General features: G+C 37.8%; 2 protein-coding genes and 1 pseudogene across 2 annotated transcripts; 2 read left to right on the plus strand and 1 right to left on the minus strand.

The window, feature by feature from the left end:
* The first annotated feature begins 14,924 nt into the window (after positions 1 to 14,924).
* LOC122222572 (olfactory receptor 4K14) lies at positions 14,925 to 15,884 on the plus strand. The gene has a single exon (XM_042943138.1). The coding sequence runs from the start codon at positions 14,952 to 14,954 to the stop codon at positions 15,882 to 15,884; it is 933 nt and encodes a 310-aa protein (XP_042799072.1). The 5' UTR covers positions 14,925 to 14,951.
* An 8,857-nt stretch (positions 15,885 to 24,741) lies between these two features.
* LOC122222573 lies at positions 24,742 to 25,552 on the plus strand (annotated as a pseudogene).
* An 18,213-nt stretch (positions 25,553 to 43,765) lies between these two features.
* LOC122221240 (olfactory receptor 4K14-like) lies at positions 43,766 to 44,707 on the minus strand. The gene has a single exon (XM_042940555.1). It carries the CDS (start codon positions 44,702 to 44,704, stop codon positions 43,766 to 43,768), a length of 939 nt encoding a protein of 312 aa, XP_042796489.1. The 5' UTR covers positions 44,705 to 44,707.
* Positions 44,708 to 72,089: the final 27,382 nt, after the last annotated feature.

Consider the following 72,089-nt stretch of genomic DNA (forward strand, 5'->3'; position numbering starts at 1 on the left):
TCTTTTTTATGGCTGAATAATATTTCATTGTATATATCTAACACTTCTTTATCCATTCACCAGTTGATGGACATTTGGGCTATTTCCATAGTTTGGCTATCATAAATAATGCTGCTGTAAACATTGGGGTGTATCTTTCCCTTTGAAATAGTGTTTTTGTATCCTTTGGGTAAATACCTAGTAGTATGATTGATTGCTGGATCCTAAGGTAGTTCTGTTTTTAACTTCTTGAGGAACTTCCATGTTGTTTTCCAGAGTGGCTGCACCAGTTTACATTCCCACCAACAGTGCAAGAGGAATGGTTCCCCTTTCTCTACATCCTCACTGGCACCTAATATTTCCTGTACTATTGATTTTAGTAATTCTGAGAGGTGTGAGGTGGTATCACATTGCAGTTTTGATTTGCATTTCCGTGTTGATGAGTGATGTTGAACATCTTTTCATGTGTCTGTTAGCCATATGCAGGGCTTCTTTGGAAAAATGTCTATTCATGTCTTCTGCCCATTTTGTAATTGGATCATTAGTTTTTCTGATGTTGAGTTGTAGAAAATGATGTTGAGTTGTAGAAATTCTTTATATATTTTGGTTACTAACTTTATCCAATATGTCATTTGCAAATATCTTCTCCCATTCCATAGGTTGCCCTTTAGTTTGTGCACAGTAAGTAGCCTTTTAAGCATGACTTCTTTCATTCAACATAATGCCTTTGAGATTCCTTCCAGAGCAAGTTGTTTTAATTATTATAAATCTATGGTACATTTTAATATCTATTAAATAAGTATCCTCATTGCTATTCTTCCTCAAATTGTCTTGAAACCAGTTCAGTTATTTATTAGTATGAACTAGAATGATTTTATCAAATGACATGAATACTTAGTAATTATAATTGCGTTAATCTTATACATTGATTTAGGGAAAAATATGATATTGACAATATTGGTCTTTTTAATCCTACACATGGTTTATTTCTGTACTTTTAAGGCCTTCTTTTGTATCTCCCAGTAAAGTTTTATAACTTTCTTCATTAAATACTGAAAATATTAATGTTATGAATTATTTTATTTTAATGTTTATGAGGTCATTTTAAAAAATGTTTATTTAATGTTTATGCATTTTTTGATAGAGACAGAGCATGAGTGGGGGAGGGGCAGAGAGAGAGGGAGACACAGAATCTGAAGCAGGCTCCAGGCTCCGAACTGACAGCACAGAGTCCAATGTGGGGCTCGAACTCATGGACTGTGAGATCATGACCTGAGCTGAAGTCAGACACTCAACTGACTGAGCCACCCAGGCACCCCCCCCAAAATGTTTATTTTAAGAGAGAAAGAGAGAGAAGGGGGTAAGGGCAGAGACGGATGGATAGAGAAAATCCCAAGCAGGCTCCACGCTGTCAGTGCAGAGCCGGATGTAGGGCTTGATCCCACCAACCGTGAGATCATGGACTGAGCCAAAATCAAGAGTCAAATGCTCAACCGACTGAGCCACCCAGGTGCCCCAAGGTCATTTTTAACTGTCACTTTTTGATAATTCTGTAATGAAGAAAATGTGTAGTTTTATATAGTTATGTGTATATATATATAGTTTTATATATATATTTACTTGAAATTAGCCACCTACCTGAACACTAAATAATTGACATTTTTAGTCGATTTTCTTGGGCTTAGAATATAATGTTTCAACTATGATAATCTTATGTTTTCCTATTATTTTCTAATATCTTATTTCATATTTTAGCTCATGACATTCTAAGACAATACTTTTTCTGAAATTTTTCTTGAATTCCAATGAACACTATATATATATATATATATATATATATATATATATATATATATATATATATGTCATAGATGTTCTGAGATATGTATGGAGAACTACTGATTAATATGTTTATACAATATGATGAAAATGTTATACATTTTTATGAAATAACATATTTGGGATGATAAAAACTAACATTTGCACTTCGCCTATTTGACATGGAAAAATTTACTAATTTCAGTCTATTGTCAATATTTCCAGTGGGTATAAATAAATGTTTTTTAATTGTAGAAGAAATGAATCTAAAGTTCGGTGTGCACAGCTCAATAAAAACTGGAAGAAGCTTACAAGAAGCTTCACTGCCACCTAGTGGCTGAAATCACCTGTTTCTCTTCCTACCTTTAACGAAATCCAAGAATTAGGAAGGAGGATTTATAAGAATGGTCTGGAGTCTTTCCAATCCTCCAGTAAGCAATCTATATGCAGCTTATACCTTTCAAAGAGGCAGTCAAGTTGATTACCATCTCACCATTACCCAAAATGGCCATTTTCTCAGACAGATTTTAATGTTACTTGAAGGGTTTTCAGTCTGCTAGTACCCGTCAGGTAAGTCCAGAATTCTAGGGGACATCATAACATATTAAGTCACCATGAGGAATTAGAATATTCTGAAAAAGGTAAGGCAGACTAGGACCAAAAAATTATCTATATGTCAAAAAACAATGTTCATGATTTTTAAATCTATTGCCTACCATAGATTTACAAAGCTAAGTCTTTAACCTCCCTAAAGTGTGGATGATCCTTCCAAACTGCAAGAGGAGCTAAAAATATATACTACTTGTCATCATTTTAGTCTGCAAGGCTAGAACACTTTGCTCAGAGTTGTTCTGCCATATGATTTTACTTTGAGCATAATTGGTCAGATAGGTTGATGTGTCTAAAGGAAAGTAAGACTTATTTGAGGCTACTAAAGAGAGAGTGGCCTAAAGCAATTCTTCAGTCTGTACCTAAAAGACAGTATTTGAAAAAATAATTAAGTAAATAATTAGGCTGTCTGGTGAAGTCTTTGGCTATTTCAGTCTTATGAGCTAGGTGCTGTTTTCATTCCCATTTTATGTATGAGAGGACTGAGGCAGAAGACTTTTATAACTTACCTAACTGTCCATAGCTAGAAGAAAACAGAACAGATTTCAACTCAGTCTGTTTTTAGAAGCCATGCACCTCTTTATAATTTTCTATGTTGCCTCTACTAGCGTTAGCCAAATTCTGGAAATACATTAATAAATTACCTCTTCCCCAAATTCAGAAATTGTTTAAAATATAATAGAGGGCTGGGAAGCTGACTCCATGGACAAATAAGGCAAAGGTTAATTTATTGCTCTTATAGGCTAAAGTCAAAGAAAAGTGATATAGAAACTTTCAACTGTAAGATTTACTTTCAAATGGCAATATTTCATTCTTTTTGGTGGCTGAGTAACTTTCCATTTCCACATATATACCATATTTTTTTATCCATTCACCAGTTGATGGACATTTGGGCTCTGTCCATAGTTTGGCTATTGTTGATAATGCTGCTATAAACATTGAGGTTGCATGTACCCCTTCAGAGCTGTATTTTTGTATCCTATCGGTAAATACCTAATAGTGCAATTGCTGGATAGTAGGGTAGTTTTAGTTTTTTTGAGGAACCTCCATACTGTTTTCCATAATGACTGCACCAGTTTGCATTCGTAGATAGAGCTATAATGTATTATGCTAAACAAAAAAAGCCAGTCAGAGAAAGATACCTAATGATTTCACTCATGGAATTTAAGAAGCAAAACAGATGAACACATGGGAAGGGACGGGGAGAGATGAGAGGGAAACAAATCATAAGAGACTCTTAATGATAGAGAACAAACTGAGGGTTGACAGAGGAAGGTGAGTGGGGGATGGGCTAGATGGGTGATAGGTATTAAGGAGGGCACTTGTGATGAGCACTGGGTGTTGTATGTAAGTGGTGAATGACTGAATTCTGCTCCTGAGACCAATATTGCACTGTATGTTAATTAACTAAAATTAAGTGAAAAAAAAAAAGAGAGACTCACTTGTTCACAGGTATTGGGTTTTGAAAATGACTACATATAATAAAGAGGATAAAATTTACAAATAGTGTTGATTGAAAAAAGTGAAATGATTTACATTTCTGTCCTTGGAAAGTCAAACTTGTCCATGCACCCAATGTCCAGGAAGCCAAATTCTGAGACACTCGTTTTGAAACAAAGAAACATGTATTATGAGAAGGCAGCCCATCTCGGAAGCTAAGCAGAGTCGGGCCTGGTTAGTACTTGGATGGGAGAAGGCAGCCCAAGGAGAAGTCAGGGGATTATTCCCAAAGCTGCCTTGACTTGTTGACCCTAGGGACAGCTTATATACATGAGAGGAGGGTCATGAGTTTCTTAAAAACTTGTTGGGAGGGGGGTCCTTGAAACAAACTGGGGGTAAGCATTCTTCTGGTCAGTGAGGAGCTTTTTGGGACCTGGTATGATCAGATACATCAACACCAATGTTACTCTCCAGCCCTATTAGGTTTCTAGAATCAGTGGATAAACAGGGAATAAAGGTAAAAAAGACAAAGGCAAAGTTAATGATTGATTGGAATGAGGTTAAGAGATTCATAAACGATGGTTATGTAGAGAGCAAACAGAATGCGGACCTAAGTTAATAATGCAACTAATAGAACTATAGTTCCCCTTAGGCCTTCAAAACAGGTCCAGGAACCAAGCACCTGCCTCAAATCCCTACTCTTATTTTATAGTTCTTCCATCTTGGAGAATAGGGACAATGACCGCTCTGGCTGCTTCCTGCTGCTGAGGGGCAAAGAACAATAGCCAAGGGAGTGGAAATGGGAAACCTGTCTTCGAAGACGTTCTCCAGTGTCTGGGCACAGGGCTTGGACCTCGGTTTTCACCGTGACTGTTTCTCAGGAGACTTTCCTCAGGTGGCCACAGCTAGCAAAGTAGCATGCTGTCTCATTACTCTAGTTTGTTTGCTTCTCTGTTTTCTGGACTTGATCCCAGTTACTAGAAACGTTAAAGGCAATCCCTACCGATGCCCAAATAGCCCTCTCTAAAACTACCACTACTTTTTGTAATTTCCTTTGACTATCTGGGACACTTTGGCTAATAAAAGTCATATGTATCACTTTTAAATTGTCAGGTGCTTCAGGGTAGATGTCAGCATACTGACAATATGCTTGATGGATTCATTCAGGAAAAGATGAAGCGTCTTCAAGAGGTAGCTGATTAACTTATTGAACCTTATTTAAAATTTTTTTAAAGGTTATTTATTTATTTTGAGATAGGGAGATGGGGGAGGGGCAGAGAGAGAAGAAGAGAGAGAGAATCCCAAGCATGCCTTGTGCTGTCAGTGCAGAGCCTGACACGGGGCTTGAACTCATGAATGGTGAGATCATGACCTGAGCCAAAGTCAAGTCAGATGGTCAACCGACTGAGCAACCCAAGCACCCCTTAAAAAATTTTTTTTAAGTTTATTTATTTTGACAGAGAGAGAGAAAGAGAGAGAGAGAGAGGAAGCGCACAAGTGGGGGAGGAGCAGAGAGAGAGAGAGAGAGAGGGAGAGAATCACAGGCATGTTCCCTGCGCTCAGCACAGAGAGCCTGACATGAGTCTTGATCCCATGAACCTTGAGATCATGACGTCAGTCAAAATCAAGTCGGGTGGTCAACTGACTGAAGCACTAGGCAACCCAAACCTTATTTAGATTCTTTTGTTGAGGTACCTCTGTTTTTTAATCCTATCAGGATACATTCTAGGTAATTTTGAAGTCTCAGGAGTACTCTTGAGTTTACATATTGATTTGGTTGCAGTGTCTCTGGTGCCTCTAATGCCTCTGGTAGTATTGTTTGAATCTGGTCGATGAAACTCATGGGCTTGTTTCAAGTTAAAAGAATGGGAGGAAATGGGAAACCTTAGTTGGGAGAGTCATAGATGTTCAAAGAAAACAGAGGAATATAGGATCCAGCCCAGCTGTATGGGCAAACTGCACACATGCAAAGACAATTAATCAGAATTAGAATTTAACATCCACAAAGGTGTGTTATTGAAATATAATTTTTCTCTCTAAATTTACCCTCCTTTTTATTGAAGGTAGCCACATGAAGTCTAATTTGCTGCAAAATAAATCCAATTTTAACAAACCTGGCCTAATTATTCACATAAGCACAGCAAGAATAGTGATTGGCTATATAGGGTCTTTTAAATCTGCTTTGCTAGATTGTTTCATAAGGAATTTCAGATTAACTTTTAATAGTCTTTTGAGGCCAGAAGCCAAGCCAAGTACTTATCATTATTTTTCTCTGCAATACGTGTAGATGTGGGTTGTTTCCTTTCTTCTTGAGGTCCCTAAAATATGCTGAGGTTCCTGTACCTGCCAGCAAGTGACATTCTTTACTGTCCTGGTATGGGTCCTGGGAGTCTGCAAGCAAGGGACCAGGCTAACATTTCCAAGGGCTTCATTGGCACCTGAAGTCAACCTTGTTTCTTAAAGCTGGTCATATCTGAGTTTATGTGTGCCTCTCTCAACTATGACATTCCAGTCAAAGTCTTAGTAAAATAACCAGTGTTTTCAATGATGTTCTGTTACATGAAAGATTCTTACTGAACTTATGGAAATAACTATAATTGCCATGAAAGAAAGAATACTTACTGAGAGTTTCTGAATTCTGGAGGGTTCAGGTAGGGAGAAAAGATCAATGTGTTCACAAAAGAATACTTTATCAAAGTTTCTGTAAGTCATAGATCTCTTAAGAGAAAATTGTTTCTTAAGTCTGGAAACGCAAACATTCAGATAAGAGTAATCAAAACTGTAACTCCAAAAGACATGCTTATTTTAATTAAACCAGCAAACTCAAGCTTTCATTTATCAGAGGTTATGCCAGATCATATGAACCTGAGAAGAATTTGAATTAGTTTCCATCTTTGCTTGTAAGGATGTCCCATTCTTAAAAGTGCTTGTTTCTAACTAAATAGAGCTCTTTTATCATTAATTTTAGTAATATCATCCAGAGGTAGACAACACCATATAAGACAGGCAAAAATAAGAAATTTTAAATAAAGATTTGTATTTTTTCTTGGCAAATAACCTTATGGAAATTGTGGGATTGATTTTGAGCAAGGGTGTTTTTTGAGTCATTTGTACTTTTAAAAGTCCTTTTTCTTTCCTTTTTTTACTTTCAGTCTCAGGGATGCAAAATGATTTAGATAAGTAGTTCCCAGAGAGGTTAAAGGACTTTGCATTGTTTCAGGGGCAGTATTCCTGGTTTTGCAAAAGAACAGTTCCAATTGTATTGTGGCCAAGATACATTACAAAAGAATATGATTGTTTTCTTTTGATTCATAGAAGCATAGCTAAAAGAAGACCAGTTTGCATAGTGCAACCCAAATCACTACATTCTGGATTGAACTGGTGTTCCCCATAATACAGATAAGGCAGACAGACAGGACTAACAGTATTTTAGCACTGTGGGAGAAAAACAAAAGCAAATGATCCATCAACAAAAGCAATTAAGGATGGCTGTACAACTATTCCATCTTGCAAAATGTGAGGGTCCCTCTTTAAAGGTCTTCTTTGGAAAGATTTCTAAAAAGAACCGAAAGCAAATGAGAGGAAATGCAGTTGCTGATTGCACACACACAAACACACTCTTCAACAACAGAAGCTCTCCCAGAGCCCATGGAATATGTCTTTGCTTCAATTGAGGCTTGGCCTTGAGAAGAGGCCATTGTAGGTCTCTGGGGCAGCCAGGGGAATTTCCTTGGATTCAATGGCAATCCAAGCAGCTGTGGGAAATTCCCATGAGGTCACCCCTCTGGCCAGGGCTGGCCTGCTTGGGACACAAGGCTCCTGGCTGGCTCACCAAATTTCTTAAGGAACTCAAACTTGTCAGTGTGCCTGATGCATAGTTAGTCAATGTCTGAGACATTGGTTTTGATCAAAGAGAGCTTTATTATCAGAAGGGCAGCACAAGGAGAAAGCAGGGGATCATTCCCAAAACTGCCCTGCCCTGTTGAGCCTAGGGATGGCTTATATACATGAGAGGAGAGCAATGTGTTTTTAAAAACTTGACGGGGAAAAGAGCATTTGAAACAATCTGGAGGTAAGCTGGCCATCCTCTCAGCCACCCTGTGCTCTCAAATCTGCCAGAAAGTCCCCCAAGTAGTTACAACACTAATCATAGTCTTGGTGGGGAACTTGCTAGTGTCCCCAGTGCCTAGACTAACATCTGGCACACTGAAAATGAAACACAGAGAGGTTGAGCAATTTCCAAAGATCACACAGCAAGTCAGGAGTAGAGCTAGTCTACAAATCTCATGTTTAATCACAAAGCTGTTTCAAAACCCTGTTCTTGGTGTCTTTAAGTGGAAGTGGATAGGAAGGCTGTGCTGTTGGTCAAGACAACATCTGGGGTGCATTCTAGCTCTGAGGTACTAGAGATAGCAATTCTCCACTGAAATGAGATCTCAGCACCCACTAAGGCAGACCATTTGTCATTTCCTTGTGCTTTGGGGTTCGTTTTAATTATTAAAAAGAATTTGTTTTACTCTCCTGAATATGTGCCTTCAGGGAAAACTTGGCACAGATATACAATGTGGTAGAGCAAAAATGTCCTATAGAAATATCCCAAAATCTTGAAAGTGTTTGAGATTACCCAAAAGTAAAACACCACTCAATCATAATGCCTAGAAAAATTTGTCGTACAGTAAGAATTAAATGTTTGTCAAAAAAATGCCTTAATAACATTTCTCATTATGTGACAAATGAATGCAAATGTTACATTTGTTCTCAGCAGAACCTATAAAAGGATATGGGAACCATCTAATGTCTTAATTAATTAATTAATATATAGCATATGTCTTACAGGGAGCTACAGGATTTGGGCACCACCCACAATTGTTTACCGTCCCAACGACTCTGTACTTCATTCCACTGTAGTCACGGGAATTGTTTGAACATTGTCGGCAGCAGCCACCTAAGTGCCTCTTCACTGGCTGTTTTCTCTGTTTCACTTTCCGCATCTAGATGTACTCCTGGAGGATCCCATCGCCTCCTTTAAGTCTTTGGTCAAAAGTCACGTTTGCAATGAAGCCTATTCTCAACATCCTATTTAAAATTAAAACTCTGGCATTTCTTTTTTTTTTTTTTTTTTTAATTTTTTAAAACATTTATTTATTTTTGAGAGACAGAGAGAGACAGAGCATGAGCAGGGGAGGGGCAGAAAGAGAGGGAGACACAGAATCCGAAGTAGGCTCCAGGCTCCAAGCTATCAGCACAGAGCCTGATGTGGGGCTGGAACTCACAAACCAGGAGATCAAGACCTGAGCCAAAGTCGGACGCTTAACTGAGCCACCCATGTGCCCCAAAACTCTGGCATTTCCATTATCTCTTAACCTGCTTGATTTTTTCCCTTACATTTATTGTAAATTACTATTTTGTTTGTGTTTATGTGTCTTTGTTTTCTGTGAGAATGTAAGTACCGTAAGGGAAGCAATTTTTATCAGTTTCATTCAGCAATGCATTCTACAAATGAACACTACATGTGTAGTGTAGCATCCTTTTTTGTTTTTAAACAAAACACCATCATCCTTTCTTAACATATTGAAATATGTATTGAAAATGTTATTTTTCTTGTCATTACCTTCTATACACTGATCTACTTTAATTGATATTACGTATTGTGGCAAAATTAAATTGTTATAATTTTTAACATATTAATCCACAACTCTGTAATAGACATCTTTTACTATAGAAATGCCTAGGTCAAGGTCTATTGGCATTTTTCAAGGAACTTGATTTATATTTCCAAAGTGGCTATCTGACAGTTGTACTTACATTCTTTTTGTTTACTTGTTTGTTTGAAGTTTTTATTTAAATTCTAGTTAGCTAACATATAAGTTAATATTCATTACTGACATACAATCTTATTAGGAGTGGGGAGGCAGCATTCCACAGTTTAAGAATATGGATTCTGTGCCTGGGTTAGAGCAACGACTCTGCAGCTGACAGTGTGTGCATCCAAACATGTTAGCTTCAGTGTCCTCATTTGTAAACTGGGAATGATAGTGTTTCTCTCATTAGAATTTTGTGAAGATTAATTGAAAAAATCAACATAGTGCTGGCATAGAGTAAGCCCTCAGTAGATGTCAGGCATTTAAATTTGTATTGTTACTTTCATTACTAAATTATCCATTTTCATCAGACCTGACCATGAGTTTGATATATTTATTACAAATTGATATGTGAATACAAGTATCTCTTGTTATTTTTGGTTATTGAGGTCAACTTTTTAATGTTTATTGGACTATTAGTTCTCTTCCTTTTAAAAAATAATTTTTTGAATTCTTTCCTCATTTTCCTCTTCAGGTTTCCCTCACTTATTGATTTATAAATTATATTGATTTATAAATAAAACTTTTTCTGTGTCAAGGGTATTAGGACTTTGTCATCAGGGCTAATGTAGCCACACTGGAGCTTTGTGTGGGTTAGGAAAAAAGTACTTCCAAAGTACTTCCAAAGGCCTGGTCAGGATATATTGTTTGTTGGATGGGTGGGGCACAGGCTAGATATTAGTCCCCACAGACCTTGGCCCCCCAGTAGATCTTGAGCAGTTAAAGTCTACACAACACTATGTAGTGACTTTGGGGGTCACAAGATTGGAAATAGAGTTAACTAGTTTGTAGTTGGATATAAGTGACACTTCCTCAAATACAAAGGATTTTTTTTAATTTTACATATTTTTGTATATTGTTATTTTGCTTTCTGAATTCTTCTATTAATGAATTTATAGTTAGCATATCAGTTAAGGTTTTCAAGAAAGAGAGAAAGAGAGAGAGAGAGACAGAGAGAGAGAGAGAGAGAGAGAGACAGAGATGGGGGTGGGGAGATATTTATTACAAGGAATGGTTCATGTGTTTTTCAGAGGCTGGCAAGTCCAGAATCTATACTGTAGACTAGAAGGCTAGAGTCCCAGGAGAACTGGTGATGCAGATGAAATCCAAAGACAGTCTACTGGAGAATTCTTTCTTGCTTGGGAAGGCCAGTCTTTTTGTTCTAGTCAGGTCTCCAAATGATTGGATAAGTCCCACCCACCTTGTGAAGGGGAATCTATTTTACTCAGAGTTCAGGAATTTCAATGTTAATTTCATCCAAAAACACTTCCCCAAATTGACACACAAAATTAATCATCATGTTTAGGAAATCTTACTCTACCTTCAAATCAAACATTCACTTGTTATTTGTCATAAGCTTCTCCATAATTCTTGGCTTTACATAGCATATTTGTACCTGCATAATGACTGAATATCAAAAACAAATGACATTGATGCATAGAAGTTAGTTCTACAATTTTTCTTCAGCAATTATTGTGTGTTTTAAATAGAGAAAGAGAAACTTAGAAAGGTTTTGTGATTCCTTTACAGCGAAACACAATAATCTAAAGCCAGTTTAGAACATGAAACATCTTATTATACCCAGATACTGATTTGGCACTGACATCCCTTCTCAACTGGGTTATGCTCAAACACCTAATATGGAATTGAAGGTAATGTGAATAGTTGCAAACATGATGATCATTCACCAGAACATTCTAGGATATTTGCAATTGACATATGGCCATTAGCAAAAGAATTTTGAATTAACTTCAAAATGATTCAGGGAGGTAAGTGGGATAACAATCATAAATAATGTACAAAGTAACCCAGACACTAGGAAATTTCATTATACATGACCATACGAATCTGGAGAAATATTTGGCACATACAAATCTGATGCTCCAAAGAACTTTGCATGATCAAAGTTACATTAAAAAAAATGTACAAGGTTGGCAGATTTTCAATATATTTTTTTAAATGTATGCTGTTGGGGCATCTGGGTGGCTCAGTTGGTTAAGCAGCTGACTTCAGCTCAGGTCATGATCTCACAGTTTGTGAGTTCGAGCCCGTGTTGGGCTCTGTGTTGACAGCTTAGAGCCTGCAGCTTGCTTCAGATTCTGTCTCCCTTTCTCTCTGCCCCTACTCCACTTGCACTGTGTCTCTCAAAAGATGAAAAAATGTTAAAAAATTAAAATAAAACATATGTTGTTAATTTTGCCATCTAAAGGAAAAGCACATTTTCAGTCTATTAACTGGATAAGTATACATTAAATAATTGCAAATGTGTTTATAGAATTTGACATCTTTAAAATCTTTCTTTTTTGTCACTTGGGGAAATGAACATGATTTATTAGCACAAATTTCTACTTGAAGATAGTTTATTCCCCAAGCTCCATTACGGTAATTGGCCATCAATGTCCCATCTTTAAGGGATTCTTAGCTTGAGGGAAAGAAGAGATAGATATTTATATCTAAAGTTAAAAGAAGATTCACATATGAAGTTCTCTAGCTTCTTAAAGTGATGCTTTTCCTGAATTATTTTCCAGGAATAGGAGAAAGAGATTATTAAATCCTCTACAGAAAAAACAAACAAACAAAAACCGCATGTTTTCAAAAGTTCCATTCAAACATAGTAGATTTGAAATACAAATTGAGGGATCTGCAGCATCAGCAGTGAGCATCTTAACTCCAGGTTAGTAAACAGCCTTTGATAGATATTTAGTGAATATGTGTCTGAATATACAAGTTAGCCAGAGACTAATTTATTGTGTTGTATTTTTACATAAAAATCATTGGAGGAAATAAATTAACTTGTCAGTTAAAATCAAATTTTGTTATTGTTTTATTTTATTTTTTTTCATTTGAGAGAGAGAGAGACAGAGCAAGCGAGCACAAGTCGGGGGAGAAAGGCAGAGGAAGAGAGAATCTTAAGCAAGTTCCGTGCACAGTGTAGAGTTCAACATGGGACTCAATCCTATGATCCTGGGATCATGACCTGAACTGAAATCAAGAGTCAGAATCTCAACTGACTGAGCCACCCAGGTGCTGTATTTGTTTTTTAAGTAGCATTTATAAGTATGCAAAATCAACCGTAATTGTTTCTGATTACAAATTTAACATTCATTGAATAATGTTTAAAATGCCGTTGTAAATCACAAAGAGTTCTCTGAAATCAGAGCCCTACTTAAGTTCATTTATTCTGCTTCTTTTAACTTACATTTTTAAAAGAGCTTTATTGGTATATAATTTACATACCATAAAGTTTACTTATTTTAAGTGTACAAGTCAATGGTTTTTAGTATATATACAGAGTGCAATTATCACCAATATCTAATTTTAGAGCATCTTTAATTCAATAGAAAGTTAAACATTTTTAAAAATTTTTTGTTTCCTGAGTTTTCCTTTTGATTATTTCAACTTTCCATTCACTTAATCTCTAGAAAACACTAAATTAAACCCAGTAATATGTATGCTAGGATAGTGTCAGGGTCATCTAACTAAACTTGTGAACAGATCCTGAATTGTGATTATAGCCATTGTGTCCACAGTGGTCTTTAACTTCAGATTTATAATTTCCTCCTCCTCCTCCTCCTCTGCCCCCTCTTCCTGCTTCTTCTTCTTCTTCTTCTTCTTTTTTTCTTCTTCTTCTACTTCTCCTTCTTCCTTCTTGTCTTCCTCCTCTTCTCCTTCTCTTTTTTTTTTTTTTTTTTTTTTTTTTTTTTTGAGGGAGAGTACAGCCCAAGTGAGGGAGAAGGGCAGAGAAAGAGAGAGAGAGAGAGAGAGAGAGAGAGAGAGAAAGAATTTTAAGCAGGCTCCATGGTCAGGATGGAGCCTGACTTAGGTCTCGATCCCATGACCCTGAGACCATGATACCAACCAAAATCAAGAGTCAGACACTCAATAGACTGAGCCACTCAGGTACCCCTATAATCCCCTTCTAAAGAGGGGTAGTACCTATTCACAGAAAGTTTGCCATTAAATCTTTTAAAATAGTTGATTTGGAAAATGTCAAGTTGGAACTAAAGAATTTGAATTCCTATTATCCTGACAAAAGCCTGGGCAAGATGGGTGCTATTTGAGTAGACTAAAAGAGATATAACAACCACGAATTCCTCTAGATTTTTAAATTCTATCACTATATCATGTTTACATCATTGGAATATTTCAGATATGGAATATGTTACTTTAGTTCCCTGTAGAAGTATTACCAACTATTATTTCATGTTATATCCTTCAATTTTAAAAAGGGCCAACATAAAAAAAACTCAAACGAGGACAATTCTACATCTTTTGTGAAATTACCCATGAAGAATTCTGTTCAATGTCTTTATAAAACATTTTATACAATATCTTCCTCCTAGTGAGAAGACTGGGGTGCCAGTTCATTTCTCATGATAAATGGATTAGACTTATTCATCCCATCTCAGTTCTTATGGAAACTCAGAACTACATTTTTAATCAAATGTTGAATTTATCAGCCACTCATGTATATTGTAAAAGCTACGCACCAAGATATTATTGCATAAGTTTTATGCTCTGGTCCTTATTGAGAGGTCTTGGAAAACATCTTTTGCATTGAAGCCATCCCCAAATCCTATCATAAGTAGTCAATTTATACAAAATAAATCTACAAATGAATTGGATCATTGGCTTTTTAATCCCAAACCCAATGGATTAAAAGAGATTAAAAGAGATTAGGGAACTATATAAATCCTAGGTTAATTGATTTATTTCTCTTTATGCTAATTGCTTTAACAACTGAATTAAGTGAGAATGAGAAACTGTCAATGTTACATAGATATGGTCTGAATGAGTGAGCTTGTGAATGAGCAAACAAATACAGTAGAAGAAGATAGTCCAATGACTACCAGGAGAAATCTGGAAGGAGTCTACATTGTCAAGATTTCAAAACAAGCATTATGGGAATGGTTGCATAACTTTGTAAATTTGTTTAAAAATCGTTGAGTTTTACACTTAAAATGGGTGCATTTTGGTAGGTAGGTACATTTTGTTTTAATAAAGTGGGGTTTTTTTTTTAAAAGGAAGATTCCAAGCAGCCTGAACATGGGAGAAAAGCAAACTCCGCTGTTGGATTTTGTTTTAATCTTCTCTGTATTCTATTTTATGTTATGTCTTACAAATTAAAATTATATTCTGATAAAATTTAGTTGATCACTTTCATGTGCCTGATAGTTGACAGGTCCTTTCATATCCATCTCTTTTCTTTATATAGATTCAGAACAAAATCTGAAACTTAAGATAATGGAACTGCAGAATTATTCCTTGGTGTCAGAATTTGTGTTGTATGGACTCTGCACTTCACAGCATCTCCAACATTTTTTCTTTATATTTTTCTCTGGGATCTATGTGGTCACTGTGTTGGGTAACCTCATTATTGTGGTCACTGTAATTTCTGACCCCCACTTGCACTCTTCCCCTATGTACTTCCTGCTGGGAAATCTAGCCTTCTTGGACATATGGCTAGCCTCATTTGCCACCCCCAAGATGATCAGGGACTTTCTTAGTGATCGAAAGCTCATCTCCTTTGGAGGATGTATGGCTCAGATCTTCTTCTTGCACTTCATTGGTAGGGCTGAGATGGTGCTTCTGGTTTCCATGGCCTATGACAGATATGTGGCTATATGCAAACCTTTGCATTATATGACCATGATGAGTCGGAAAACCTGTATGGGACTGGTGTTGGTTTCATGGGTCATTGGATTTGTGCACTCCATCAGCCAAGTAGCCTTTACTGTGAATTTACCTTACTGTGGCCCCAATGAAGTGGACAGCTTCTTCTGTGACCTTCCCCTTGTGATCAAGCTTGCCTGCATGGACACCTATGTCTTGGGTATACTCATGATCTCAGACAGTGGGTTGCTCTCTATGAGCTGTTTTGTGCTCCTCTTGGTCTCCTACACTGTTATTCTCATCACTGTCCGACAGCATGCTGCTGGTGGGGTATCCAAAGCACTCTCTACTTGCTCTGCACATATCATGGTAGTTCTGCTCTTCTTTGGGCCCTGCATTTTCATTTATGTGTGGCCTTTCAGTCGGTTCTCTGTGGACAAGCTCTTATCTGTATTTTATACCATTTTTACTCCTCTCTTGAACCCCCTTATTTACACATTGAGAAATAAAGAGATGAAAACAGCTATGAAGAAGCTGTGTAACCAACATGTGACTTCTCACTGAATTCCAGCTTTCCATAGAGCTACATGTTCTTACTCATTCAGTGTATATAATTTCTTTAATATGATTCTGTTCAAATATTTCAATCTGATGGTTTATTGATAGAATTTGTATTGTGTTATATTTCAGAGAAATAGTTGATTTCAACAAAAATCATATATATATAGTTTTATTCTATATAATATAATTTTATATTATTAATATAATTTTATAATATAACTTTATAATATCACTTATTTATTAGTTTTTGTATATCACAATATTATATAATTTTATATTATAAGCATAGTTTATAACTATAACTCCATTGTACTATGACATTAGTATGATCATATAATAACTATATAATATAAATCTATATGCACACACATACACGTACATACACGTTTAACCCAACAATTTCACTTTGTACTTGGCGATTTTCTTTCTCTGTTTTTTTAGAACTTTTTTTTACATGTTTATTGATTTCTGAGAAAGAGACAGAGCACAAGTTGGGGAGGGGCAGAGAGAGAGAGGGAGACACAGAATCTGAAGCAGGCTCCAGGCGCTGAGCTGTCAGCACAGAGCCCAACGCGGGGCTTGAATCCACAAACCATGAGATCATGACCTGAGCCGAAGTTGGTCGCTTAACTGACTGAGCCAGGTGCCCCTCTTCAACTCTGTTACAATGAGATTTCTCTTACTATTTTATTTTGTCTAAAATATTTATATAAAATGGATTTTATTTTCCTAATCATAGTCCAACACAGCAAGAGCTGTCAGTTCATAGGCATTCAAGACACGAGACATTCAGCACAAGGAAACTAACCCAAGAATAAAATGCTCTATGAATCTTTCTCCTGGCTTTGAAAGACTGCAAGGAGGAAAAAAGACACTATTTCAAGATCCTATTGATTTAAAAAGTGTACTTTTTCTTATGAATGTGTATTATGCTTAACGTTTTTATTGAAAAATATGAATGTATGCCAGTGAAATTCAATTACAGAAGTTAATTTTCACATGGGAAGAATCAGTATTTTATGGCTCAATATTTCATGGTATAAATTAAGGTATTGTGTTACTATTTAATATGCACTGGATCAGGAAATTAAAACATTTTTACCCACAGATTTTTAAACACTGGATCTACACTGCATCTTAATGAGTTGATCTGTCCCTTGGGGAGTCATCTATTAGGAAGTATGTTTGAGTATGACAGATTCAGATCTTATGCTGAGCTTTTAAATGTCTTTGGAACCTAAAAAGATAATCATAAGCAAGAGTTAAATTTTATATTAACCAAATGGTCAGAGAATTTAAACAATTTTCTTATATGTTGATTCTGGAACACCAAACCAAAGGAGAGAATTGGGTAATATTCAAATTATGTGAATAATTGGATGAAGCTTCCAGTAATTTTAGACAATGTTTTTAATCAGGAGAAACATGCTCCTGGGTACTTCTGGCTTCTCTAATGACTGTAATCTTACACATTTGCATAAACACTAAAAGAACACAGTTTGAAAACATCTGCCTTAGGAAAAATTTCTCAACACTCCCCTTGCTTGCTACTGCAATAATACTGTGTTTTGGTTTCATAGACTTTAGACAGTTAATTTTTTTTTATGTTTATATGTAAACATTTAAAGAGTTTAAAAACTCCAAAGAGATATATACACCCCTATGCTCACTTAGTATTATTTACAATAGCCAAGATTTGGAAGCCACCTAAGTGTCCAAGTTTAGATGAATGAATGAAGTAGTTGAATATATTTATGGTGGAATATTATTCCACCATTAAAAAAGGAGGAAATGTTACCATTCAGAACAAAATAGATGGACCTAGAAGGTTTTATGGTAAGTGAAGTAAGTCAGAGAAAGACAAATGCCATATGATTGCACTTACATGTGGAGTCTCAAAAACAAAAGAAACAAACAATGGAGACCCAGACTTATAGATACAGAGAACAAACTGGTGGTTGTCCTATGGGAGGAGGGAGAGGGATGGGCAAAATAAATGAAGGGAAATAGACACAAAGTTTCAATTATAAAATAAATTTCAGGAATATGAAGTACAGCATAGGGAATATAGTCAATAATATCATAGTAACTTAGTATGTGGACACCTAGCAACTAGACTTCCTGTGGGGATCCTTTTCATAATATATCAAAATATCAAATCACTGATGTACACTGGAAACTAATAGGATTGTGTACGTCAATTATACTTAAAACAAAGAAAAGAGTGGTTATAAAAAGCTTTCAGGAAGATGACACCTTATTCCTCTCTTATATTGTTGAAGAGAGCAAAAGAATGCCTAAAATCTGAAGGATAAAAGTTATATTTATAAACCTGCTAGAATACATTGAAATAAAAAAGGAGGAAACATATGTCGTGTCTTCCAGGTTAAATCCCATTTTGAAGAGAGCAAAAGAAGGCCTAAAATCTGAAGGATAAAAGTTGTATTTATTAAATTTTTTTTTAATGTTTTTATTTATTTTTGAAGGAGAGAGAGAGAGAGAGAGCATGAGCGGGGGAGGAACAGAGAGAGAGGGAGACACAGAGTCAGAAGCAGGCTCCAGGCTCTAAGCTGTCAGCACAGAGCCCGATGCTGGGCTGGAACCCACAAACTGTGAGATTATGACCTGAGCCCAAGGCAGCCGCTCAACTGACTGAGCCACCCAGGCGCCCCTAAAAGTTGTATTTATAAACCTGCTAGAATACTTTAAAATAAAAAAGGAGGAAAAATATGTCGTGTCTTCTAGGTTAAATCTTTTTATAAGTAAACAGCATTTCTACGGGACTCTATTTCATTTTTTCCTCTTAATGGCTTTATTGCAAAATTTTGCAGGGACTCTTGAGTTTCCCTTTGAAGAAATGGGACAAAAAGTGTTGGTTGCCCTGACTCCTCTCCCCACCCTCTGGCCAAATAAGTTTCAGCTGTTTGGGCATTTCTGTTGCCTCTAAAATCAAAAGAAACAGCAGCAAGCAAGTGTTACCGCGCGGAGTAGGACCCAGAAACCTGTGAGGCGGCGCATTCCCAGGTGTGCTGAGAATGCAAGGGCTGCAGGCCTTGGTGGAGCCTCAGGTGGGCGGCGCGCAGGCGCCGTGGGGAGTTGGGCCAGGGCCCGGGGCGCCGCCAGGAGGGCTGCAGACAGTGTGGTCAGGACGTGGTGCCCCCTGGCTTGCCTTCTTTCGGACCTCTGTGCTTGCACGTCTATGGCACCACCTGGCTGGGCGGCCGGTGATGTCCAGGGGGTCTCCGGGCAGGATTGGCCGCTGGTCGAACACACACTGGGGGGAAGCCTGGCTGCCTCCGTGAGACCTCAGGTGGGCGTGGACGCCTCGGGGGCAGATGGGCCTTCCTGACGACGTGGGGGCGCTGGCCAGCGGGGACTCCTCCGAGGCGTGGCCTGCTTCCTGTTGAGGATCCTTAGATGTCAGCAGCCACTTTTTGGGGACCCTGGATCTCGGCCAGGTAGGTGGACCGTCAGCACGCAGGTGTAGAGGCGGTGCCGGGCCGTGGAGAAGAAGCGGGTGGCGTCCACGGGCGGGTTCTTGCTGTGGAAGAGCGTGCCCCGCGTGTTCTCCTCATGCAGTGTCCCCTCTTTGTGTGATGTTCCTGCCGGGCACGTTCTTGATGGGTCCCACATAACGGCTCCCCGTAAGGGTTGTTCTCTGGGTCGGCCTCTGGTACAGCCCTCCTTCCTCCTGGTCATGTAGTTGGGGGCCTGTATTGTGATGATGATTTCACAGTATATACAAACGGATTTATTACGTTGTACACCTCAACTTTGACCCAACCTCAGGCAGCTTTCTGTCAGGGACATGGCAGTGATTTCTCAGTTGTGTGGGGCAGACAGCAGTTGTGGTCAGTCTGGTCCCAAAAATGAGGGGAAAATAAGTTGTTGTGGTTGTCCCAGTGAGGGGGTGATTAGTACTCTTTTGCACGTAGTCCTGGTTAAAATGCCAAAATTGAGGGCTTTCCAGAGAGTTCATGAGAATGAGACGCAGAGAAGGGACTAGTCTTGGACTGTCTTCCACTTGAATTGAGACAGTGTTCTTTTGGGACAAGAATCACATCACAGACATTTCAGCTTCTGCAGTGCTTCTGTAATGCCTGTAACGGGGGGGGGGGGGGGGGGGGGGGGGGGGGGGAGGGGAGGGAGGGAAAAGAACTTAAAAGGAAATCTGCCTTAGGATTAATTTCCTTGGTTTTTAATGTTGTAATACTAATTATTGACTTTGTAGACATTACACATAGCCATTTTTTTTTTTTTTACCATCAAGGTATATTTAATACTATTCACACATTTATTTATGCAATTAAATGTTTGTCAAGCATCTGCTGTGTTTCAGATTCCATGAATAGAGCTAGGGGTGGATATAAAGTATTTAGGAACACACATTCCCAGTTTAGTGGAATTAAAGCAAGTATATAGTCACAAAATATTCTATCAGGTGAGAGCTATGATAGAGATAAACATGATGTCTGAGAGTATAGGAGACGGAAACTTAATCCAGTCCTGATGATTAGCGAAGGCTTCCCTTATTACCTCAATTTTTCTCTGATTCCTGAGGACCCTGTATTTTGTCCGGTTACTATGCACACATACACACACATGCACAGCATGTTTAGCACAGAACCAGTCCTAGAGTAAATGCTGAAATAGATGCTAGATCCCACAGGTGTTTATGACTTTTTAGAGGTATCCGTGGCTCTTGTCTCATCCCCAATCTCTGCTCAGCTCTCCTTGCTTTGGTCAGATCCATGAAGATGGATATGAACCCTGCACCCTCGCTTTAGGCACAGAAATCCCTGGAGTTGAGGTGTCTGGACTGGGTAAGGATGGCTGCTTGCCATGTTAGTGAAACTTGAGTGAGTAAAGTCACCAGTTTTCCCCACTGTGGACTTTTGCAGGGAACTTGTCATTGTCAGTGCACAGAGAGCCATACATTTATTTTATTTTTTACACATTTTTATTTAAATTCCAGTTAACATACAGTGTAATGTTATTTTCGGGTGTACAATATAGTGCTTCAACATTTTCGTACAACACTGGGTGCTCTTTGCAAGTGCACTCTTCAATCCCCATCACCCATTTTACCCATCAACCCACCCACCCTCCCTCTGGTAACAGTTCTCTCTAGTTAAGAGTCTGTTTCTTGGTTTGTCTCCTCTCTCTCTCTTTTTCTCCTTTGTTTCTCAAATTCCACCATAGATTTTAAATAAAGGAATTTCTTTGAATTTTGAAGAAGGGTTTATGAAACTCACTTTCCTATTTTGAAATAAATTAAAATACAGAATACAATGTTTTCAAACTGTAATTTGAAGACTATTTACATTAAAATCACCTGAGATGCTTTTAAAATGCAAACAATCTGGATGCATCATTGCTTTGCTTAATTAGAATTCTGGGAACAAATCCCAGAAATATGCTTTTTACTATAAACTACTTCAGGTAATTCTAATTCACAGTCGTGACTGAGAACCCCTGGATAATTGTCACGTTATCCATCTATAAGAGTAGTTGCTATTAAAGGATGGTTAGAATAATTTGCTTATGTGAGAAGTCTCTGTTAATGGACCATGATGCATTCTTAGAAATACATCACTAGGATATGTTAATTCTAAAACTGTGACCTCATAAAAATGTTGTTTATGGACAGAAGAGTAGGTCACTGAGAATTTGCTCAGTGAAGTTCAAGGCATCTTTTTCTATTTTTAAATAATTAGCATGAGTGGGAGAGAGGGGAAGAGGGAGAGAGAGTCCCATGACCCTGCTATCATGATCTGAGCTAAAATTGAGTGGGGTTATCCACTGACTGAGCCACCCAGGCCCCCTGAAGTTGAAGGCATCTTAAATATTTATTTACCTGTAGTCACTAAGAGATAAGCTGCTTCCTCTTTTAGTTCTCTGTGCTTTATAAATGTTTTTCTTTAACATAAATATTTAAATAGTCTTTAAATCAAACTATTTTTGTCTAAAGAATCCTTCAAGTAAGTAATTTAAATGCCAAATTCTTAAAGCAGGGCCCCCAAATTTAAGAATTACCATCTGAAGTAAAATTTCATTGGATACTCTCTCCTGCTTTGTCAAGGATTAGTTGGCCATACATTTGAGGGTCCAGTTCTGGAGTCTCTATTCTATTCCATTGGTCTATGTCTGTTTTTGTGCCAATATCATACTGTCTTGATGATTATAGCTTTGTAGTAGAGGCTAAAGTCTGGGATTGTGATGCCTCCCACTTTGTTTTTCTTCTTCAGTATTACTTTGGCTATTTGGGGTCTTTTGTGATTCCATACAAATTTAAGGATTGTTTGTTCTAGCTTTGAGAAGAATGCTGGTGCAAATTTGATTGGGATTGCATTGAATGTGTAGATTGCTTTACGCAGTATTGACATTTTAACAATATTTATTCTTCCAATCCATGAGCATGGAATGTTTTTCCATTTCTTTGTGTCTTCTTCAATTTCCTTCATAAGCCTTCTATAGTTTTCAGCATACCGATCTTTTACATCTTTGATTAGGTTTATACCTAGGTATTTTATGGTTCTTGGTGCGATTGTAAATGGGATCAGTTTCTTTATTTGTCTTTCTGTTGCTTCATTACTGGTGTATAAAAATGCAACCAATTTCTGTTCGTTGATTTTGTACCCTAAGACTTTGCTGAATTCATGTATCAGTTCTAGCAGACTTCTGGTGGAGTCTGTTGGGTTTTCCATGTAGAGTATCATGTTTTCTGCGAAAAGTGAAAGTTTGACTTCTTCTTTGCCAATTTTGATGCCTTTGATTTCTTTTTGTTGTCTGCTTCCTGATGCTAGGACTTCCAACACTATGTTAAACAACAGTGGTGAGGGTGGACATCCCTGTCATGTTAGTCACTTAACAAATGGTGCTGGGAGAACAGGACAGCAACATGCAGAAGAATGAAAGTTGACCACTTTTTTACACCATGCACGAAAATAAATTCAAAATGTATGAAAGACCTGAATGTGGGACAGGAAACCATCAAAACCCTAGAGGAGAAAGCAGGAAACAACCTCTTTGACCTCAGCCACAGCAATTTCTTACTTGACACATCTCCAGAGACAAGGGAATTAAAAGCAAAAATGAACTATTGGGACGTCATGAAGATAAAAAGCTTCTGCACTGCAAAGAAAACAATCAATAAAACTAAAGGCAACCGACGGAACGGGGAAAATTATTTGCAAATGACATGTCAGATAAAGGGCTAGTATCCAAAATCTGTAAAGAACTCAGCTAATTCCACTCCCAAAAAACAAGCAATCCAATGAAGAAATGGACAGAAGACATGAATAGACACTTCTCCAAAGAAGATATCCAGATGGTTAATGGACACATGAAACGATGCTCAGCATCACTCATCATCAGGGAAATACAAATCAAAGCCACACTGAGATATCACCTTACACAAGTCAGAGTGGCTAAAACAAACAAATCAGGAGACTATAGATGCTGGAGAGGATGTGGAGAAAGAGGAACCCTTTTGCACTGTTGGTGGGAATGCAAACTGGTGCAGCCACTCTGGAAAACAGTGTGGAGGTTCCTTAAAAAATTAAAAATAAAACTACCTTATGACCCAGCAATAGCACTGCTAGGAATTTACCCAAGGGATGAAGGAGTGCTGATACATAGGGGCACATGTACCCCAATGTTTTTAGCAGTACTTTCAACAATAGCCAAATTATGGAAAGAGCCTAAATGTCCATCAACTGATGAATGGATAAAGAAGATGTGGTTTATATATACAATGGAATACTATTTGGCAATGAAAAAGAATGAAATCTGGCCATTTGCAGCAACATGGATGGAACTGGAGGGTATTATGCTAAGTGAAACAAGTCAGTCAGAGAAAGACAAATACCATATATTTTCACTCATGTAGATCTTGATTAACTTAACAGAAGACCATGCGGGATGGGAAGAGGAAAAAGTAGCTACAGAGAGGGAGGGAGGCAAACCATAAGAGACTCTTAAATACAGAGAACAAACTGAGGGGTGATGGGGGATAGGGGAGAGGTGGAAAGTGGGTGATGGGCGTTAAGGAGGGCACTTGTTGGGATGAGCACTGGGTGTTTTATGGAAACCAACTTGACAATATATTTAAAAATAAATAAATTAAGTAAAATTTCATTTCTATACAATGGGAAAATTAGTTTTTTCATTTCTGTGTTTTCCTCCTTGATCTCAGATGCAGTTTGAAGAAGTAAAGGTTAGGGAGACTTTCATAGAAAGAAATGTATGTCCAGCTGTTGGATCTCCTGATATTGCCACTTTCTTCCATTAGAAGGGCCCTGAGGATCTTGCTGAAGGAAGGGCCACTTGCAGTTTTATGATTCTGCTTAAGAAACACATTCTTCCCAATTCATTCCTTTAAATCAATTATCAGAATTCTGTAAAGCTATTATGTAAATAATATGTAAATAGCTATTATGTAAAGCTATAATGTCTAATTCCAACATTAACCTGTAAATCTCCTGAAGTCAGGATCAGTGTTTTACCTCAAAACTTTACATAGTACTAGGCAAATGGTAGATGCTTATTAGGAATAGTAGTTATTAAGTATTTTACCCAAATGGATAAGTTAACACACTAATTAAAAAAAAAACAACCTTATAGCTTTAACGAAGATTTCTTCCTAAATCAGATTTAATAAAAGCTTAAATGTGTGTTTTTAAATAATAATTTTTGATAAATTCTTTATTATTTTGCTTTTGGTCTTTTAGGTATCACTAGACATAGCCAATATGTGAAGCAAATTACTCTGAAGTCTTAATTTGTATTCCTGGGACTTTATACCTATGGACCAGTGCTACATTTTCTCCTTGCTTTCTCTACCGGGTTTTCTGTAACAATGGTCCTGGGAAACCTCCTTGTGTTTACAGTGACCTTTGATCCTCATTTACATTACCCCCCATGTACTTCCTTTTAGCTAAACTCTCCTTTATTGATTTGTGTCTTTCCACCTTAAGGGTTTCTAAGATGATTGTGACCTGTGTTCTGGGCACAAAACCACATACTTTCAGGGGTGTGTCACCAGATGTTTGCCCTTCATGTCCTGGGTGGATCTGAGATGGTCTTGCTCATTGCTCTGGCCTTGGACAGATAAGTGGCCATATGCAAGCCCCTCCACTACCTGACTATCATGAGCCCACACATGTGCATTTTGCTTCTGTCCGGTGCTTGGGTTATTGGACTCATTCATGCAGTGGTCCAGTTAGCTTTTGTTGTCCATTTGCCTTTTTGTGGTCCTAATGAGATAGATAGCTTTTACTGTGACCTTCCTTGGCTTATCAAACTTGCCTGCACAGACACCTACAGAATGGAATTCATGGTTAATGCCAACAGTGGGTTCGTTTCCATGGGCACCTTCTTCTTATTGCTCATCTCCTATATCTTCATCCTGGTCACTGTATGGAAACATTCCTCAGGTGGTTTGTCTAAAGCCTTTTCTACTCTGTCAGCTCACATCACTGTGGTGGTTTTGTTCTTCGGACCGTGCATCTTTGTTTATGTGTGGCCATTTCCCACAGTGCCAGTGGATAAGTTTTCTTGCCATTTTGGACTTTATGATCACACCCATTCTGAATCCCATTATCTACACGTTGAGGAACAAGGACATGAAGTTGGCAATGAGGAGATGGAGTTTGAGGATGATCTTCTAAATAGTTCTAAATGAGAAAACAAGTCATACCTTCTGCAAGCAATACTGTATGCACAAGTATTGAAGGGTTAAATATTATCTTAAGACCATTTGTTTTCTTTATTTCAGTAGCACAAATATCTTGGGTAGTTTATTTCATATTAATGGCCAATAGTGTGATTATAAATTTATTTAAGGCTATTTTGCATATTTTAAGATTTTAAATTACTGAAATACACTTTTTTGTTTGACTTACATATTGACTGGTCTATAGAATCTTGGAAAGTTTTTTGAATTTCAAGGCACATTTGCAGAGGTACCGGTGTATGCTGATATTTTTCTCTGTCACTGGGTTGAAAATATTCTTATGTAAAGGATGATTGGTTCTCCTAAGTTATTTTTGGCAAGCAAATCAGGCTTGTCCTTAAGTTGATTCAGGTGTGTTGTTACTTTTGTTAATAGATGCACTCAGTTACATGAATATAATTTTTGTCATATATTAAGTATCGTCTGATAATCGTATATGCAGAAAGTAACACATTGGGCAAAGAAATAGTTAAACAGTTATTAGTGTTTGAGATCGTATTAGGATCTGGCATCTAAGAGGACAATGTTTTATCTTTTTCATCTCAACTTTGCTTTCAACTATTCCCTTTAAATGTATAAAGTGACAGCAAAAAGATACGACTTAAGAAATAACATTCATTAAAGAGAGTAGAACTAGGATGGGGTTTAGAAAATGTTAAAGAGAAGGAACTCTTATGTAGTATTGCTTAGCCGTGGATACAAAGCAGCACTGAACACTCCATACTCAAGCATTAAGCCTGTGCTGTTTAGACTTGCAGGACTGACAGTTCACCACCCCACGAAGCAAAACAATGCCTTTTTAAAAACTTTATTTGTTGAAATTTTATTCTTATAGTGGAGTGAAATTTACTTCCCTTTGTATTTCATATTTCTTCTTTTTAATCTACAATTGTGCAGAATGAAATATCTTCCATGATGTCTCCTCCTTTTGTGTTTGAAAATTACACATTTGGGGCGCCCGGGGGGCTCAATCGGTTAAGCGTCCGACTTCGGCTCAGGTCACGATCTCGCGGTCCGCGGGTTTGAGCCCCGCGTCGGGCTCTGGGCTGATGGCTCAGAGCCTGGAGCCTGCTTCCGATTCTGTGTTTCCCTCTCTCTCTGCCCCTCCCCCGTTCATGCTGTGTCTCTCTCTGTCTCAAAAATAAACAAACGTTAAAAAAATTTTTTTTAAAAAGAAAATTACACATGATGATATATCTTATAACTTTAAGAATAAATATTGCCTCTGATGGTAAACATCTTAAGTCTTTTTAGGCAAAATTTCCCAATTTGGAAATTTCATGAGATTTATTTTGAGGCCACCTGAAATGTCCATTTAATTTTCTGTTAAAATCTGTTTCTTTTGGAACCTGGGTATAAGCTGATATTGATTCCAGCCATGAAGCAGGGAAAAATATATGATAACATTCCATCATAAAATGAAATGTCATTAAATCTGTAATACAAGATCTGTAAGAACATCTGAATCAGAAATTAAAAATCTTTGACTACAAAGGACTGAAAATTTGGAAATAAAAGTAAGAGTCATCTGCTACTCAGAAGATAATTGAACAAGACAAAATTACCATTTACAGTAGCCAAACTATGGAAGGACTCCAAGTGTCATTTAATAGATGAGAGATAGATAAAGAAGCGGTGGGGTATATATACCCACCTCTGTGTGTGTATGTGTATATATATACACACATATATACATATATACACATGTACATATACATACATGTATATGTACATATACATATACATAATATATATACATGTACATATATATAATATTTATATATACATATACATAAAAAATGAAATCTTGTTAGTTGCTACAATGTGGACAGAGCTCAAGAGTATAATGCTAAGTGAAATAAGTCAGCCAGAGAAAGACAAATACCATATGCTCTCACTTTTATGTGGAATTTAAGAAACAAAACAAATAGGCAAAGGGAAGAAAAGAGAGAGACAAAGTAATAGACTCATAACTATAGAGAACAAAGTGGTGATTACCAAGGGAAGGGTAGTGGGGGATGGGTGAAATAGAGGATGGGAATTAAAAAGTACACTTATCATGATGAAAAAAATTAAAAAAAAAACAAAACCCTACAAATTCCTTTTACAAAAACCAGGAAAAACAATAATCAAAAAACAAAAAACCTTTACAGAATAGAGCTGGTCAAATTGTCACTTTCTTGAAATTTGGGAACCATATGAATGTTCCCTTATGCTCCTTGGTTGTTCAGGGTATAAAATACTGCACACAGTCTAACTCTGAATTCATATTATTATATGTTGTAATATAAAACATTGTGTAATCACCCAAATTGCAGCTATTAGAATTTGTGTAAAGTCTGTCTTACTAAGAAGAAATTGGTTAAAAGAAACACAGGTTAAAATTGTTAGTTTGTTCTAAAGACCGTTTTGCTGAACCTCACAAACACAAAAATGAGGAATCAACTACCACATACCCCATGGAGAACAGAATGGCCAAAATTACAATGAGAGATACAGGATAAAAGGATGTTTCATAGAACTGGGCAAGGGGTAGTCAATATTTGTATAATTTGAAAATGAGGCAATAGAGTAGAATTAACATATCAAATTTTTTTTTATTAATGTGTCAAAAATAAAAGACCAGAATATATACATAATGATATATCTTATAATGAATTTGGAAAAGTTGGTACAAAATGGTGAATTCCAAGGCATAGCCTAGTAAAATTATTATCTATTTAAAATGTTGTATCGGGGTGCCTGGGTGGCTCAGTGGGTTAAGTGTCCGACTTTGGCTCAGGTCATGATCTCACGGTCCGTGAATTTAAACCCCGCATCAGGCTCTGTGCTGACAGCCCAGAGCCTGGAGCCTGTTTCGGATTCTGTGTCTCCCTCTCTCTCTGTCCCTCCCCTATTCATGCTCTGTCTCTGTCTCAAAAAAAATAAATAAACGTTAAAAAAATTTTTTTTTTAAAAATAAAATGTTGTATCTTCTGAGCCTCTTACCAAAATAACTGAACAAGGTCGATAGGAAAGAAAGTCAGGATGGCATCTGACTTCTTGATAGTAGTATGCAAAGAAAGGCAACAATGGATCTATATTTCCAAAAGATTCAAAGAAATAAAATGTGATATAAAAATTAGTTTAGAGCCAATCTATTTTTCAAGTATATGAGGGTTAAAGGAAATAACTTTAAGTATGCAAAACTTTGTAGGATGTTGTATGCATAAGCACTTCCTGAGATATCTAGAGGATTCTCCATCTAGTTAAGGGAGATTTGGAGAACCTTCAGTTATACTGTTGCTTAGAATTTATTTATTTTTTTTTCAATATATAAAATTTATTGTCAAATTGGTTTCCATACAACACCCAGTGCTCATGCCAAAAGGTGCCCTCCTCAACACCCATCACCTACCCTACCCTCCCTCCCACCCCCCATCAACCCTCAGTTTGTTCTCAGTTTTTAAGAGTCTCTTATGCTTTGGCTCTCTCCCACTCTAACCTCTTTTTTTTTTTTTCCTTCCCCTCCCCCATGGGTTTCTGTTAAGTTTCTCAGGATCCACATAAGAGTGAAACCATATGGTATCTGTCTTTCTCTGTATGGCTTATTTCACTTAGCGTAACACTCTCCAGTTCCATCCACGTTGCTACAAAGGGCCATATTTCATTCTTTCTCATTGCCACGTAGTAATCCATTGTGTATATAAACCACAATTTCTTTATCCATTCATCAGTTGACGGACATTTAGACTATTTCCATAATTTGGCTATTGTTGAGAGTGCTGCTAAAAACATTGGGGTACAAGTGCCCCAATGCATCAGTACTCCTGTATCTCTTGGGTAAATTCCTAGCAGTGCTACTGCTGGGTCATAGGGTAGGTCTATTTTTAACTTTTTGAGGAACCTCCACACTGTTTTCCAGAGTGGCTGCAACAGTTTGCATTCCCACCAATAGTGCAAGAGGGTTCCCATTTCTCCACATCCTCTCCAGCATCTATAGTCTCCTGATTTGTTCATTTTGGCCACTCTTACTGGCGTGAGGTGATATCTGAGTGCGGTTTTGATTTGTGTTTGCCTGATGAGGAGCGACATTGAGCATCTTTTCATGTGCCTGTTGGCCATCCGGATGTCTTCTTTAGAGAAGTGTCTATTCATGTTTTATGCCCATTTCTTCACTGGATTGTTTGTTTTTTCGGTTGGAGTTTGGTGAGCTCTTTATACATTTTGGAAACTAGCCCTTTGTCCGATATGTCATTTGCAAATATCTTTTCCCATTCCGTTGGTTGCCTTTTAGTTTTGTTGATTGTTTCCCTTGCTGTGCAGAAGCTTTTAATCTTCATGAGATCCCAGTAGTTCATTTTTGCTTTTAATTCCCTTGCCTTTGGGGATGTGTCAAGTAAGAAATTGCTACGACTGAGGTCAGAGAGGTCTTTTCCTGCTTTCTCCTCTAGGGTTTTGATGGTTTCCTGTCTCACATTCAGGTCCTTTATCCATTTTGAGTTTATTTTTGTGAATGGTGTGAGAAAGTGGTCTAGTTTCAACCTTCTGCATGTTGCTGTCCAGTTCTCCCAGCACCATTTGTTAAAGAGACTGTCTTGTTTCCATTGGATATTCTTTCCTGCTTTGTCAAAGATGAGTTGGCCATACATTTGTGGGTCTAGTTCTGGGGTTTCTATTCTCTTCCATGGGTCTATGTGTCTGTTTCTGTGCCAATACCATGCTGTCTTGATGATGACAGCTTTGTAGTAGAGGCTAAATTCTGGGATTGTGATGCCTCCTGCTTTGGTCTTCTTCTTCAAAATTACTTTGGCTATTTGGGGCCTTTTGTGGTTCCATATGAATTTTAGGATTGCTTGTTCTAGCTTCGAGAAGAATGCTGGTGCCATTTTGATTGGGATTGCATTGAATGTGTAGATAGCTCTGGGTAGTGTTGACATTTTAACAATATTTATTCTTCTAATCCATGAGCATGGAATGTTTTTCCATTTCTTTATATCTTCTTCAATTTCCTGCATAAGCTTTCTATAGTTTTCAGCATACAGATCTTTTACATCTTTGGTGAGATTTATTCCTAGGTATTTTATGCTTCTTGATGCAATTGTGAATGGGATCAGTTTCTTTATTTGTCTTTCTGTTGCTTCATTATTAGTGTATAAGAATGTAACTGATTTCTGTACATTGATTTTGTATCCTGCAACTTTGCTGAATTCATGTATCAGTTCTAGCAGAATTTTGGTGGAGTCTATCGGATTTTCGACGTATAATATCATGTAATCTGCAAAAAGAGAAAGCTGAACTTCATCTTTGCCAGCTTTGATGGCTTTGATTTCCTTTTGTTGTCTGATTGCTGATGCTAGGACTTCCAACACTATGTTAAAGAACAGCGGTGAGTTGGCCATCCCTGTCATGTTCCTGATCTCAGGGAAAAAGCTCTCAGTTTTTCCCCGTTGAGGATGATGTTAGCTGTGGGCTTTTCATAAATGGCTTTTATGATCTTTAAGTATGTTCCTTCTATCCCAACTTTCTCGAGGGTTTTTATTAATAAAGGATGCTGCATTTTGTCAAATGCTTTTTCTGCATCAATTGACAGGATCATATGGTTCTTCTCTTTTCTTTTATTAATGTGATGTATCACATTGATTGATTTGCAAATGTTGAACCAGCCCTGCATCCCAGGAATGAATCCAACTTGATCATGGTGAATAATTCTTTTTATATGCCATTGAATTCGATTTGCTAATATCTTCTTGAGAATTTTTGCATCCAAATTCATCAAGCCTATAGTTCTGTTTTTTTACTGGGTCTCTGTCTGGTTTAGGAATCAAAGTAATACTGGCTTTATAGAATGAGGCTGGAAGTTTTCCTTCCCTTTCTGGTTTTTCGAATATCCTTGAGAAGGATAGGTATTATTTCTGCTTTAAACGTCTGGTAGAACTGCCCTGGGAAGCCATCTGGTCCTGTACTCTTCTTTGTTGGGAGATTTTGATAACTGATTCAATTTCTTCTCGGGTTATGGGTCTGTTCAAGCTTTCTATTTCCTCCTGATTGAGTTTTGGAAGGGTGTGGGTGTTTAGGAATTTGTGCATTTCTTCCCAGTGTTGTAGTTTGTTGGCATATAATTTATCATAGTATTCCCTGATAATTGCTTGTATTTCTGAAGGATTGGTTGTAATAATTCCATTTTCATTCATGATTTTATCTATTTGGGTCATCTCCCTTTTCTTTTTGAGAAGCGTGGCTAGAGGTTTGTCAATTTTGTTTATTTTTTCAAAAAACCAACTCTTGGTTTCATTGATCTGCTCTACAGTTTTTTTAGATTCTATATTGTTTATTTCTGCTCTGATCTTTATTATTTCTCTTCTTCTGCTGGGTTTAGGCTGCCTTTGCTGTTCTGCTTCTATTTCCTTTAGGTGTGCTGTTAGATTTTGTATTTGGGATATTTCTTGCTTCTTGAGATAGGCCTGGATTGCAATGTATTTTCCTCTTGGGACTGCCTTTGGTGCATCCAAAGCATTTGGATTGTTGTATTTTCATTTTCATTTGTTTGCATATATTTTTTTAATGTCTTCTCTAATTGCCTGGTTGACGCATTCATTCTTTAATAGGGTGTTCTTTAACCTCCATGCTTTTGGAGGTTTTCCAGACTTTTTCCTGTGGTTGATCTCAAGCTTCATAGCATTGTGGTCTAAAAGTATGCATGGTATGATTTCAATTCTTGTATATTATGAAGGGCTGTTTTGTGACCCCGTATATGATCTATCTTGGAGAATGTTCCATGTGCACTCGAGAAGAAAGTATATTCCGTTGCTTTGGGATGCAGAATTTTAAATATATCTGTCAAGTCCATATGGTCCAATGTATCATTCAGGGCTCTTGTTTCTTTATTGACCATGTGTCTAGATGATCTATCCATTTCTGTAAGTGGAGTGTTAAAGTCCCCTGCAATGACCACATTCTTATCAATAAGGTTGCTTATGTTTGTGAGTAATTGTTTTATATATTTGGGGGCTCCTGTATTTGACGCATAGACTATAATTGTTAGCTCTTCCTGATGGATAGACCCTGTGATTATTATATAATGCCCTTCTTCATCTCTTGTTACAGCCTTTAATTTAAAGTCTAGTTTGTGTGATATAAGTATGGCTACTCCAGCTTTCTTTTGACTTCCAGTGGCATGATAAGTAGTTCTCCATCCCCTCACCTCAATCTGAAGGTGTCCTTCAGGTCTAAAATGAGTCTCTTGTAGACAGCAAATAGATGGGTCTTGGTTTTTATCCATTCTGATACCCTATGTCTTTTGGTTGGCGCATTTAGTCCATTTACATTCAGTGTTATTATAGAAAGATACGGGTTTAGAGTCATTGTGATGTCCATAGGTTTCATGCTTGTAGCGATGTCTCTGGTACTTTGTGTCATAGGATCCCCCTTAGGATCTCTTGTAGGGCTGGTTTAGTGGTGACGAATTCCTTCAGTTTTTGTTTGTTTGGGAAGACTTTATCTCTCCTTCTATTCTAAATGACACACTTGCTGGATAAAGGATTCTCGGCTGCACATTTTTTCTGTTCACCACATTGAAGATTTCCTGCCGTTCCTTTCTGGCCTGACAAATTTCAGTAGATAGATCGGTCATGAGTCTTATAGGTCTCCCTTTATATGTTAGAGCACGTTTATCTCTAGCTGCTTTCAGAATTTTCCCTTTATCCTTGTATTTTGCCAGTTTTACTGTGATATGTCGTGTGGAAGATTGATTCACGTTACGTCTGAAGGGAGTTCTCTGTCCCTCTTGGATTTCAATTCCTTTTTCCTTCCCCAGATCCGGGAAGTTCTCAGCTATTATTTCTTCAAGTACACCTTCAGCACCTTTTCCTCTCTCTCCCTCCTCTGGAATACCAATTATGCATAGATTATTTCGCTTTAGTGCATCACTTAGTTCTCTAATTTTCCCCTCATACTCCTTGAGTTTTTTATCTCTCTTTTTCTCAGCTTCTTCTTTTTCCATAATTTTATCCTCCAGTTCACCTATTCTCTCCTCTGCCTCTTCAATCCGAGCTGTGGTTGTCTCCATTTTATTTTGCAGCTCATTAATAGCATTTTTTAGCTCCTCCTGGCTGTTCCTTAGTCCCTTGATATCTGTAGCAATAGATTCTCTGCTGTCCTGTATACTGTTTTCAAGCCCAGTGATTAATTTTGTGACTATTATTCTAAATTCACTTTATGTTATATTGTTTAAATCCTTTTTGATCAGTTCATTAGCTGTTGTTATTTCCTGGACGTTTTTCTGAGGGGAATTCTTACGTTTCGCCATTTTGGATAGTCCCAGGAGTGGTGCGGGACTGGGGGGCACTTCCCCTGTGCTGTCTTGAATAACTTGTGTTGGTGGGCGGGGCCACCATCAGACCTGATGTCTGCCCCCAGCCCACCACTGGGGCCACAGTCAGACTGGTGTGTACCTTCTCTTCCCCTCTCCTAGGGGTGGGAATCACTGTAGGGTGGCGTGGCCTGTCTGGGCTCCTTGCACACTGCCAGGCTTGTGGTGCTGGGGATCTGGCGTATTAACTGGGGTGGATCGGCTAGGTGCACAGGGGAGGGAGGGGCAGGCTTAGCTTGCTTTTCCTTCCTTGATCCTCTTTGGGAGGGGCCCTGCGGCAACCAGAGGGAGTCAGACCCTCCACCGCCACCGGAGGCGTGGGTCCACAGAAGCACAGGGTTGGGTGTTTGCATGGTGCAAGCAAGTTCCCTGGCAGGAACTGGTTCCCTTTGGGTTTTGGGCTGGGGGATGGGCAAGGGAATGGCGCTGGCGAATGCCTTTGTTCCCCACCAAGCTGAGCTCTGTTGTCTGGGGCTCAACAACTCTAACTCCCATTGTCCTCCAGCCCTCCCAATCTCCGAGCAGAGCTGTTAACTTATAACCTTCAAGATGTTAAGTCCCACTTGCTGTCAGAACACACTCTGTCTGGGTCCTCCACTTTTGCAAGCCAGACTCGGGGCCTCTGCTTGGCTGGCGGGCTGCCCCTCCTCCCCGGCTCCCTCCCGCCAGTCCGTGTAGTGTGCACCGCCTCTCTGCCCTTCCTACCCTCTTCCGTGGGCCTCTTCTCTGCGCTTGGCTCTGGAGAATCCATTCTGCTAGTCTTTTGGCGGTTTTCTGGGTTATTTAGGCAGGTGTAGGTGGAATCTAAGTGATCAGCAGGACGCAGTGAGCCCAGCGTCCTCCTACGCCACCATCTTCAATACATTGTCTTTTTAAGAACCTTTAAAAAGTTCCCCAGGTGACTCTTGATACTTTTGGACAATACCAGACTGGAGCATATAAAGACTAAGACATTCTTGTGTATTTCAGAGTGCACTTAGGGAAACAAGTTGCACTTTGTAACTGGGCAGGAATATTGTTTGGTTAGAAGGGTAAAGGAAATGGAGGTCGGTGGTGTTACCCTAGCACAGGCCCGCCATTACTCCTGAGGAAACTGCCTCACTCCGAAAGCTCCTCGTCCACCTAGCAGGGCAGCTTTTCCCACCTAGAATTTAATACATTGTGTTATACATTTAAAGATGAGGCTACACGTGAAAGAATAGTATGTAAGGCTTAATTCTGTGATAAATTGAATATTTTTAATGGGGGAGATATAGAGAAAAAGTATGGAATAATTTTGATTTTTCTCATCAGCAATAGGTAGGAGTCAGAAAATATCGTAGAACTGTCAATGCCAAAAATGAAAGCCCTTTATTAAGTGAGGGAACTAAGCACATTACATGAAGGTAGACAGTATAATAAGGTATAAAATTTTATACCAAAATAATACAGAAATAAATTTCAAAAAATTAAAAATAGCAAATAAAGGAGACAATATTGTAGAGGAAATGTTAATAATAGCACAAAACAAAGGAAGACAATAAACAATGGAGGGAGGTTTTATTAATGCTGTCAGTGTTCAATCTGAGATAGGCCAAGTGGGAAACACAATACTTAAGTATTAAAATCTTCAAATAATGTAATAGTAAGCTAGATATTTGGGGGTCTATGAACATAGATCAGATTTTGTAGCACAATAATAGAATACAGTTTATCAAGTGTACATGTAACATGTAACTGGACACACCAGTGATTATTTAATGTCTATTTCCTCCACTAAGGAGTATACTTCCTGAAGGCAGATGAGGATTTTATGCCAGAACTTGACACAGTATCTGGTATATTTTTGGGTATTATCAGTAGGTGGTCAGTGAAAGGTGGTTGAATGAATGCATTCTTAAAAGCCTCTTGTGTCTGATAGTAAAGATTGTTTAAAATTTCCCACAGTTGGAAACCAATTAAAATCTTCTTTCAGCATTTCTAGCATACTTAGTTTTAGTTTTTTCTTTTAATGTAAACACAGAGTCAGTGAAGAAAGGGAACTCGTTTGTGGTGACTGAATTTATGTTCCTGGCGTATAACTTTTGGCCAAGGTAACTTTTCCTATTATCTATTTCTTAAAACATGTTCATCACCCCAAATAAACCTCATACCTGTTAGCAGTCAGTCCCAGTTCTGTCTCCTCACATCTCCCGGCAACCATGAAGCCACTTTCTGTCTCTATGGATTTGACTTCTCTGGACATTTTATATAAATGAAATATTATGTGACTTTTTGTGTGTCTGGCTTCCTTCACTGAGCAAACTGTTTTGAGGGGTTATCTATATTGTAGCATGCATCAGAATTTAAGTTCTTTCATGACTGAATAATATTCTATTGAATGAATATACCACATTTTATTCATCGGTTGGTGAATGTTTGGATTATCCCTACCTTTTGGCTATTGTGAACAGTGTTTCTACAAACATCTGTGCACGATTTTTTGTTGAACACCTTTTGTCAGTTCTCTTGAGTATAACTGCTGGGTCATATGGGTCCTATAGTAACTTTATGTTTAGCCTTTTGAGGACCTGTCAAACGGTTTCCACAGTGGCTGCACCATTTTATGTTCCCACCAGCAGTGTATACACATTTCAGTTTCTCCATATCCTCACCAAAACCTGTTATTTTATAATTTTTATTATAGCCAATCCAGTGGGTGTGAAATGAGAATGCATTCTGGTTTTGATTTGAATTCATCTAACGACTAATGATATTGGGCATCTTTTCATGTGCTTCCTGGTTGGCCATTTGTTTATCTTCTTGAGAGATATGTATTTTCAAATATTTCATTCAGTTTAAAATGAGATTGTGTTTTTATTATGGAATTTTAGGAGTCCTTTATATTTAGACCTGTATTAGTTTTCTAGGACTGCCATAATAAATTATCACAGTCTTGGTGGTTTAAAACAGAAATTTAGTGTCTTGCGATTTTGGAGGCTAGAAATTGGAAATAAGTATGTTGACATACTCATAAATATCTAGGGAAGAATCCTTTCTTGCCACTTCCAGCATCCACTTATGTCTGCATGATTTCATCCTCTACCTCCGCTTTCACATGGTCCTATTCTCTGTATTCTTGTCTTTTCCTCTTTGTCTCTTATTAGGACAGTTGCTTTTAGATTTAGAGCCAGCCCAGCTTCTCCAAATTAATGTCATCTCAGTACCCTTATTACATTTACAAAGACTTTTTATCCAAGTAAGGTCACATCAGTAGTTTCAGGAGTTGTGATATAGCTTCTAGACCTATCTCTTTGAGGGCCACCACTCCACTGGCTACAAGATCCTCATCAGAGGAGTCTTACAACTACTTTCTCTCATCTGCAGGTCTTTTTTTCACTTTCTTGAATGGAGGCTTTGACACAAATATTTTTAGTTTGGATGAAGTCCAGTGTACCTATTTTTTCTTTTGTTGATTATGCTTTGGGTGTCCTTTTAAAAAAAACCATCGCCTACAATAAACAAACAGCAAATAATAAATATACTATGAATTTCTAGGATTGTATCATCTGTGGTTTTTGTTTTGTTTTCCATTCATAGCCTGGAGAAGCTGAGATGATAATGAGGAGCATGGTTTTGGGGTGTGTCTGCAGACAGAAACCACATTATGCAGGGCCTTTAGGTGTTGAAAAACATCACAGTTTGAACTTTATCCTAACAATAAATGGATGGCCTTGGGAGCTTTCATAGTATGTATGTTTGCTTTGTGAAAGACACTGTTAAGTGTTTTATGTAACTTATGTGTTTTATCCTTGACAAGCTATGAGAATGTAGTTCTATTTTACAGAAACTGGTTTAGAGAAGTTATGCTTCTTGTCAAAACTCCTACACTGACCCCCTTTCATAGGTGTGAGTTTCCAGTGTGTGGGGTCCTCTAAGCTTCTGAGTTTTAATAATGCCAAACTCTCCCATTTATAACTCCAGCTCTGAAGCTGGTATTTTTTTTCCTTCAGCTGCTTTTAAAATGATCCCTTAGTGCTTTAAAAAGTCTATTTTTAGTTCTTCAATACCTAGGTAACCATCTTTAGATTATATTATTTTATTAGAAGAACAAATATGCATTTTTTGGTATATTCTGATTCATAAATTCGTAACAGAATTGGTCCCAGGAAGCAGCTCCTTAAATATGGGGATTGGGAATTGGCTTGGTCTTGTCCTTGGGAATGAGCACAGCCTGAGATCCTTGCCCGTGGGAAATGGCATGCTAGTGACCCATTACCAGCAGGCAGTGGCATTGTAGATAATTGTGTTGATTGCATTGAAGGCTAACTGAAGCAAGTGGCTATTGTACTTGACTATTTTGCTACTAATGATGATTATAACGAGTGTGGTGAGTGATGGATTCTTGTGAATACTTATAGAAAGAAATGACAAACTCAGATTTTTAAAATTGGATTTCAAGTTATAGTTTGAGAACCAGAAAAGTTCTATGACAGTTCTTAAATATCTTGCTTTTGTAGTTATGGATGTAATCCTGCTGAAATCAGCCACAGAATTTAATTTTGTAGTTTTCAGAATAACAACTTAATTTGCTAAATTAAAGGCATTGCTTAGTAAGAAGGGGAACTATGTTTGGAATTAACATGCACAGAGCCTTCCAAACTTCCAGAAATATGTGTAATTTTTCTTTAAGTGCTGGCTTCCTAGGAGTTGCCTATGGATCAGAGTAGCTTATTTTTCAGGCCGTGTTTGTTCAGAGGTGTGCTTTATTCCTGAGCCTTTGAACCTTCATTTTTCATTGGATCTTTGTGTGGCTTAGGAGATGCTTTCAAGTCTGCCCTAATTCTCCTGAGTGGGTGTAGCCTAGCACATGCAAACAGCCTTCCTGTCCCTGAAGTTTATGATCTTAGGAGGGATCTTAGATGGTTCTTTCTGTCTGATGTCTAGTTTCTCTGCTGTTTTGTTAATGGCTTCCAGCATCAAGGAAATTCTAACACTTGTTCATTGTTCTTCACCAAGATTCCCGTGTTTTTTGAGAATGTCCTTCATCATGGAATTTTCCACACCAAGTTCCAAAATGAAGTCAGCCACCTCAGATAACGCTGCAGGGCTTTTTGTCTTTAAAGCCTTTCTCTCCCCGAATCAGAACCTTTGAACCACTGCATAGGAATTGGGGAAGAAGATCTTACTTATAATTTTTCTTCACCACTATCAATATAGTCCACATTCCTTTTTATCTTTGGGCTAAACTATTCTAAATGTTTATGACTATTCCTCATGTAATATGGTTCTGTTTACTTACTGTCCTTGAATGGACTTCCAGATTCTTTGTACTAAGTGTGATTCTCTAAATATAATCTGACCACAAAGTCATAAAATATGGGAGAAGAATGGAAAAGAAAGGAGTAGAAAGAACATGAATGAAGGCTTCCTCTTTCTTTATGAATGACTATAGCATTTATGATTTAAAAAATAATCTCACAATCTCCCTTCTGCATTACTATGTGGAACCAGGTCAGAAGAATGTGTCTGGCTTCCCTTTGCCAAGTATTACTTTCAGTATTACATTAAGAGAATTGTTTTGAGATTAACTTAATGTACTAAGTAAACTATCTTGTGATTGTTTAATGGAGGCATCTTTACATTTGTAGTTATTAAGTTGAAGGTATACATATTTGTGTAGTTAACACACTTAATATTTAAAATTATATCCATATATCCATATATATATGTATATATATGTATAATGTTTATTATGAAGCAACAATTCACATACCATAAAATTCATCCATTGTCATAATATATTCTGTAAAAATCTTGATCATTTGATATTCCACAAAACATCATACCAGTCCACTACATTGATGTGGTAATTCTGACTGGACCCAATAAAAGGAAAAAAGCAAATATTTTGGATGCCATAGACATATCTGAGTTAGATCGTGGGAAATAAACCACCTCAGTAAAGTTTCTAGGGTTCCCATGGCTAGCATCACCCTCAGCTCTAGTGTAGCTTGTAGATCTCAAACTTGGGCTTCAAGTGATTGTGTGATCTCAGCTACCTATGATGAACTGAATGCTATCTTATTCTTTAAGCCATAAAATTGAAATTCAGAACCAACATTATATCATTAAGTGGAAATGGCACATAATAAACTGGGCTTAGCAGGTTAAGAGGCATAAGAAGTTACATTAGATTATAGTAAAGTCCTTCAACAACTATTACTGCCTGATTGCCTTATCTCTATTATATATCTCTGACTACATGGACTAAAAATTAAATATTTAGAGCTTAATATACAGTTGGTTTCTTTTATATAATTGACAGCAACTAGAAGTGAAACTCTGAAGCTCTACCACTGCAATTTAGTGAAGTATTGTGGTTAGATTTGGTTAGTTATGGTAGTATTATGATTTGGGCCCTGAATGAGTGTGGTGAGGAGAAATTCTCCCAAGGGAAGAATTTCAAGCAGTACTTTTAGTTGTCCACTTTGTTTGACTAGAAGCATGGGTATATATTTATTCCTGAATAGTTACTAATGGTGTAATTGGATGGTCAGAGCTTGGACTGAATAGTAGGAAGCCTACTGACAGAGAATTCCTGGGGGAGAGTTCTAGTGATAGACCTCTAAGAATGGGCATAGATTATGAAAATAAAGATGTCCCATGTGAGTGATACTACGGGGCAGCTCCTACAGAGGAATCTTTAGAAGTCAGGTAGGCAAATTACAAGTTATATGCGTGTTAACATCTTTCTTCAGTCCCCTCAGCACTTGCTGAATGGGTTCCTATGCAAAATGACCAAGGTTAGAGATCATTCGTTGATAAACAATTTGGAATTCCTTACAAAGCTTGATCTGGCTGTTAGTGTTACCTGACCTTTAATGCTGAGCCACTAAATGGCACAATTTATTTCTGGGATCAGCCAGTGATCTGATGGCAGGTTAATTATATTGAAACATGTCCCTTGTGGAAGAAGTAGAATTTTGACCTCACTGAAATGAACATATGGGTATGCATTTTTTTCCTAACTAAAATACCATAGGCTAAACTCCCATCCATGGATTGAAAAAAATGCTTTGTCACAACGGTGGTATTCTATATAACATTGCATCTGATGAGCCAAACAAGTGCAGCTGTGGTCTCATGGCCAAGAATGCCCTGATATTAACACTTGTTCACTCATAAACAGCTGGTCTAATAGAATGATAGAATGATATACTGAAGACTCATTATGACTATTTTGGGAGGTGAGATCTTCATTCTCTTTGGGAATCAAGATGTAGAAATTGTAATAAATCCTGTCGCTGTTATATCTAACAACTCAATAATTTTTGCTTCCCATTTGCATCGCTCTGAGCTCTACTGTGTTGGAGGTCTTGGTGCCTAAGAAAGAAAGACTTCCACCAGAGTAGACAATATTTTCATTAAATGCAAATTAAGACCGACTGTTGGCCATTTGAGGTTGACTAGAGAATATACGTTTTCTAGGTTAATGTCTATGAAGATGATTCTAATAGAAACCAGTGAGAATTAAGGAGAATTTGCCTATCTGATAAATGTAAATACTAAGCTTGAATAGCATGGAAAAAAGTGACTAAAATGTTTGAGTTGAGAGCATGTAATTCTTGGATTTTGTTGTGGCAAATTATATTACAAAGAAATTTACAAACTTATTTTTTACTTTTTAAAAAAAATTTTAATGTTTATTTATTTTTGAGAGAGAGGGAGAGACAACAGACAGATAGACACAGAGTGCAAGCAGGGGAGGGGCAGAGAGAGGGAGACACAGAATCTGAAGCAGGTTCCAGGCTCTGAGCTGTCAGCACAGAGCTCGACGCCAGGCTCAAACTCACAAACTGTGAGATCATGACCTGAGCCCAAGTTGGACGTTTAACCGATCAAGTCACCCAGACGCCCCTCTATTTTTTTTTATTCTTAAACCCTTCTTTTTCACATGTTAGGAAATCCATAAAAATAGAACTTAACACTCAGGTTTATCTTATAAGGACAGACAGAAAAAAAAAAAGATACTTAGTGTTCTGGGCAGAAAAAAAAATTCTTAAAACAGTGGTGACAATACAGTGGTGACAATACAGTGAATGAATAGTATACCCATGAGAATGAATTGGGGCTACCGCCCAAGGTAGAGACAGCTAAATGGTTGACTGTTAATACTTTACCATTTGTGTGAAGGTTTGTTCTTAGGTGATGTTTCTCCCATTCCCATTTTATACTGCATAATCAATTTAGATTGCAAAATGACATTTCCAGTATATTATTTATTTTGTTCGGTTAATATTCTATTATTGACTTAGGTTCTCTGATTCTATTAATTGACTCAGTTCATGATCTCACAGTTTGTGAGTTTGAGCCCCACATCGGGCTCTGTGCTGGCAGCTCAGAGCCTGGAGCCTGCTTCCAATTCTGTCTCCCTCTCTGCCCCTCCTCTTCTCATGCTATGTCTCTCTCTTTCTCAAAAATAAACAAACATTAAAAAAAAAAAAAGAAATAATTTTCTATTGTATTGGGTAGTGTTATTTAATAAGTGAAGAGTCTTGGAATTCAAATTGATCTATAAATCCTAAGAGAAGGAAAAATAAGACTGTGTTATCTTGAAGAACTTTAATTCACATTTCTGAGTCTCATTTTCTTATTCATAAATTGGAAATAATAAAAGCACTTAAATTATAAAATTTATAATTTTTCTCTGAGTGAGCATGAAGTTAAAAAGTGCATATAAAAGAGTGGCATAGAGTAGGCATTCAAGGAGGATCAGTGCATTATTTTTATTGTCATTTTGTTGTTTTTTGTTTTGATGTTAAGAGGAATAAAACCTGTGTATGTACTAAACTTTTTTTCTGACTTTTATGGTTGATTCTTCCAAGTGAATTTCAATCCACTTAATTTAAAATTCTGCAAGAAATAAAATAAATTTTATTTGTAAGTTGAAACTTAGGAATTTCTTTTAATGACAAAGGCTGCACTTCAATATGCCACGATCAATAAATGTTATGGGTATTTGAATGGATAAATTATCCTTTATATATTCATTAAAATATATTTATTGACTGTTTATATATTAACCAATATACTAAGTACTGCTATTTCAAGAATTGATCAGGTAAGGCATGGCTCTTGCCCTTGAAGAGCATACATTTTAGGACTTTTACACAGATGGTTAATAATAGTTTGAAGCATAATAAATATTAGTCCTTGAGACTGAGATAACCAAGGGAAATATCATTAGGTCTTACCTTTTTTTTTTTTTTTTTTTACATTTATTGAGTTAATGGAAATGAAACACAGAATATCCTTCACTCTATGATTTTACCACTGTTGTCACATTCTCTCTAGTTTTTTCTCCCACTGCTTCCCATTGGTATTTGCATGGAAGCTAAGTTAAAGAAAAAATAATAATTGAGTTACCTCTTGACAAGAAGTTGGGTGAAAGGTTTGAGAGAAGGAGTCAGTGTTATAGGAGTACTTTCCAAATGGAGTCAGGAGAAAATTCAAGAGAAATTTGTTAAGATACTCTCCATCAGGATGGATGGATGGCTTTGTTGAATGAATTTTAGATTCTCAATTAACATAGTTAAAGTCATAGGAAGACTGATTAGACAATTCCCTCAGAAAGAGGGATCATTAGTGTTTGGGCTTTAGGGATATATTTTGTGGTGTTCTACTGGATGATTAATAAATGTTGCCATTTCTTGAATTATATTTACCCTATTCCTGCACTTGGAGACAACTATAATATGTAGAAATAAACTGAATGCCTAGAATTTTCAACTTATTTTACAAGGTCAATGTATTATCAATGTGAAGGTTTTTGGGGCATTAAATATTTCCCTTGTAATGCATATAATATCTTCTGAATCTCTTCATGGCATCTTTAATCTCTTTATTTCTCAGAGTATAAATGGCTGGATTTAGGAGAGGTGTAATAGTAGAGTAAAACACAGCAAGAAATTTGTCCACCCAGGTGATGCTGAGTGGCCACACATAGATGAAGAAGCAAGGCCCAAAGAAGAGCACCACCACTGTGATGTGGGCAGTACAGGTAGAGAGTGCCTTGGAAGCACCAGTTTTAGTGCTTTGGCAGATGGTGAGAAGAATATATGTATAGGATATCAACAACAGGATAAAGCAGGTCATGGCTAGAACCCCACTGTCAGCATTCATTAATATTCCCAAATTGTAGGAATCTATGCAGGCAAGCTTGATTACCAGTGGTATGTCACAGAAGAAGCTGTCAATTTCCCTGGGGCCACAAAAAGGCAATTGCACAATCACAGCCATCTGACTCATGGCATGCACAAAGCCAATGCTCCAGGAAGTTACCACCAGACTAGTGCATTTTTGCAGGCTCATCATGGCCGAATAGTGGAGTGGCTTACAGATAGCCACATAGCGGTCATAGGCCATTACCACCAAGAGTACCATCTCACCCCCTCCAACAAAATGTACATAGAGGATCTGGCACATACACCCTCCAAAGGAAATAGTCTTGTTCTCCCTGAGAAAGTCTGTGATCATCTTTGGAGTGGTGACTGAAGAAAGCCACATATCAACAAAGGACAGGTTGGCCAACAAGAAATACATGGGAGAATGAAGATGGGAATCAGTGATGATTAGGATCATGATGAAAACATTTCCAGATACAATAAGCAGGTAAAGCATAAAAAATATGATTAGGAATAAGAACTGCATATTCCATGAGTGGCAAAGTCCCAGAAGCACAAATTCTGACACTATAGACAAATTTCCTTTATCCATTTTATTCACTGTGTCCTCTAAAATAACCTAGGAAGAAGGATAGATTGTCAGTTAGTGGTGTGGGAATGGGTACTTAACTTTTAGTATTTAATTGAAATTCTATTTCATTTAAATTTAAATTTCCTCAAAAATTAGCATTTATACCTGAAAGTGGAAAATATAACTGGGAAGACAAATATTGGCAAAATATTCCTGACATTATGCCTTTTTTTTTTTTTTTTTAATTCTCAAGTTATTTAACATACAGTGTAGCCTTGGCTTCAGGAGTAGAATCTAATGACTCATCACTTACATATGAAAACCCAGTGCTCATCCCAACAAGTGCCCTTGTTAGTACCCATCACCCATTTTCCCTACCCACATCAACCCAAGCTTCTCAAATTCCACAGATGAATGAACCTCTTTTATAAAACACCATAAACCTAATTTTTTTGCTTATTACTATAAAATATATGTTGGAACAGTCAGTAGGAGAAAAGCTATATAGAAAACCTTATAATAAATACCATGGCATGATAATTTAAATGCAAAATCAGGCACATAATTTATCATTAAGATCACAGTTAAATGAAATTCATTTAGTAAACTAAATATATTAGAAAAAGATGTCTGTGGGGAATTAGATGAAAAGTGATTAACCACAGAGGAAGGTAACTCAAGAGTCTGACTTGAAGTCTGAATGGAAGCTTGTTATACTCAAGCTTATCCATAGAGAATATTTATTTTCATTTACAGTTGACTTATGAACAACACAGGATTGAATTCTGTGGGTCTATGCAGATTTTTGTCAATAGGCACAGCACTGTAAATGTATTTTCTCTTCTTTATGATTTTCTTAACGTTTTCTTCAGGCGCCTGGGTGGCTCAGTCGGTTAAGCGTCCGACTTTAACTCAGGTCACGATCTCGCGGTGTTCGAGCCCCGCGTCGGGCTCTGGGCTGATAGCTCAAAGCCTGGAGCCTGCTTCAGATTCTGTGTCTCCCTCTCTCTCTGCACCTCCCCCATTCATGCTCTGTCTCTCTCTGTCTCAAAAATAAATAAACGTTAAAAAAAAATAACGTTTTCTTTTTTCTAGCCCACTGCATTGTAGTAATGCAGCGTATAACATGTAAAAAATACAAAATATCTTTCAATCAACTCTATTATTGCTAAGGCTTTTGGCCAACAGTAGGCCATTGGTTGAATTTTGGTTGATTCAAAAGTTGTGCAAAGATTTTTGACAGCATGTCAACCATATATCAATGGATGCCATGAAATCCCTAGCTTTAAAAATATTGCCATACAAGTTTCAAATACATATAAATGTTATTTAGAGGATGTGAATAAATTGTAGACATATGGAGTCAGAATACATGTTTGTTAGTGCTGAGTGAGCATGAAGTTAAAACTTCAGAGATCACCAATTATTTATCTCTAAATATATATTTATAATTTTTTTTATTTTGTACAAATATGTAAATACAATAATATTGTTTATATTCATCCTTAAGTAAATTGATTATTTTTTCACTGGATGGTGGAAAGCTAATTGTATATGTCTCTTCTCCCTTTATTATTTCTTTCCCTTTGCTTTATTTTTTGTGTGTCTCTTCTTTTTTTACCCTTTGAAATCTTAACGGTGATGCCAAAGAGAGCAGAACTGTGAAAAACATTACCTCATCATGAACACTAGTTTCCCCTTCCCTTATACTGAGAACTCAGAAGCACAGGATAGAAATGAAGAAGATATTCGTAAAGAATTAGGTAAAGCACACATTTGCTGGGGACAAGGGGACATGTGTTAGTATTCTCATAACTTACAAGTTAACATATCCTCCATGATAGAGACTTAATTTCTAAAGAAAATATGCTGATATTACACCCAGTAGACTTATGTCCCCTGAGAAACTTGAACAATTTGGCCTTTACCTTGAAATTTAATTTTTGTCAAGACAAACACCTTTCTGGGATTAGTTGTCAATAACTAGTTCCATGTGTTTTGGAATAAATGATGTAGAAGATAGCTAATAGCAAAAGAATGATTTCAGTTGTGTTTGAGAAAGGATTTTGCAAAAGATGAATATGTACATGGTGTAGTGGTGAGCATAGCTGCCTTCCAAAGATGAATATGTACATTGCTAGGGAACAATTTACCAATAAGAAATCCTCCTGTTTTTTAATCAGTTTTGAAATTAATATTCCACAGTATTGGTATATTATATTACATATGAATATTAATCCAATAAATAGGACAATAAGAATGAACATGGACTTTTTAATTAGTCCAATCTGGTCTGAAATATAACTCTATTGTTGACTCTGTGACCTTGAGCTAAACTCATTTCTGTTTCCATTTCCTCATCTGTTGAAAAGGGAGAACTCAATTTAATAATAGACTTATTATGACAAGGCAATAAGTATACAGAAAGCACTTAAATTTTTCCAGTACTCAGTGCATGATTAGTAAATATTAGTTATTTCCCTTCTTTGTTCATTAAAATGCAACTTAAAGCAGTACAGTGTCTAAAACCTACTAGCAGCAATCTTAATCAACAACCAACTAGTCTATGTAAGCAAAATACATGGTACCACCTTTTTAGAAAAATGCCTACCTCTTACGTTTTCTCTAAATTAACAAGCAAATTCTTACAAGCAGTAGGATGTACACATGCAAAAGAAGTTTCAGAAATGCTGCTTGCTTTCCAATAGCTTAGCAATTTTTTTTTTACCTTTTGGTCTACATTTGTCCAAGAGGGGTTATTAATATTTTAATAAACTTCCATGAGGCAAAAGTACATTCTGTTAAAGCACATTTGAGATTTTTAACTGTAATTTGGAGAATTTTCACAAAGGGACTAATGATAACTTTTGGATCAGTAAAACTGAAAAATTAGGAAAGAAGACTAATTGAGTTATTATTTAGGAGTTTTAAAATACAGCAACATGTTTGTCATGCTCTTCTAGATTCAGTGTTTATCCACTAAGATATTTAAAATAATAATCATCCTAAAACTGAAATTCTCAATGTTTATATTACAAGAAGAAAATTGGACTTAGAAAATTTAATGGATTTCCTGACCTATATACTGTGTGAAGTGTACAGGGAGAAAGTTCAAGTTCCTTCTGCTAGCTAAAGATGCCTTCCTTTTCTCTCAGGTTGTAAGTTTTATCTTACTTCTGTAGTAATTGAGTTTTATATCATTTCTCACTGGATATATAACATTTTTTACTTCTCTTTAAAAAAATTTTTTTAACATTTATTTATTTTTGAGAGAAGGAGAAAGAGCATGAGGGGGAGAGGAACAGAGAAAGAGGGAGACACAGAATTGGAAGCAGGCTCTAGGCTCTGAGCTGTCAGTACAGAGCCTGAAGCGGGGCTCAAACTCACGAACCGTGAGATCATGACCTGAGCTGAAGACAGACATTCAACCAACTGAGCCACCCAAGTGCCCCACAGTTTTCACTTCTATCTCTATGTTAGAAGTTATCTTAGTGTAAAATACTCTGACATGAAAAACTTTATCTTCTTAAATGGCAAATTCCACCTAAGTGAAGAGAGCTGGAACTTGCTAAAATCGAGTAGCCATCAGAGGATGGAGATCTTCCAAAGCAGATCTGAGAGCATCTCTGTGGTGCTGCATGATGGTGATATGCACACCTTTGTTTGAGAGACCATAGAAGCTTCCATAGGAATAGGATGGGAGGAGAAAAACTTTATTACCTTCTTTAAAAGTTGGAAGTTAAACAAGCCATATTCAACTTCAAGCAAGTGGGCATGGGTGATACAGATATATACAGATATTTTAAAAATTATTATATGATCCCATTCACAATTGCACCAAGAAGCATAAAATACCTAGGAATAAATCTAACCAAAGATGTTAAAGATCTGTATGCTGAAAACTATGGAAAACTTATGAAGGAAATTGAAGAAGATATAAAGAAATGGAAAAACATTCCGTGCTCGTGGGTTGGAAGAATAAATATTGTTAAAATGTCAATACTACCCAAAGCTATCTACACATTCAATGAAATCCCAATCAAAATGCACCAGGATTCTTCTCAAAGCTTGAACAAGCAATCCTAAAATTCATATGGAACCATAAAAGGCCCCAAATAGCCAAAGTAATTTTGAAGAAGAAGACCAAAGCAGGAGGCATCACAATCCCAGACTTTAGCCTCTACTCCAAAGCTGTAATCATGAAGACAGCATGGTATTGGCACAAAAACAGACACATAGACCCATGGAAGAGAATAGAAACCCCAGAACTAGACCCACAAATGTATGGCCAACTCATCTTTGACAAAGCAGGAGAGTATCCAATGGAAACAAGACAGTCTCTTTAACAAATGGTGCTGGGAGAACTGGACAGCCACATGCAGAAGGTTGAAACTAGACCACTTTCTCACACCATTCACAAAAATAAACTCAAAATGGATAAAGGACCTGAATGTGAGACAGGAAACCATCAAAACCTTAGAGGAGAAAGCAGGAAAAGACTTCTCGGACCTCGGCCGCAGCAATTTCTTACTTGACACATCCCCAAAGGCAAGGGAATTAAAAGCAAAAATGAACTATTGGGACCTCATGAAGATAAAAAGCTTCTGCACAGCTAAGGAAACAATCAACAAAACTAAAAGGCAACCAACGGAATGGGAAAAGATATTTGCAAATGACATATCAGACAGAGGGCTAGTATCCAAAATGTATAAAGAGCTCACCAAACTCCACACCCGAAAAACAAATAATCCAGTGAAGAAATGGGCAGAAAACATGAATAGCCACTTCTCTAAAGAAGACATCCAGATGGCCAACAGGCACATGAAAAGATGCTCAACGTCACTCCTCATCAGGGTAATACAAATCAAAACCACACTCAGATATCACCTCATGTCAGTCAGAGTGGCCAAAATGAACAAATCAGGAGACTATAGATGCTGGCGAGGATGTGGAGAAATGGGAACCCTCTTGCACTGTTGGTGAGAATGCAAACTGGTGCAGCCACTCTGGAAAACAGTGTGGAAGTTCCTCAAAAAGTTAAAAACAGACCTACCCTATGACCCAGCAGTAGCACTGCTAGGAATTTACCCAAGTGATACAGGAGTACTGATGTATAGGGGCACTTGTACCCCAATGTTTATAGCAGCACTCTCAACAATAGCCAAATTATGGAAAGAGCCTAAATGTCCATCAACTGATGAATGCATAAAGAAACTGTGGTTTATATACACAATGGAGTACTACGTGGCAATGAGAAAGAATGAAATATGGCCCTTTGTAGCAACGTGGATGGAACTGGAGAGTGTTACGCTAAGTGAAATAAGTCATACAGAGAAAGACAGATACCATATGTTTTCACTCTTATGTGGATCCTGAGAAACTTAACAGAAACCCATTGGGGAGGGGAAGGAAAAAAAAAAGAGGTTAGAGTGGAAGAGAGCCAAAGCATAAGAGACTCTTAAAAACTGAGAACAAACTGAGGGTTGATGGGGGGTGGGAGGAAGGGGAGGGGAGGTGATGGGCATTGAAGAGCGCATCTTTTGGGATGAGCACTGGGTGTTGTATGGAAACCAATTTGACAATAAATTTCATATATTAAAAAAATAAACTGAAAAAAATTATTATAAAGAAGAGAGTCACAGAGAACATGAGATAACTTACTAACACAAATTTTCTTCAAGACGAGATTACTATTTCCTCTTCTCTTCTGATGTATGCTTGAGATGACATCCACAGTTGGATGGAGACAGTATCTGTGGAAGAAATTTCCTCAGCCTTATGTATATTCACCACTAGAAGAAATCCCTTGGGTAAAATTTTCCTATTCTGTGTTCTGGGCAGGACAAGCATCATGAAAATAATTTACATTGGACATCTCTTGGGGACTTCTTTGTAAGAATAACTTTTGCATATTCTAGAAATCAGAACAAAGAGACAAGAAAAATTATACTTCAAACAGCTATGCATTAAACATTAGTGAAGTTTTAAAGTATTTTTCATTAACATATAAGTACTCAGGATATGTCTTTGGCAATATTAATCTCTAACTAGATTTATAGCATCAAATTCAATTAAGGTTTTACTTCCAGTTGCAAGAGGAGTCATATCCTGACTGGTGTGATACATAACCAACATCATAGGTGACCTCATGATGAGAAGCTCTCTGTACCCACCTGCCCAATCTTAAAGTTAATATAGCAGCCTTAAGTGGATTCAGCCATGTATAGTGTCCCGACAGTCTCAACACCTCATCACTCTCTCAAGGCTATATCCTTGGAGCAGCTTCTGGTAGTGGGGAAGGCCAGGGAAATACATATTCCAAGGACAGGGGAGTGGGGAGGAGCTTCCCATCGCCCAGGTCCAGCTCAGGAATCGACTGGTGGTCACGTCCTCTTGATGATCCCTCCATTCTCCGAATATATTCTTAAAAATTATGTCTACTTGTAGCTGTATCAGTTTTTGCTTCATATGTTTTAAAACTGTTATTAGGAACATAAATAAATTGTTACTACTTCCTGATCGATTTCTTTCTCAACACGAAATGACATTCTTTATCCCTGGTAATATTCTTTTTTTTTCTATATATGAAATTTATTGTCAAATTGGTTTCCATACAACACCCAGTGCTCGTCCCAAAAGGTGCCCTCCTCAATACCCATCACCCACCTTCCCCTCCCTTCCACCCCCCCTGCACCAATTTGCATTCCCACCAACAGTGCAAGAGGGTTCCCTTTTCTCCACATCCTCTCCAGCCACTGGAGGGATGGATCTGTAGAAGCACAGTGTTGGGCATTTGCAGGGTGCAAGCAAGTTCCCTGGCAGGAACTGGTTCCCTTTGGGATTTTGGGTGGGGGATGGGCGAGGGAGATGGTGCTGGTGAGCACCTTTGTTCCCCACCAAGCTGAGCTCTGTTGTCCAGGGTTCAATAATTCTCCCGCCAGTTGTCCTCCAGCCTTCCTGCTCTCTGAGCAGAGCTGTTAACTTATAACCTTCCAGATGTTAAGTCCCGCTTGCTGTCAGAACACACTCCGTCTGGCCCCTCCGCTTTTGCAAGCCAGACTCGGGGGCTCTACTTGGCTGGCAGGCTGCCTCTCCGCCCCTGGCTCCCTCCTGCCAGTCCATGTAGTGTGTACCACCTCTCCGCCCTTCCTACCCCCTTCGGTGGGCCTCTCATCTGCTCTTGGCTCTGGAGAATCCGTTCTGCTAGTCTTCTGGCAGTTTTCTGGGTTATTTAGGCAGGTGTAGGTGGAATCTAAGTGATCAGCAGGACATGGTGAGCCTAGCATCCTCCTACACCACCATCTTCCCTCTGTCCTCTAAACCACAATTTCTTTATCCATTCGCCAGTTGATGGACATTTAGGCTCTTTCCATAATTTGGCTATTGTTGAAAGTGCTGCTATAAACTTTGGGATACAAGTGGCCCTGTGCGTCTGAACTTCTGTATCCCTTGAGTAAATTCCTAGCAGTGCTATTTCTGGGTCATAGGGTAGATCTATTTTTAATTTTTTGAAGAACCTCCACACTGCTTTCCAGAGTGGCTGCACCAGTTTGCATTCCCACCAAGAGTGCAAGAGGGTTCCCATTTCTCCACATCCTCTCCAGCATCTATAGTCTCCTGATTTGTTCATTTTAGCCACTCTGACTGGTGTGAGGTGGTATCTCAGTGCGGTTTTGATTTGTATTCCCCTGATGAGGAGTGACACTGAGTATCTTTTCATGTGCCTGTTGGCCATCTGGATGTCTTCTTTAGAGAAGTGTCTATTCATGTTTTCTGCCCATTTCTTCACTGGATTATTTGTTTTTCGGGTGTGGAGTTTGGTGAGTTCTTTATAGATTTTGTATACTATCTCTTTGTTTGATATGTCATTTGCAAATATCTTTTCCCATTTGGTCAGTTGCCTTTTAGTTTTGTTGATTGTTTCCTTTGAAGTGCAGAAGCTTTTTATCTTCATGAGGTCCCAATTGTTCATTTTTGCTTTTAATTCCTTTGCCTTTGGAACTGTGTCAAGTAAGAAATTGCTGCGGCTGAGGTCGGAGAGGTTTTTTCCTGGTTTCTTTTCTAGGGTTTTGATGGTTTCCTGTCTCACATTCAGGTTTTTCATCCATTTTGAGTTTATTTTTGTGAATGGTGTAAGAAAGTGGTCTAGTTTTATTCTTTTGCATGTTGCTGTCTGTTTCTCCCAGCACCATTTGTTAAAGAGACTGTCTTTTTTCCATTGGTATTGTTTCCTGCTTTGTCATAGATTAGTTGGCCATACTTTTGTGGATCCCATTCTGGGTTCTCTATTCTATTCCATTGGTCTATGTGTCTGTTTTTGTGCCAATACCATGCTGTCTTGATGATGACAGCTTTGGAGTAGAGGCTAAAGTCTGGGATTGTGATGCCTCCAGCTTTGGTTTTCTTCTTCAATATTACTTGGGCTATTTGGGGTCTTTTGTGGTTCCATACAAATTTTAGGATTGCTTGTTCTAGCTTCGATAAAAATGCTGGTGCAATTTTGATTGGGATTGCACTGAATGTGTAGATGGCTTTGGGTAGTATTGACATTTTAACAGTATTTATACTTCCAATCCTTGAACATGGAATGTTTTTCCATTTCTTTGTATCTTCGATTTCCTTCATAAGCTTTCTATAGTTTTCAGCATACAGATCTTTTACATCTTTGGTCAGGTTTATTACTAGGTATTTTATGCTTCTTGGTGCAGTTGTGAATGGGATAAGTTTCTTTTTTTGTCTTTCTGTTGCTTCATTATTAGTGTATAAAAATGCAACTGATTTCTGTACATCAATTTTGTACCCTGTGACTTGGCTGAATTCATTTATCAGTTCTAGCAGACTTTTGGTGGAGTCTGTCAGGTTTTCCATGTATAATATCATGTCATCTGCAAAAAGTGAAAGCTTGACTTCATCTTTGCCTATTTTGATGCCTTTTATTTCCTTTTGTTGTTTGATTGCTGATGCTAGCACTTCTAACACTATGTTAAACAACAGGGGTGAGAGTGGACATTCCTGTCGTGTTTCGGATCTCAGGGGGAAAGCTCTCAGTTTTTCCCCCTTGAGGATGATGTTAGCTGTGGGCTTTTCATAAATGGCTTTTATGATGGTTAAGTATGTTCCTTCTATCCCGACTTTCTCGAGGGTTTTTATTAACAAAGAATGCTGAATTTTGTCAAATGCTTTTTCTGCATCGGTTGACAGGATCATATCATTCTTATCTTTTCTTTTACCAATGTGATGTAACATTGATTGATTTGTGAATATTGACCAGCCCTGCAGCCCAGGAATGAATCCCACTTGATTCTGGTAAATAATTCTTTTTATATGCTGCTGAATTCGATTTGCTAGTATCATGTTGAGAAATTTCGCATCCATATTCATCAGAGATATTGGCCTATAGTTCTGGTTTTTTTGCTGGGTCTCTGTCTGGTTTGGGAATCAAAGTAATGCTGGCTTCATAGAATGAGTCTGGAAGTTTTCCTTCCCTTTCTATTTTTGGAACAGCTTGAGAAGGATAGGTATTATCTCTGCTTTAAATGTCTGGTAGAATTCCCCAGGGAAGCCATCAGGTCCTGGACTCTTATTTGTTGGAAGATTTTTGATAACTGATTTAACATCTTCACTGGTTATGGGTCTGTTCAAATTTTCTATTTCTTCCTATTTTATTTTGGAAGTGTGTGGGTGCTTAGGAATTTGTCCATTTCTCCCAGGTTGTCCAGTGTGTTGGCATATAATTTTTCATAGTATTCCCTGATAATTGCTTGTATTTCTGAGGGATTGGTTTTAATAATTCCATTTTCATTCATGATTTTATCTATTTGGGTCCTCTCCTTTTTCTTTTTAGAAGCCTAGCTAGAGATTTATAAATTTTGTTTATTTTTTCAGAAAACCAACTCTTGGTTTCGTTGATCTTCTCTACTGTTTTTTTAGATTCTATATTGTTTATTTCTGCTCTGATCTTTATTATTTCTCGTTCTGCTGGGTTTGGGGTGTCTTTGCTGTTCTGCTTCCATTTCCTTTAGGTGTGCTGTTAGATTTTTGTATTTTGTATTTTTCTTGTTTCTTGAGATAGGCCTGGATTGCAATGTCTTTTCCTCTCAGGACTGCCTTTGGTGCATCCCAAAGCATTTGGATTGTTGTATTTTCATTTTCATTTGTTTTCATATATTTTTTAATTCTCTAATTGCACGGTTGGCCCATTCATTCTTTAGTAGGGTGTTCTTTAACCTCCATGCTTTTGGAGGTTTTCCAGACTTTTTCCTGTGGTTGATTTCAAGTTTCATAGCATTGTGGTCTGAAAGTGTGCATGGTATGATCTCAATTCTTTTATATTTATGAAGGGCTGTTTTGTGACCCAGTATGTGATCTATCTTGGAGAATGTTCCATGTGCACTCGAGAAGAAAGTATATTCTGTTGCTTTGGGATGCAGAGTTTTAAATGTATCTGTCAAGTCCATCTGATTCACTATATCATTCAGGGCCCTTTTTTCTTTATTTTTCGTCTAGTTGTTCTACCCATTGTTGTAAGTGGAGTATTGAAGTCCCCTCCAATTACCACATTCTTAACAATAAGGTTGCTTATGTTTGTAACTAATTGTTTTGTATATTTGAGGGCTCCCGTATTCGATGCATAGACTTTTATAATTGTTAGCTCTTCCTAATGGATAGACCCTTAATTGTTATATAATGCCCTTCTTCATCTCTTGTTACAGCTTTTAATTTAAAGTCTAGTTTGTCTGATATAAGTATGGCTACTCCAGCTTTCTTTTGACTTCCAGGAGCATGATAGATAGTTCTCCATCCCCTCACTTTGAATCTGAAGGTGTCCTCAGGTCTAAAATGAGTCTCTTGTAGACAGCAAAGATGGGTCTTGTTTTTTTTTTTTTTATCCATTCTGATACCCTATGTCTTTTGGTTGGCGCATTTAGTCCATTTACATTCAGTGTTATTACTGAAGGATATGGGTTTAGAGTCATTGTGATGTCTGTAGGTTTCATGCTTGTAGTGATGTCTCTGGTACTTTGTGGTCCTTACAACATTTCATTCATAGAATCCCCCTTAGGATGTCGTTTAGGGCTTGTTTAGTGGTGACGAATTTCTTCAGTTTTTGTGTGTTTGGGAAGACTTTTATCTCTCCTATTCTGAACGACAGACTTGCTGGGTAAAGGATTCTTGGCTACATATTTTTTTTCTGTTCATCACATTGAAGATTTCCTGCCATTCCTTTCTGGCCTGCCAAGTTTCAGTAGATAGGTCTGATACTTCCCTTATGTGTCTAACTTTGTATGTTAGGGCCCATTTATTTTATTTTATTTTTTTTTTTTTTTAACGCTCCATGCCAGGAGAGCATTTTATTATTTTTTTTTTATTATTATTTTTTTAATATATGAAATTTACTGTCAAATTGGTTTCCATACAACACCCAGTACTCATCCCAAAAGGTGCCCTCCTCAATACCCATCACCCACCCTGCCCTCCCTCCCACCCCCCATCAACCCTCAGTTTGTTCTGTTTTTAACAGTCTCTAATGCTTTGGCTCTCTCCCACTCTAACCTCTTTTTTTTTTTTTTTTTTCCTTCCCCTCCCCCATGGGTTTCTGTTATGTTTCTCAGGATCCACATAAGAGTGAAACCATATGGTATCTGTCTTTCTCTGTATGGCTTATTTCACTTAGCATCACACTCTCCAGTTCCATCCATGTTGCTACAAAAGGCCATATTTCATTCTTTCTCATTGCCACGTAGTATTCCATTGTGTATATAAACCACAATTTCTTTATCCATTCATCAGTTGATGGACATTTAGGCTCTTTCCATAATTTGGCTATTGTTGAGAGTGCCGCTATAAACATTGGGGTACAGGTGCCCCTATGCATCAGTACTCCTGTATCCCTTGGATAAATTCCTAGCAGTGCTATTGCTGGGTCATAGGGTAGGTCTATTTTTAATTTTCTGAGGAACCTCCACACTGCTTTCCAGAGCGGCTGCACCAATCTGCATTCCCACCAACAGTGCAAGAGGGTTCCTGTTTCTCCACATCCTCTCCAGCATCTATAGTCTCCTGATTTCTTCATTTTGGCCACTCTGACTGGCGTGAGGTGGTATCTGAGTGTGGTTTTGATTTGTATTTCCCTGATAAGGAGCGACGTTGAACATCTTTTCATGTGCCTGTTGGCCATCCGGATGTCTTCTTTAGAGAAGTGTCTATTCATGTTTTCTGCCCATTTCTTCACTGGGTTATTTGTTTTTCGGGTGTGGAGTTTGATGAGCTCTTTATAGATTTTGGATACTAGCCCTTTGTCCGATGTGTCATTTGCAAATATCTTTTCCCATTCCGTTGGTTGCCTTTTAGTTTTGTTGGTTGTTTCCTTTGCTGTGCAGAAGCTTTTTATCTTCATAAGGTCCCAGTAATTCACTTTTGCTTTTAATTCCCTTGCCTTTGGGGATGTGCCGAGTAAGAGATTGCTACGGCTGAGGTCAGAGAGGTCTTTTCCTGCTTTCTCCTCTAAGGTTTTGATGGTTTCCTGTCTCACATTCAGGTCCTTTATCCATTTTGAGTTTATTTTTGTGAATGGTGTGAGAAAGTGGTCTAGTTTCAACCTTCTGCATGTTGCTGTCCAGTTCTCCCAGCACCATTTGTTAAAGAGACTGTCTTTTTTCCATTGGATGTTCTTTCCTGCTTTGTCAAAGATGAGTTGGCCATACGTTTGTGGGTCTAGTTCTGGGGTTTCTATTCTATTCCATTGGTCTACGTGTCTGTTTTTGTGCCAATACCATGCTGTCTTGATGATGACAGCTTTGTAGTAGAGGCTAAAGTCTGGGATTGTGATGCCTCCTGCTTTGGTCTTCTTCTTCAAAATTCCTTTGGCTATTCGGGGCCTTTTGTGGTTCCATATGAATTTTAGGATTGCTTGTTCTAGTTTCGAGAAGAATGCTGGTGCAATTTTGATTGGGATTGCATTGAATGTGTAGATAGCTTTGGGTAGTATTGACATTTTGACAATATTTATTCTTCCAATCCATGAGCAGGGAATGTCTTTCCATTTCTTTATATCTTCTTCAATTACCTGCATAAGCTTTCTATAGTTTTCAGCATACAGATCTTTTACATCTTTGGTTAGATTTATTCCTAGGTATTTTATGCTTCTTGGTGCAATTGTGAATGGGATCAGTTTCTTCATTTGTCTTTCTGTTGCTTCATTGTTAGTGTATAAGAATGCAACTGATTTCTGCACATTGATTTTGTATCCTGCAACTTTGCTGAATTCATATATCAGTTCTAGCAGACTTTTGGTGGAGTCTATCGGATTTTCCATGTATAATATCATGTCATCTGCAAAAAGCGAAAGCTTGACTTCATCTTTGCCAATTTTGATGCCTTTGATTTCCTTTTGTTGTCTGATTGCTGATGCTAGAACTTCCAGCACTATATTAAACAGCAGCGGTGACAGTGGGCATCCCTGTCGTGTTCCTGATCTCAGGGAAAAAGCTCTCAGTTTTTCCCCATTGAGGATGATGTTAGCTGTGGGCTTTTCATAAATGGCTTTTATGATCTTTAAGTATGTTCCTTCTATCCCGACTTTCTCAAGGGTTTTTATTAAGAAAGGGTGCTGGATTTTGTCAAAGGCCTTTTCTGCATCGATTGACAGGATCATATGGTTCTTCTCTTTTTTTTTGTTAATGTGATGTATCACGTTGATTGATTTGCGACTGTTGAACCAGCCCTGCATCCCAGGAATGAATCCCACTTGATCATGGTGAATAATTCTTTTTATATGCTGTTGAATTCGATTTGCTAGTATCTTATTAAGAATTTTTGCATCCATATTCATCAGGGATATTGGCCTGTAGTTCTCTTTTTTTACTGGGTCTCTGTCTGGTTTAGGAATCAAAGTAATACTGGCTTCATAGAATGAGTCTGGAAGTTTTCCTTCCCTTTCTATTTCTTGGAATAGCTTGAGAAGGATAGGTATTATCTCTGCTTTAAATGTCTGGTAGAACTCCCCTGGGAAGCCATCTGGTCCTGGACTCTTATTTGTTGGGAGATTTTTGATAACCGATTCAATTTCTTCGCTGGTTATGGGTCTGTTCAAGCTTTCTATTTCCTCCTGATTGAGTTTTGGAAGAGTGTGGGTGTTTAGAAATTTGTCCATTTCTTCCAGGTTGTCCAATTTGCTGGCATATAATTTTTCATAGTATTCCCTGATAATTGTTTGTATCTCTGAGGGATTGGTTGTAATCATTCCATTTTCATTCATGATTTTATCTATTTGGGTCATCTCCCTTTTCTTTTTGAGAAGCCTGGCTAGAGGTTTGTCAATTTTGTTTATTTTTTCAAAAAACCAACTCTTGGTTTCGTTGATCTGCTCTACAGTTTTTTTAGATTCTATATTGTTTATTTCTGCTCTGATCTTTATTATTTCTCTTCTTCTGCTGGGTTTAGGCTGCCTTTGCTGTTCTGCTTCTATTTCCTTTAGGTGTGCTGTTAGATTTTGTATTTGGGATTTTTCTTGTTTCTTGAGATAGGCCTGGATTGCAATGTATTTTCCTCTCAGGACTGCCTCCGCTGCATCCCAAAGCGTTTGGATTGTTGTATTTTCATTTTCGTTTGTTTCCATATATGTTTTAATTTCTTCTCTAATTGCCTGGTTGACCCACTCATTCGTTAGTAGGGTGTTCTTTAACCTCCATGCTTTTGGAGGTTTTCCAGACTTTTTCCTGTGGTTGATTTCAAGCTTCATAGCATTGTGGTCTGAAAGTATGCATGGTATAATTTCAATTCTTGTAAACTTATGAAGGGCTGTTTTGTGACCCAGTATATGATCTATCTTGGAGAATGTTCCATGTGCACTCGAGAAGAAAGTATATTCTGTTGCTTTGGGATGCAGAGTTCTAAATATATCTGTCAAGTCCATCTGATCCAATGTATCATTCAGGGCCCTTGTTTCTTTATTGACTGTGTGTCTAGATGATCTATCCATTTCTGTAAGTGGGGTGTTAAAGTCCCCTGCAATGACCACATTCTTATCAATAAGGTTGCTTATGTTTATGAGTAATTGTTTTATATATCTGGGGGCTCGGGTATTTGGCGCATAGACATTTATAATAGTTAGCTCTTCCTGGTGGATAGACCCTGTGATTATTATATAATGCCCTTCTTCATCTCTTGTTACAGCCTTTAATTTAAAGTCTAGTTTGTCTGATATAAGTATGGCTACTCCAGCTTTCTTTTGGCTTCCAGGAGCATGATAAATAGTTCTCCATCCCCTCACTCTCAATCTGAAGGTGTCCTCAGGTCTAAAATGAGTCTCTTGTAGACAGCAAATAGATGGGTCTTGTTTTTTTATCCATTCTGATACCCTATGTCTTTTGGTTGGCGCATTTAATCCATTTACATTCAGTGTTATTATAGAAAGATATGGGTTTAGAGTCATTGTGATGTCTGTATGTTTTATGCTTGTAGTGATGTCTCTGGTACTTTGTCTCACAGGATCCCCCTTAGGATCTCTTGCAGGGCTGGTTTCGTGGTGACAAATTCCTTCAGTTTTTGTTTGTTTGGGAAGACCTTTATCTCTCCTTCTATTCTAAATGATAGACTTGCTGGATAAAGGATTCTCGGCTGCATATTTTTTCTGTTTAGCACACTGTAGATATCGTGCCAAGCCTTTCTGGCCTGCCAAGTTTCAAAGGAGAGATCAGTCACGAGTCTTATAGGTCTCCCTTTATATGTGAGGGCACGTTTATCCCTTGCTGCTTTCAGAATTTTCTCTTTATCCTTGTATTTTGCCAGTTTCACTATGATATGTCGTGCAGAAGATCGATTCAAGTTACGTCTGAAGGGAGTTCTCTGTGCCTCTTGGATTTCAATGCCTTTTTCCTTCCCCAGTTCAGGGAAGTTCTCAGCTATAATTTGTTCAAGTACCCCTTCAGCACCCGTCCCTCTCTCTTCCTCCTCTGGGATACCAATTATGCGTATATTATTTTTTTTAGTGTATCACTTAGTTCTCTAATTTTCCCCTCATACTCCTGGATTTTTTTTATCTCTCTTTCTTTCAGCTTCCTCTTTCTCCATAACTTTATCTTCTAGTTCACCTATTCTCTCCTCTGCCTCTTCAAGCCGAGCCATCGTGGATTCCATTTTGTTTTGCAATTCGTTTAAAGCGTTTTTCAACTCCTCGTGACTGTTCCTTAGTCCCTCGATCTTTGTGGCAAGAGATTCTCTGCTGTCCTGTATACTGTTTTCAAGCCCAGCGATTAATTTTATGACTATTATTCTAAATTCACTTTCTGTTGTATTATTTAAATCCTTTTTGATCAGTTCATTAGCTGTTGTTATTTCCTGGAGATTCTTCTGAGGGGAATTCTTCCGTTTGGTCATTTTGGAGAGTCCCTGGCGTGGTGAGGACCTGCAGTGCACTTCCCCTGTGCTGTGGTGTATAACTGGAGTTAGTGGGCGGGGCCGCAGTCCGACCCGATGTCTGCCCCCAGCCCACTGCTGGGGCCACAGTCAGACTGGTGTGTGCCTTCTCTTCCCCTCTCCTAGGGGCGGGATTCACTGTGGGGTGGCGTGTCCCGTCTGGGCTACTTGCACACTGCCAGGCTTGTGTTGCTGGGGATCTGGCGTATTAGCTGGGGTGGGTAGGCAAGGTGCACGGGGGCTGGAGGGGCAGGCTTAGCTGGCTTCTCCTTAGGTGATCCACTTCAGGAGGAGCCCTGTGGCAGCGGGAGGGAGTCAGATCCGCTGCCGGAGGTTTGGCTCCGCAGAAGCACAGAGTTGGGTGTTTGCGCGGAGCGAGCAAGTTCCCTGGCAGGAACTGGTTCCCTTTGGGATTTTGGCTGGGGGATGGGCGGGGGAGATGGCGCTGGCGCCTTTGTTCCCCGCCAAGCTGAGCTCTGCCGTCTGGGGGCTCAGCAGCTCTCCCTCCCTTTGTCCTCCAGCCTTCCCGCTTTCTGAGCAGAGCTGTTAACTTATGACCTCCCAGACGCTAAGTCGCGCTTGCTGTCGGAACACAGTCTGTCCGGCCCCTCCGCTTTTGCCAGCCAGACTCGGGGGCTCTGCTTGGCCAGCGAGCCGCCCCTCCTGTTAGGGCCCATTTATACCTATGCTTTCAGAATTTTCTCTTTATCCTTGTATTCTGCCAGTTTCACTATATGTCGTGCAGAAGATCAATTCAAGTAACGTCTGAAGGGAATTCTCTGTGCCTCTTGGATTTCAATGCCTTTTTCCTTCCCCAGATCAGGGATGTTCTCAGCTATGATTTGTTCAAGTACACCTTCAGCCCCTTTCTCTCTCTCTTCTTCTTCGGAATTCCTATGATACGGATATTGTTCTGTTTGATTGCATCACTTAGTTCTCTAATTCACCCCTATACTCCTGGATGTTTTTATCTCTCTTTTTGTCAGCTTCCTCTTTTTCCATAATTTTATCTTCTAATTCACCTATTCTCTCCTCTGCCTCTTCAATCCACACTGTGGCTGCCTCCATTTTATTTTGCACCTAATTTATAGCATTTTTAAATACATCATGACTATTTTTTAGCCCCTTGATCTCTGTAGGAATAGATTCTCTGTTGTCCTCTATGCTTTTTTCAAGCCCAGTGATTAATTTTATGACTATTGTTCTAAATTCTTGTGTTATATTGCTTAAATTGTTTTTGATCAATTCGTTAGCTGTAGCTACTTCCTGGAATTTCTTTTGAGGAGAATTCTTCCATTTCTGAAAGAATCATTTTGTCTAGTTTTCTGTCACTTATGTTTTTTAAAGCTTGTGTGCTCTGCACTAGCAAGCACTGCTATATTCAAGGAGGGTCATACACTGTCCAGGGCCTGGCCCTTCAGGAGGTGTTTTTTTGGGGATTGTTACTTGCTTTCTGTTGTTGTGACTTTGGTTATTTTATTACCCTACTCGTAGTAGTATTTTGGACCCTCCACCAGGTGTGCTTTGATTTGTTCCTTGGAGTAGTCCTATCTTTTTTCCAGCTTTCCCATTTTCTTCCTAGTAGACTCAGAGTCTTTTCCTCCCAGACTCGTGTTCAAAGTCTTTTGGCTTCTACACTTCTTTGTTTGAAAGATGCAGGATGTATGGATTTCCTCTATTTATTCGCCATGTTGGCCCCCAGCATCTTATTGTTGACTTTAAAGAGATATTTGAGTATACTGGGTAACAGTCCTTTATCAGATATCTCTTTTGCAAATGTTTTCTCTCATTGTGGCTTCTCTTCCCATTCTGTTGGCATTGTCTTTTGCAGAGAAAAAGCTCTAAATTTCTGTGTAGTCCAGCCTATCAGTTATTTCTTTTATGGACTGTGCCTTTAGTGTTTTATGGACTGTATCTTTGGTGTTTGCTGGACACCTGTGTGGCTTAGGCAGTTAAGTGGCCAACTCTTGCTCTGAGATCAGGTGTTGATCTCAGGGTTGTGAGTTCAAGGTCTTTATTGGTTCCCACACTGGGCATGAAGGCTACCTAAAAAATAATAGTAATAAAAAGTCATTGCCACACACAATGTCATCTAGATGTTTTCCTATGTTATCTTCTAAAAGTTTTGTATTTTTGCACTTCACAGTAAGTCTGTGATCCATTTTGAGTTAAATTTTGTGAAAATTATAAGGTCTGTGTAGATTCCTTTTTCTCTTGTTTCTTTCTTTTTTTCTTTCTTTCTTTCTTCCACGTGAATGTCCAGTTGTTCAAGTAAAATTTGTTAGAAAGACTGTCTTTGGTGTATGCATTGCCTCTGCCCCTTTCAAAGATCAGTTGCCTAAATTTGTGTGAGTTTATTACTGGAACTTCTATTCCATTCCATTGATGTTTGTCTATTTTTTGGCAATTGCATATTGTCTTGGTTACTGTAGCTTTATAGTAAGTCCTGAAGTTGAGTAGTGTCAGTCCTCTGACTTTGTTCTCTCTTATCCTTTTATGCCTAAACTATCTGTATCTTTATATTTAAAGTGGGTTTCTGTACTGTAGTATATAGTTGAATCTGTATTTATAAGAGAGAGATATTGGTCTGTAGTTTTCTTCTTTTTTCCTGTCTTTGTCTGGCTTTGGTATCAGGGTAAAATTGCCCCCATAGAGTGAATTAGGAATTTTTGCCTGTGCCTTCATCTTATAGAAGAGTTTTTGAAGAATTGGTCTTATTTCTTCTTTAAAAAATTGGCAGAATTTACCTGTAAAGCCATCAGGACTGGGTGGTTTCCTTTAGAAAGTTTAAAAAATACTAACAAAATCTCTATTTCTTATGTGTCACTTCAGATTTTCTATTTCTTATTGTGTTATTTTAGGCATTTGTCCATTTCATATAAGTTATCTACTCTGTTGGCATATAGTTTTTCATAGTATTCCTTTAAAATATGTTTTATTTTTATAGGGTTGTTAAAGATGTTTCCACTGAGACTGTGATTGTTTCAAACAATAGGCCCTGGACATAGATTTTCTGCAATTGTCTCCAAATAAAGTCACCTCCCTCAGGAAAGGCTTCCAGCCCCTGCTTATCCGTAATGCTTACCCTGAGCAGATCTCCATACCATGAAGCCAGAGCTAAGAGGGGAGATGGGAGCCACCAGTTGTCAAGGCCCACCTTGGTGCCATCTGGGATATAATCTCTCTGTCCCAGTTCTGGAGCTTTGAGGGACAATAGGAGCTGCCTCTGTGTATGGGATGCAGCATCTGTGTAAGAAAGCAAAGAACTTTCACAGCACAGAGCTGGGAGAAATAGGAGCAGACTCTGGCTTAAATGTCAGAGACTCATGGAGATTCTTAAATAAATATTTTTCAGTTTGTTGTATGCCTTCTGGTTATTTTCCATAGACTTCCAAAAGTTTAAAGGTTTTAGTTTGTTGTGGGTATTTTTGTCTGAAAACTTTCTCTAGTTTTATTGCTGTGTCTCTTAGGAGATGATTTGCCAATCTTAGTTTATTCCTTTATATTGCTCATCATATGGATACATCACAGTTGCTTATCCATTTAGGTGTTTGAAGGTGTTGGTGATCATGAATTCAGCTTCTATGAACATTTTCAAGGTCTTTGTGTGGAATAGAGACAATACAGTTGACCCTTGAACAAAGCAGACGTTAGGGGTACTAACACCCTACATAGTCAAAAATCCATGTATACGTTTGACTCTCCTACAACTTAACAGTTAATATCCTAGTGTTCAACAGAAGCCTCACCAATAACATAAATAGTTGATTAACACATATTTTGTACGTTATTAATATTATATACTGTATTCTTGCAATAAATTAAAGACGTTAAATTAAATACGTTATTAGTATTATATACTGTAGTCTTGCAGTAAATTAAAGACATGAAAATGTTACTAACAAAATGTTATGTAACATGAAAATGTTACATAAGGAAGAGAAAATACATTTAAAGTAGTATATTGTAATTTTTGAAAGAAATTGACCTAAAGGTGAGCGTGGGTAGTTCAACCTATATTGTTCAAGGGTCTACTGGAATCTATTCCTTTCAGAATGTGAGTGCACTGGATAGCAGTGATTGGAGATTCTGGGACTCCAGCTAGGACACCAGATCCTCAGGTGCAGTGCTGTATAGTTAGACTCATTTTCCTGTTGCATAAATAAATCATCAAAGTTGCTCTCTCTCTCTTTTTTTAAATTTTATTTAAACCCAAGCTAGTTAACATAGAGTATAGTAATGGTTTCAGGGGTTGACTCTTAGTTCATTACAATATAACTAAAGCTTGTCTAAAAATTAGAAATTGTGTAAAATCTTTGTGTTTCCTAGGTCATTTTCCCTCTTTCTCTACCTTTTCCCTGTCTATTTCTGGTCTCCACACTCATCAGGACATCATTTCTGTAGGGATTTGACCTCAGATGGTAGTCATAGAAGAGAAGAATTAATAAACTCATTCATGGTATGATGTGCGTGACTAAAAACAAGCAAATATATTACCATTTGTATTTTTAAATACGTAAATAATGAATTTATTAAAAGCCAATGGTTTTGTCAGTAAAGGACTGAAACAAAAAGGACAGTAAAGGTCATGTGGCAAACTGTACTGAGTGAAGATTTTAGGCAAGGGATTCTTTTAGATCCCATTGAACATTGCCTACTTCACTGTTTTCCTCCCAAATACTTATGTCACTTGGTCATCTCTCTTTGTCCTCCCCTAAAAGTACTTTAAAGTCCAAATCATTTCTCTATTGTCTATGTTTCAAAACCTTATGATGTACAGAACATTTGAGTCAGATTCCATTTCTTAGAATTCATTGTAATGGAATGATTATGTGTATGCTATAAAGTCTTCATAGTAACACTACAGTATATGCAAAATACTTGAAGCAATCTAAATGTCTTACCATTGGGGCTTACTCTCTTAAATGAATTATAGGACTTTTACAATGTAATATTTCATTAACAATAAAATGATTTTTGAGAAAACATGGGAAATATTTTCATTACTTAAGTGAACAGAAGGCAAATTACAATGCACTTTAGGTTTTTTTAATATGAAATTTATTGTCAAATTGTTTTCCATACAACACCCAGTACTCATCCTCTTACTTGACACATCTCCAAAGGCAAGGGAATTAAAAGCAAAAATGAACTATTGGGACCTCATAAAGATAAAAAGCTTCTGCACTGCAAAGGAAACAATCAACAAAACTAAAAGGCAACCAGTGGAATGGGAAAAGATATTTTCAAATGACATATCAGACAAAGGGCTAGTATCTAAAATCTACAATGCACTTTGTATAGTATCATCTCATTTTAAGATATATGGTCTCATATATATATATATAATATATATACATATATTATATATATATATATAATATATATATATAATATATATACATATATTATATATATATATAATATATATATAATATATATACATATATTATATATATATAATATATATATATAATATATATATATATATATAATTTATTTTATAAGATGTCAGGCAATGTAACAACAATTAACAGAGGTACTTTGGCTATGATGTGAACTGCAAATAAAGAACTTCCAGACCCAAATATCCCTTTGTGGGATTCCTGTGGAACCTAAAAATACTTGGCCTCAAATTGATATCTTTGAAGTAAGAGTGTTTTGTAAAGATCTAGAAATTAAGGATAATGAAACAAAACAGGCAAGCTTGTTTTTCCTTAACCTAGTTTAATTCCAGCTTGTTGCAGTCATTCATAATTTAGGAAATAATATACTTGAGGGTTTCCAAGGAAGTTCTGTAAGTAGCCACTGGTTTGGCTGAAGAAATATGAGATCTGGAGCTCAGAACTCCTTGTCTAAGTTTGATGGTATTGTTAGGAAGATTAATTATAAAAAGGATTCATTGAGTCCTACTCTCTTTTACCCTCACAAATCAAACATATATTTATTTGCAAACATAGAAAATAACAATTAGATATGTTTTATATTAATAGAAAGATAGCCAAGCTGTTACTTCACAGTTGTGACAGGTGTGGGCAGTGCAAACAGCTTTGACTAGAATTAAAGTGGTGTCATAACTTAAACCTTACTGATAACTTGCACTGTGCCCTTACACAAATCACTTCACCGTGAAAACTTGAGGAAACTATAAAAAGTAATAGTACACTGTATGTTAACTAATTGGAATTTAAATAAAACTTAAAAAATCCCGTAGAGAGCAAATGAGAAAGAGTATGGATATGCTACATGAGGTTGAAATCCTATACAAGTAAGAGATAAGATTAGTAATGTATTTGTCACTGGTACCTTCTGCATTTGTAGGTTTTGGCTTATTCTATTGGTGGAAAGCAAGAAAGTGAATGAAAAGTAATTGCTGACAGGGGAACAGGGACATATGGCTTTTGGGACCTTGATGGCAGTATTAGTAGCTGCAGTAGGACAAAGGGCTGCAGAGTCACAAAGATATAGGAGATAGTTGAAGCTAGGGATCAGTCTGAGGCTCACAGATGGGGGGGGGGGGGGTGGTCATGGTGACAGTGGGAATGTGAGGGTGAGGTATAGGATGCTTCTGTAGAGAAGTAGATTACATCACCAGAGGCAGAGTCTGCACCTGGAAGAAGACATATACATGGAACTATTAAAACAGTATAGTGGGCTTAGAACATGCAAAATCTCTCTCATGGTAACACATTATTTTTTTAGGCAGCAAACAGTCAGCTGTGTTTGTGTGTGTGTGTGTGTGTGTGTGTGTGTGTGTGTGTGTGTGTGTTGTGTGTGTGTGTGTGTGTGTGTGTTTTCTACCAGAATATCCAAGTCTCACTCAGATCAGGAGGATTACAATGTCTTCTTTCCTTTACTTCCAAAGTGGAGATGGTATAATTACTGGATAACCTTAAGTGGTCCACATTTTAACTGTACTCAAAATTTCTTGACTCTGGTTTGAAACATAGTGTAACTCTATAGTTAAAATATTTCTAGGGACTAGCAGATTTGGTGAACAAGAATTATAGGGGGAACACACTCAGAATACAAAGCTGCTGGTTGGCAAGTGATAGAAGGAGTAAAAAAGAAGTCCTTGTTACAAATGTCTAGTTGTAATAACATAGTACCCATTGTTAAAGGAAATAGAGGATCCATTTTAGCAGAGATATTGGGGCTGTTGATTGAAAGAACTTTCTTTACACTGTGTGTTAGTTAATGCAAAGAGTGGATGTGAGGGAGAGTGTGGTGAATGAAAAGATTAGGTTATGACCTCTAACCTTAATCAGCACACCAGACTTACTGAGGGAATATGCTTGCATGTAATAAGCAATCACAGAACAAAGGAAGAAGACATCTACCAAGTGCCCAGCTGTATAGCATACAGAAGTTCATAAAAGGAGAAGGGATGTATTGCTTTCACTGATAAAGTCTTGTTCTTGCAACTTAGTTTTATTCACCCAAAACCATTATGCAGTGGGAAATAAAACATTTATGGGTTTGTAAATCAGTACATATTTTATGAAAAGCTACAGTGTACTAACCCTTTGTTAAAAATACTGTGATAGAGTTTTAACAGGTAGACATGAATGCCTGCTAACAGATGCCCTCCAAACCCTTCTTCCTTTTTCCTGACACTTCTTCCCAGCTTCAGTTCAGATCCTCTGGTTAACTTACATGATCCCCAGACTTCCAACTGTCAGACCCATAGTCACTCCCGTTATTAAAGTTATCTGATTAAATCATTCCTTGACAGTGAGTTTCTAATCCGTGAGGATAGTCAAGACTATGATATTTTATCTCCAAATATGACCATCCAATGAGTTGTACACCCTGCATTTAATCACTTGTGTGGTCTTCTCCTCTTAAATTTTAACTGGCCCAGAGATTTGCCCTTGACCTATAGGATACGGTGGAAGTCATGTTGTATGACCTGTAAGTCTAATAATAAAGAGCTCTGTGAGGTCTGCCTGAGCTTCTTGGAACACTTGCTCTTGGGCCATCCCCTCTGGGAACCCAGCCACCATGCTATGAGAATCTCAAACTTCATAGAAGATCCACATATCCATGCTCTGCTCAGCAGTCCCAAATGAACTCCTAGAAGACAGCAGACATCAATGTCTAGCATTGGAAATCCAGTCTGTTTAGCCTTTAGTTCATTGCAGCCACAACTATCATGTACCTGTAATTGCACTGAAGGGCCCAAGTAAAATCACCCAGCTGAACATAATTACCCTATAGAACTATGAAATATAATTATAAATGGTTTAAGTCACTGAGCTATCATTTGTTATACAACAGTACATAACCAGAATAAAGCTCATGGAAAAGAGCCCATAAATACATTCATTTATCTGTACATGTCCCATAAGTATCTATCTACACACCTTTACCCCTGATTGGCAGTCCTAGAGGATCCATTTCAACCACGTGCACAGCGACTTCCCTTCTAAGAAGGCTTGGTCCAGTCAACTAGCATGTGCATTACAACACAACAGTATCAGTGGCAACCCAAAATCATTGAAAAATGCATTTTATAGGCCACTTCCTTTAAAACACATGAACTATTGCTCTCTGATATTGTGTTTGTGAAAATTGACTTAATAATTTAGATTCCATCGAAAGCATCTCAGCATACCAAAATTAAAAAAAATATATTGTTTATTTATTTTTGAGAGACAGGGACAGAGTGTGAGCAGGGGAGGGGTAGAGAGAGGGAGGCAAAGAATCTGAAGCAGGCTCCAGGCTTGGAGCTGTCAGCACAGAGCCCGATGCAGGGCTTGAACCCATGAACCATGAGATCATGACCAAAGTCAGAAACTTAACCGACTGAGCCACCCAGGCACCCCAGCATACCCAAATTTTTATGACTTGCTCTATTACATTCCCACAGTCCAGGACTTCTCAGCACTATTAACCTTTAGGGTTGAATAATTAATGGTTTCAGGGACTGTCCTTTTCATTGTAGGATACTTAGTACCATCCCTGGTCTCTACCTGCTAGCTGTCTGCAGCTCCTTTACAGTTGTAGCAAACAAAAATATCTCCATAAGCTGCCAAATATCCCATCAGGAGGCAGAATTGTCCTTGGTTAAGAACCACTGAATTATCCTTTTCACCTTCTGTCATAATTCTGTTACCCTAGATACTGGTCACATTTCTATAGTTACATCTTTAGTTCTCCCCACATCTCTCCACAGGGGTCCCTATTCCCTGAGACCAAACAACATTGTTATTAGGCCAGTAAATAACCCGACAATGTCCTCTAAGCATTCAAGTGAAAAGAAGAGCCATGCAGCTCTTACCTTAAAAGCTAGAAATGATTAAGTTTAGTGAGTAAGGCATGATGAAAACTGAGATTTGCCAAAAGTTAGGCCTCTTGTGCCAAACAGGCAATTTGTGAATGTAAAGGAAATGTTTCTGAAGGAAGTTAAAGGTGGTACTCCCAAGAACACATGAATAGTAAGAAAGTGAAATAGCCTTCTTGCTGATACAAAGAAAGTTTTAATGGTTTGAATAGATCAAACCAACTTCAACATTCCCTTAAACCAAAGCCTCTGCTAATCCAGAGCAAGACCCTAACTCTCTTTAATTCTGGAAAGGTTGAGAGAGGTAAGGAAGCTGCAGAAGAAAATTTTGAAGCTAGCACAAGTTGATTCATGAGTTTTAAGGAAAGAAGGCATCTCTATAACATGACAGTGCAAGGTGAAGCAACAAGTGCTGATGTAGAAGCTACCGCACATTCAACCACGAGATCTAGCTAAGATAACTAATGAAGGGGTCCATGCTAAACTACAGGGTTTTAATGTAGACGAAATAGCCTTATATGGAAAGAAGATGCCATCTAGAACTTTTATAGTAGAAAGGGAAAGTCAATGCCTGGCTTTAAAGCTTCAAGGGACAAGCAGACTTTCTTGTCTTGATAGGACTGTTGGACTTGAAAGTCTAGCAGACTTTCTTGTTAGGGGCTGATGTAGTTGGTGACTTGAAGTTGAATCCAATGCTCAGTGATCATTCTGAAAATCCTAGGGCCCTTAAGCATTATGCCAAATCTACTCTGCTTATGTTCTATAAATATGGGAATAAAGCTGAATGACAGCAAATCTGTTTAAAACATTGTTTACTGAATAGTTTAAGTCCACTCTGAAACCAGCTTCTCAGAAAAAGAGATTCCTTTTCATTGAAAGTTCACCCAGTCACCAAAGATCTCTAGTGGAGATGTACAATGAGATTAATGTTGTTTTCATGATTGGTAATGCAGCATCCATTCTGCAGTGCACGAATTAAGTAATTTCACGTTTCAAGTATTATGACTTAAGAAATACATTTTATAAGGCTATATAGCTGCCATACATAGTGATTCCTCTGATGGATCTGGGAAAAGTCAGTTGAAAACCTTCTGGAAAGGATTCTCCATTATAGATGCCATTAAGAACATTTGTGATTCATGGGAATAGGGCAAAAAAAACAACACTAACAGGAGTTTGAAAGAAGTTGATTCTAACCCTCATGGGGTTCAAGACTTCAGTGAAGGAAGTAAAAGCAGATGTGGTGGAAATAGCAAAAGATCTAGAATTATAAGTGAAGCCTGAAGATGTGAGTGATTTGTTGCAATCTTGTGATAAAACTTTATCAGATGAGGAGTTGCTTCTTTTAGATGAGCAAAGAAAGTGGTTTCTTGAGGATCTACTCCTGGTAAAAATACTGTGAAGATTGTGGCAATGACAACAAAGGATTTAGAATATTACATACACTTAGTTGATAAAGCAGCAGAGTTGAGGAGGATTGACTCTAATTTCATAAGAAGTGTTACTGTGGGTAAAATGCTGTCAAACATCATTGCATGCTTCAGAAAAACTGGCCATGAAAGGAAGATCCAGCTTATGTGGCAAACTTCATTGTTTTAAGAAACTGCCATAGCCACCCAGCCTTCAGGGACCACCACCCTGATCAGTCAGCAGCTGTCAATATCAAGGCAAGACCCTCCATCAGCACAAAGATAATGACTTGCT

This window comes from Panthera leo, chromosome B3, assembly GCF_018350215.1.
Source record: "Panthera leo isolate Ple1 chromosome B3, P.leo_Ple1_pat1.1, whole genome shotgun sequence".
NCBI lineage: Eukaryota > Metazoa > Chordata > Mammalia > Carnivora > Felidae > Panthera > Panthera leo.

What these genes read in the sequence shown, in the direction of transcription:
- LOC122222572 (XM_042943138.1), top strand. Translation starts at nt 14,952, where the DNA reads ATGGAACTGCAGAATTATTCCTTGGTGTCAGAATTTGTGTTGTATGGA.
- LOC122221240 (XM_042940555.1), bottom strand. Translation starts at nt 44,704, where the DNA reads ATGGATAAAGGAAATTTGTCTATAGTGTCAGAATTTGTGCTTCTGGGA.